Source organism: Pseudochaenichthys georgianus, chromosome 20 (assembly GCF_902827115.2).
Source record: "Pseudochaenichthys georgianus chromosome 20, fPseGeo1.2, whole genome shotgun sequence".
NCBI classification, from domain to species: domain Eukaryota; kingdom Metazoa; phylum Chordata; class Actinopteri; order Perciformes; family Channichthyidae; genus Pseudochaenichthys; species Pseudochaenichthys georgianus.
In genome coordinates, this window is record NC_047522.1 from 4889310 (window position 1) to 4961398 (window position 72089).

Sequence of the window (72089 nt, forward strand, 5' to 3'; positions counted from 1 at the left end):
AATACACTCAGGGTTGTGGTTATTTAAATAAGCTTTGAGCCTATTAACGCCCTCTAGTGGCCTGGAATGATTTATAATATTATCAGTGTACTGTATATTAACCCCGCACACAGACTGAAACATCATGATAGACCATGCCGTTTGTATGGGTAGATGGAAATATTTTAAAAAGAAAAATCATGTAATGAAAAGGCAGAATTCCTACCAATGTGAAGAAATGATGTGATAATACAGCTTTTCTTTGAATGTTCTATATATTCTCATAACTCAGTGTTTTTATTTAATTAACGGGAACATTTATGCCAGGAAAAAGGTAAATTGGGCTATATTAAAGCAATGCTTCAACTCAACGCCAATGACTGACCTTCCTTTCTGCAGTTACCCCAATATTAAAATCATAAATATACCCAACGTAAGACGGGTAAAGCTTTGCTCAAATTTGGTATGTGACTATAAGCTGATGCTTTTATCTGAAGTAACGTCCAATCGTGAAATTAATCATAAATATTCAAACTCAGAACAATGGGGGAAAAGCAGATTTTCACTTCAAAAAAGACAAACCATTGTTGGTGATGGTGCATTTGTTTCAGATGAGTTAACCCCTTTTAAGTCCTACCATTTGGTGTTAGAAAAGTGTATTTGCATGAACTAATGATTGATAATGTACTGAAATTTGCTAGTGAAGACATTTGAAACACTATCGGTCAGTACTGTGACTGGACTGTTTTCATAGAGTTTGGCTGAGGAGTGGGATGGGGGCGCTCGTGAGAATGGCTCGCACATGCGCATTCGGTGGGAAACACGATTGAAAACGGGCAGCTATGCCGCGCGGTGCAGAAAACGGGCTGGACGCGTCCGCTTGGAACAACGGCAGGACTACAGGAGGAAAGACCCGGGGACTGCAACACCGGGAGTTAGCTGACAGGCGTTAACAGCGAGACTTTTCCCCGGGAATAACCTCCTCCTGAACCAACGGAGAAAGCAGCGGCGCGAACGGTCGACGAATATCCCCTTTCCCCCTCTTCTCCTCCGCTTCCTGCACCGCAACAGAGACAGCGAGACATCAGCAATGTTGCTGCTAAACGTGTAGGATTTATCCCCGGTGTCCGTTTCTTTGTATCGACTGTAAATACAATTGGACAGAGACAATAACAGCGGGGTTCACTATGGTTTTATTGGCATTCCGCAATAGGAGATGTCTTAATAGCTGCTGTATGGGGACGTTATGCTTGCAGTTGTTGCTGTGGATTTTATGTGCCGTGAACGGAGAGGAGCAGCCGTTCAGTGTAGAGGTAAGAGCAGGGACCGTTATGTTTTCACATATATTTGCATATAAGAACAGGACATGAGCTTTTGTGTTGTTTTAATTTAGAATTATAAAGCATTTGAAGCACATTGTTGCCCATGTTTAGTCTGTGTTGATGTTTCAACAACAGGCTCTTTGTGAGGAGCCCAGCTGCATGGTACTTCCATCATGTCCTTTTTTCACTTTAGAATTTTCTCTGAATGAAATGTATGCTCTATCAGTTCAAATATGTATCACTAACCTAATGTATGCCCCGTTATAACTTGTTCATTTCCCCAAAGTGGGCTAACCTTTCAAAAGATGTCAGTACCAAAGTAAGAAGTAATGTAATTGGATTACATTACAAAATAATAGAGAAAGTCTCCAAAAGACTAGTTTAATCTCTAAAAAAAGTTATCTCAACATAAACTTTAATATATGTATTTGAACTTGTACCATTATAAACAAAGGCAGCACATGCTCTCGGTCTAGTTCTGTTGAAAGAGATCTTATGTGTTCACAGTCAACAATGCAGGCAGCCAGAGGAGATGTTCACTGACTGAGAGGTTTCTTTACAAAGAGCGCTTTTATTCTCATCTCATAATGGATTGTTAAAAGCCTTCAGGCTACAGCAATTAACTTTAACACTCAATCTTCCTGAAGCAGAATCAGTGTTTATTGTTTTGTCCATCAGGATTCTGCAGAAGCTTTTCTTCCATGGGTAAAGAGAGCACATTGGGTTTTACCGAGGGTACATCTGTCTTCTTTACATCCTTTTTTGTTTCCGGATCAATTCATCTCTGTTTAGCCAAAGAGTGCATACGGCTATCATACAGTGTGACACCGCAACCCCTCGCTGTCTCTCACACTTGGCTGCTCACAGAGACACCACACAGAACATCCTGGCATGTCTACTGAAAGTCATCAAGTCCTGCATTCACATATCCACATGATTTGCAAGCTTGGCATGCCACACTGTTCCCATTGGAGAGGCAGGGAGCCGATTTAGTCCAGATGCTACAGATTATTATTCAGTTAAAATGTCCAAGCTCACATGACAGACCATTGTCCGATGAAATGACCAAAATAACCTTAACTCTCCGCCAATCAGATGTCAAAACCTATTATTTTCAAGCGATTAAAGCGAGGCTAGTATTGTTATAATCATCGTACAGTATTTCATAATTTGTTTCAGGTTTCTTACTTGGCTTCACATTCCCTTCTCCCACGTCCTCTGCGCTGACTTGCATGTTATTATCCTCCCACAGCCTTTGCTTCTTGCCCTTTCTTTTCAGAGCTTTTCTTTGTCATCATTTCATGTGAATGTACTGTATTTCACAAAACTAAGCCTGTGGCAAGAGAAAACTATACAATGCAAGACCTTTGACTTTTAAGTCTGCGCTTAGCCCTAAGAATAAAAACATAAGAAAACCCAAAACCGTTGCTTTAAGAATAAGTTTGTCTTTTGAATAAATGTAAGAATAACAGTCATTTCTGCATTTGCAAGAGTAAAGCATTATCAGATCAGTTTTAGATATGGCAATCTCCTGCTATGCCTATCATGTGTCCTGCCAACAGAAAGCATGCATACACGTGGTTACAGTAGCTTCATATCTGCGATCACTGTGTTTACAGCTTCCTGACATACTGGTATGTGTCGCAGGAAGCTTCCCAGTTAGTACAATAGGATATTTCAAGATGCCAATTGTATCTGTGTGTAACTGTTGTTGAGATGAGAATACACATTCAGTGGGCTATGCATTGGAAACAATGTAATTCAAAATACAACTTTGTTTGACCCTAAGGGGTAGTTGAAGCAGGATAAAGCTGTCGTCTAACATTTGTCTTACTGTGAGTGGTTTGTAAATAGTTTTTTTCTGGCTTCAAAAGCCCAATCCAGCAGTATTATGCTCTGTTAGACAGCATTATAAAGGCAGTAACCGGATGACTAATGTCCCTCTGTGGGTCTGTGATGTTTTCAACCGTTTCGGGCTTGTAAAGAGTGTGGAGGGCAGTGTTAAACGTGTTTCATTGGAGCCATTTGTTATGGCTTTTCCAAATGGCTGTAGTGCTGACTTCCTGGATTTGACTTCATGGCTGAGTGTATTGCCAATTTTCTAATTTCTTCCAATTTTCTTTGCTTTCGATGACTTTTTACAGAAAGTACAGCCTGTCACTGGGTGATAACACATTGAATACTCACTTGTAACACCTCATTTCAGTCTAACACTACAGTCTGTGCTTATGCTGAAATATTTCCCCGAAAGCTCTTCAGCTTTTGTTTATTCGATTGTCTTCCCTCAAGAAGTAATTTTCTCTGCAAATTATACAATGTCGTTAACAATGGCACAGGCGCGACTTAATTTCATCTCCTTGTGAGTTTTATTTTCTGTTTTCAATCCTTATTGGTTTTATATGAAGTCATGTTTTAATATTTCTCTGTGAGACAGCACAGTAGAAGGGCTGTGTAAGCAGTCAAGCTATCATGGGTTATTTTCATTATTAGCTTTTACATAACACATTCATTAAAAGACAGATTGGATTTGTTTATCTCTTTTCCCTGTCTGTGTTTGACACTGTCACACAGTGCTCAGCTGTCTTTAACTATTCTCTCAGTTTGTCTCAATTGGTTATTCAAGGCTTTCAGTTCAAGATACAGCATCATATTCACCAGGTGAAGAGGCCAATGCACTGCTGAAACTCTTACCCTGTGCTGCTTTAAATGGATTGATAATACCAGAAAGCGTTAAGTGCACCAACATGTTCATTTGAATAATTTTGCCAACTAGAAGATTTTCAACTTTGTCTTTCCATGTGTGTCAAAACATTTCTGGCTACATAAAATTGGGATTGCAGTGTTTCCCCTAGGTCTACTGCTTTTGGGGGGGTGCTGTCTCAGCGTGGGGGGGGGGGGGGGGGATTGGGATATGTATTTTCTTAAATCCTCTGGAGCAGAGAGAGGAGCTGTGGGTTATTGTTATTGTCAGTGTTTATTAGGGTAAAAATAAAACATTAAACTCACAACTTAAAATGAAAACGTTTAGTTTATTTAATAAAAGAGCACATGTTCAATGTGAAAAGTGACAGTAGATATAGATTAGTATATTTAAAAAAAAAAAAAAGAATTATAAAAAAATATATATATAATTTCTTTTATTTGGTACAATGGTAGGGGAAACACGGATTGTATCTGTCACACCTATTTCTGTGCTCAATAGTGGTACAATGCAGGCCAACCCGTCATTTAGCATCACAAAGGCTCCCACGACAAACAGAAATTCGACAATTTTTATGATTTTGAAGCGTAAATGCTATCGCCAAAACTAAAAAGCTTATCTTGGGCTGTAAACTACATCACGATTGCATAGCTGCCCGTCACTTTTTCTGAGCTAAAGGCGGCTAATGTTCAGCTTTATAACGCATTTCCTGACATATTTCATGTCGTAGGACTAAACGTGGACATGTCTTAAGCGTGTCACCACAGACCTTATGGCAGGCTTTAACCAAACATGTTGGTTAGAGACGAGGGAACCAGATGTGGGTAAATGCTAACTCATTTTCCAGGTGTTAGGACTCATTCCTGAACCACTCAATAATGTCCCCTCCTTTAATGATGTTGGGACGATTTTTCTCACCACAGTAGCTTCTCTGGGAACACAAAAGCATAAACAAGTGCCAAAGCCTCATGAGCATCACATTGGTTGGACTTAATATTTCACAGATACATCAGGTGTTACATCAGGTGTTACATTGAGTGTTTTAACTATGCCACTACACTCACCAGAGACAAAGCCACGTTGCCGAGTCAGAGATAATCTGCTGTACAAGAAAGAGAGCGCAAAGTTGTTCCAGTGTACTCCCATCTGTTAACACATCCTGTCTCAGATGGAGGAATGAATTAATAAAAGCTGGTTTGGCTAGACTCCGCCGACTGTCAGTTGTAATAACTCCATCAAGGATTTGATCTGTTCCCTCTGTTTGTCTCTCTGTCAGCGAAGTATCTCCAAAGTCCATGATCGGATTCCTATGAAATCTGGTAGACAGTAAAACAAAACCAAATGGATTCGATTTTGGTCGGGATCCAACATTCGTCTGTTATGGACTTTCAGACAGATCACATGAAATCGATTTGAAACAAGTACTTGTGATTACGAAATATAAAACGATGGCAGAATTTGTGTGGTTGTTATTTTAATCACATTGGAAAATGTCCATTATAAAAAATAACTGTATACAAATCGTTACTATATTACCTTTCAAATTATTCTCATATTGTCAATTTAAGCCCACATTTGCACATCACTATTGCACAAATATTAGTCACATTATACCATTGACATTGAAAGGGCTATTGCAGTTTTCAGCACTTGGCTAATGCTAAGCAAAGCTCAGTCCAATGCAAACTACTTAGCGCTGTTGTCACTTTGTGAAGGGTCGGGGGAGGGGGGGATAGAGCTTCATTTCTGTCACTGCTCATGTTTCCAGTCGGCATGCTCAGCCTCAGAGTGGCATCTAAATAATGGAAAGCAACGTGTGTGTGTGTGTGTGTGTGTGTGTGTGTGTGTGTGTGTGTGTGTGTGTGTGTGTGTGTGTGTGTGTGTGTGTGTGTGTGTGTGTGTGTGTGTGTGTGTGTGTGTGTGTGTGTGTGTGTGTGTGTGTGTGTGTGTGTGTGTGTGTGTGTGTGTGTGTGTGTGTGTGTGTGTGTGTGTGTGTGTTGGACTATACTGAGGCTTAAATATAACTGAATACAACTCATATGCTCATATTCACACCTCATATTTACTTCACTGGCATGTGTTTCCCCCCCCCCCCTGCATTTCTAAAAATAGCGTGGCAGTATTTTAGTCTTTTTCTTTACTTTCTTGTGCCATGGTTCTTTTATTAACCACGTTAACCCAACTATTCAATATAGTCTTAAATTGAAAACATTTAGCATGAAAATATAATCTTTGTCCTATGTTTTTATCCTTATATTTAACAAAACACTTTTTAAATTGTTGCTGTGGTTTCTATGCAGCCATACTTTCCTCCTACATACAGAACAAGCTTACCTTCTCTGTGTGCATGCAGGCGTACTTTTGAGTGTATTTGTACTTGTGTGCTTTGCCCTCGTTTCTCACTGATGGATGGCAAGTACACAAACAGGCACACACACACATGGCATTCTTGACGTCATTTGGCTGTGTTAAGAGAGCAGATTTCAGAGCCACCGGGGTGTCTGTGTCAGTCTGTTACCCAGTTCCAGAGAATACACAACACCTGCACTGACCTAAATTATTCATAGTCACACACACAGACGCTGAAACACACTTGGTTTTCCTCACTTGTTATTGTTATGTGTTGTTCCCAATCTTACTCGCTGTATTGTCAACAAAGCGTCTCTGTCTGAGATGTATCTCTGGTCACAGCTTACTGAGCTGCTAAATCTTTAATGTGACTGACAACTGCAACATGAGATGGTGCCAATGGGGCATCACATGTAAGGCTGTCAATTAAGCTGTTGACAGAAACACTTTGGACGGTTGTGTGTGAATTTGTGTTCGTATTTCTTACACAGCATCAATTTGTGAGAAACTGTTGCAATCTGTTTCTGTGCGCATAGTGATATAATCTTTTAGCAGCAGGTTATTACAGTTCATCAAACAATGAACAAAAAGCCATATCGAGGTTCTGTCTTGTAGGATTGAGAAATGTCTACAAAGTGAGTTTATGAGACATCAGCTGGTGTCAGATATCATGATCTAGACATCTGAATGCCTTGGAATAACCCCCTAAAGAATATCCAGTAGAACAGGCTCTGTTCTGATCAGTATGTATGATCAGACCCTGACATTTACAGCGTGACATTTTTGTGACATTTGTCCTAATGGTGCCACGAGGATGGTGAACATGGTGTGCATGAAGTATTTTTTCCATGTGTGTGTGAAAGGGCTAAATATGAAGCAAGGCCCCGTTCACCCCCTGCTATAATCACATTGCACTGTGGGGTCATGAGAGTTTTTCTATCATTAAAAGTCATGTTGAGTAAATGCAAACTTTACAGTCGCACAGCAGTTAAATTATGTGTGTGGGTTTGTGGTTACTGGTGTGGGCAGGAAAGGCTGCGGTTGCCTTGACGACCCTGGCACACTCGCCAGCGGTTCAGCGTGTAACTCTTGAATAATTCAGGGTGGTCAGCGGCAGCAGGCTTTCCCTGGAGGTGGAGATCATGTGCCCACGAGTCACCTGTGCATGGTCACCTCCGACTGTTACTGGACACACAGAACCAATGCTACCCATCGCCCACATATTTAGAGTACGGAGATGCATTGCACACCCACTGGATGTTGTAATGCCTCTTCTTTGCTTTGCTAAGAAATGTAGCAATAGGGAATTAAATTAAAGAAAAAGTTGGGAAATGAGTGCGAGTTTACAGTGGATTCTTCTCTATTGTCTGCTTTCTTACCACTAACAATGGACCTACTTATCAGGGACGGACGTTAGTTGATATTCGATTGAAATCTTGATATCGAGTAGTGCAATATTGAAATAGCAGGAACAATATTTGTTAAAGCTGAAGAGATATTCTTGCATGGAAATTGGCTATACAGAAACATATTTGTTTGGTACAGATCTTTTAAAAAACTCATCTTTTTCCACAATAATGAGAATTATTATGCAAAAAGAAAAGAAATTCCTCCAATATCATGAATCATATTCCATTTGCAATATCAGACGCAATTAGTCATTTTCTCCCAGTCGTGCAGCCCTTTTACTTTTCACACAATGAAGCCAAAATCAGATTTCTTCTTCAACTTTCTGAACTTTTTAATAATTGGTAGACCTAACTTGCGGTATGACAAAAGACTCGCGGCAAGGTTTTTTTCTCCCGCTGATTTTCTGCCTCAGCAGGGAGCTATTTGTATTCACTCAGCATCCCTGGGTGTAAATCCTTCTCTGATTAGATGAGTGGACTGAAGAACAAAAGGCTCTGAGGCAAGTACTGACAGGAAGTCAGCCACAGCACATGAACTTATTGACCTTTAGCCGTCTGCAGCCAGAACCCTAAACCTGTCGCACTGTGTTTGTGAAAGTGGCAAATGGCTCAACATGTCCTGCTAAATTATTGTGAAATATTATCCTGGTGAGTCGGGGTTACCATTCTCAGTTTAACATACGGATTCTCTAATTATGAAGAATATATTAGAGGATTAGATCAAAAAACAGCATTATTGGGTGTCTGATAATAATAATACCATATTAGGCATTTTAAGATAATTATCTCATAACTACAAAACGAATAAGTAATATGTTAACTTTTGATGACAGATTTAGAGACAGAAATCTCTGAAACAGCTAAAGTATAAGCCGAATGCAGAATGCGGTTACTATTGCTGATGCATGTGGGTGTATTACCGTACATATAACTGTTATTAACATGAAGGAGTAAAACTGCTTTCTCATCTCCTTTGACCCATTCTACCTATACACCTTCTCTGAGTAGCCCAGGCTTTGAAACAAATCCTACTTTCTGAAAAATGGTTTTAGTGTCACTTACCAAAATACTCTAATCACAAACATCATTTTATAAAACAGCCTGAGCCTAATTAAGCAAGAAATCATTAATGATCGTATCGTATTACAAAAAGGACTTCAAGTTGGTGAAAAGCCTGATAATAACACCAGCTTTGGTCACATCGTTTTTATTTTACCTTCAGAAACTTTAACAAGCATATTTACACTTTTGCATCCTGTTTATTTTCAATTGAACCTAAAGATATATCCTCAAACTATAAACATAGAAAAAAAAATATACATCAAAAAAATGATAATTGAACAAATACTTGATGGTACCATAACCATTGCCATGCTAAGTGTCTTCACTGTCAAAAGTCTAACTGAATACATTATTAATGCACATGTGAGTCGCATGGCGTCCCTGTAACCTGAGGGGACGGAGCTACTATCAGCTGATCGCTGGCAAACGTCAACATCAGCAGCCAGCCACCACACGCCATCAGCACGTTCCCATGCCAACCGTGCTTCCTGAGGCACATCTCATCCATAATGGAGTGATCCCATCCCCTCGCAGGTTGGCCTTTTGATGGCACCCATTGACTAATTGGCCCTCCTTCTGCTCGTCAGGTGGTTGGGAGGTGCTCCGGGGACACGAGCGCTGCAAGTTCACCTCAGTTCAGTGCTCGTGTGAGGCATCTGAGTCACTCCACCTCTCTGCCCTCCATTTCCTCATGTGTGATGTCTGTGGGTGAGAACTATATGGATTTCACCTGAGATGACTTTTGTAGTGTGATTGTGTCGTTGTTGGAGACTGTTCTGTACCTCATTTGTCTTATATAGCTGCCTGGATAAGAGCCTCAGGGAACCAGCATATTGCACGTTATATATTATATACAGTTAAAAGTATCCTATTAGGGCAGCCAGGATTTGAAACCACCACTTGTTTTTCTCTTAGTGTAGCAAAGGTAATAAATGAAAAGCACTGTGTGTGAAGAAGTTAGGTGAAGCCGGGTTTTTCCACCATCAGGAGCAAGAGAGAAATGTACTTCAAAGGCGAGTGAAATCAAGTGTGGAGAACCCAAAAATAGGCGCTAATGCATTTTAGCCTTCATTGAAGCACGCTAGTGGACTCCTTATCTTTCCACTTCAAGAGAGCCTTGATTTCTGGAGAAGTTTAACCTCATTAAAGCAGGCCACTCTTTTTTTAACCAAAGTATTATGAGATGAAAGACTTCTTTTTGTTTAAGCATGGTTACCATTTTGTATAATTTATATTACAACTACTACAAATTGCAGATCTATTGAAACACAACCTTGTACTTACACGCTCCCTTGTTATCCATTTACAGAGAGAGAGAGAATGGGAGGAGGGGTGGGGGGGGAGAGATTTCTGTCTTATTGAATAAGGAGGGCTGTCAAGCTGCAGCCTCCCGCTCTCAGGAATCCTTACATTGGCAGAACACCGGGAACCATAGATCACGAAGACAAAGAGCGGATCAATAAGAAAGAGAAGAAGGCAGCCGAGCGGGAGGATAGGGGAAGAAAACAGACGGAGATAAGGACAGATAGGAGAGTGAACGGTAGGAAAAGTAAAGGCCTCGCTGATGATTAAGCAGTTTGAGGATGTCTCTCCTCTAGGATTATAACAAGATGGGTCATTATCCAGGAAGAAGTAAAATGCTGGAAGATGGGCCCTAGCAGCTAGAGGTGTGCTGTGAAGTAGGCAGTAGTCAATACCTGCTGTATATCTATTTAGTCTAATATGTTTTAATTCACGCTCCGTGAAACTTTAACTTTTCATAATATATACACTTTGGGGATACTCAAAACTAAAAAAATATATATAGAGTAGAATAACAAATATATATAGAGTAGAATAAATCCAAAACACTGATTCAAAACTGATAATCCTTTAAAATTCTCCACATATTTTGTATCTATCAAATATATTTTTCCTTAATCCATTTTTGTTGGTGTTTCAGAATTACATTACATTTTCATGCACTGGTATTAAAGGAGTTGTCAATCAGCATTCTAATAGATCCATTTTCACAATTTTGTAAGGGTGATGGCCACATCAAGTTTCATTTGAAAAGCTGAAAGTTAAAATCAAGGACATTGGGTGCAGCCGTACTTTGGCGTAATGATGGAATCAAAGATCAGAGACCTGGATTGAATGTTTGCAGTATTCATTTATTTGAGCTTCTGTTAGTCTTCGAAAGTCGAAGGGTTAATTTCCGTCTCCTGCACACACACACACACACACACACACACACACACACACACACACACACACACACACACACACACACACACACACACACACACACACACACACACACACACACACACACACGCACACCACATCCAATATCCTGTCAATGTCTGAGTGACAGGCATATCTAACAGCAGCCTCTGATAATGGCTGCATTGTCTGGACGCCCAAACACCTCACTTTAATACATACTGCCAAAACCTCCTGAAAAAAAACAATCCCTCATGTTGTTTTTGCTGCTTCTCATTTACATAAAAGTGGTGTTGCTCATACTGCGGATACATTTGATAAACAACAAGGAGGATTTCAAAACATCTTAATCCTTTCACATAGATGACAGCCATGTTAAATGCAAAGTCATTCACAATGTCCAAAAATGAGAAGACGTAGTCCTACTGTTTCAAAACCCTGATGTCTTCTCCTCTAACTCAATCTACCAGTTGTACGTTTGGTTGCTTCATAGCGTTTGGATTTTAGGGAAATATGCAGTGCCACGTCGAAATCAATATCTTTTTTTGTCAATCGGAAAAGCAGCTGGGAATTCACAGAGGCAGTGGTTATAGGTTAGTGCAGAGCCAAGCGTGGTTACAATGAAAGAGGACATGTGAGGGAGGGACAGGGATGATTACAGACAGGAACATGGAAAGTAGAAATTAGGAGGAAAAGGAGCGGCTGTAGAGAGTGACTCAATGAGAGAAGGTGTGTGTGTGTGTGTGTGTGTGTGTGTGTGTGTGTGTGTGTGTGTGTGTGTGTGTGTGTGTGTGTGTGTGTGTGTGTGTGTGTGTGTGTGTGTGTGTGTGTGTGTGTGTGTGTGTGTGTGTGTGTGTGTGTGTGTGTGTGTGTGTGTGTGTGTGTGTGTGTGTGTGTGTGTGTGTGTGTGTGTGTGTGTGTGTGTGTGTGTGTGTGTGTGTGTGTGTGTGTGTGTGTGTGTGTGTGTGTGTGTGTGTGTGTGTGTGTGTGTGTGTGTGTGTGTGTGTGTGTGTGTGTGTGTGTCAGATTACAGATCTGTATTGTCAGTACCCGAGCATCCAAATAGGAAATGTCGACCACGCACTGCTTCCCCCTGAGGTGCGTTGAGAGTGCAGGAACCTGACACACATCATAATGTGTTCACCCACCCACTGAGTGTTAGCGGGAGGAGAGAAGATCGAGAAACAGAGAGCAGGGAATGATGATAATGTTACGAACATGAAAAGTGAAAGGAGGCAAACTGTAGGTGCGGAAACATTTGAAACGTGACATAACATTTTGACATCTGCCATACTGACAGATGTTGGACATGATACTGTAGGTCATTGTTGCAGAGTGTGAATCTGTACATGGGCCAGTCGTAAGGAGACAGGAAGTAGGCAGGCATGGATTTGTCAGTCAACCAATCAAAAGAAGAACTATCTAGCTTTGACACTGTTTATCCCTTTAAAAACAACAACCTGTGGATTCATCTATCAGTGCATGTTGGTTCTTTCTGTTGACGTTGGTTTACATATTCACAGTGTTCAGGGTCCTTTTGGTATATCTAAACATTCCCAGTCAGATTTCCATTAAAACTGTTTTTTTCCTGTCCCAGTTTATAGCACTTTATAAAATCTACCAGCAACCCGTCCACTGAGTATCTTAAGAGCTTGGAGCCTGACACTGTAACTGAGGCTGGAGACTCACATTGTTGAATAATGGTTTTCCTTTTATTGCTTTCTCCTCGCCCGCTCCCACCATGCTTCGCTTCCTTTAGTGAGTCCCCTCTCAGTGTGTATGCTAACCTGAGCAGCAGGCCGACCGAATGACAGCAGCTTTGACTACATTGTGTAGCAGAAAAACACTCAGGTTTCACAGCTCAGAGTTGCAGAATAAAGAATGAAAAGGTTCTTCAGTTTTCCATTTGTTGCTTGACACTACAATCTTTTAATTGTTCTAATTGGTTCAATTTCTTTTTATTGGTTGCATGGCTTAGTTTGCCATTGCAATGATGAAGACGGAGAGAATACACAGAGGCTGGCACTATTTCCCTAAAGCCTCTTCTGTGGGAAGGCTCGACCGATGCCCTCGTCTTCTCCCTGGTTGCAAAGATCTCAGCAGTGAGTCCCTCTGGCAGGATTTGATGGGACGCTGAAAGCTATTAGACAACAGTCTTCCTCTGACAACCCAAATGCCTTGAAAATAGATGAACTTTAAACTTGTATATAGATTTCTTTTTTTATTACATATGCCCTATCCTAACCTAAAGTCTTGGGAAAGTGCCTTTAGATTGATATTCTCTGATCCCTTTCGTACTGTTTTCACCTGGAGGTCCCTTGTACTGTGATATTTACCATTCCCTATGTGCATGTTTTTGTCCACAGTCATGGCTCCAGAGGTACGGCTACCTCCCCCCTGCAGACCCCAGAATGTCGGTGCTGCGTTCTGCTCGAGTCATGCAGTCCGCTATCGCTGCCATGCAGCGCCGCTACGGCCTCAATGTCACAGGGTCCCTGGACAGCAGCACTGTAGGGTGAGTCACGCTGCTTTAAGGATGCCACAATGTGGGACATGGATTTATGAGCCTTTTGGAAACATGGGTGGGAGACTGGGAGTTATAAAATATAAAAGGATTATTAGTCATGGCCGGTTGTTGATGGAATCCATTGAACATCCTTTTAAGATGTTATTCCTGGTGTGTGTTATTTGTGCTTGATTTTTATGATTTGATAAACACTACAAGCTGGAATTAAATCAACAAAAATACATCATATTATTTACAACATTTTAGTCAACAACCACATTTAAGTAAACGTGCAGTAAACCAACCGGTTCTGGTAACAGATTTACATAAATTGAAGTACACATCTTCTCAATGGGGCCACATGGTAGATTCCTCCCCTGTTTTGCATGCAGTCGTTTTGCCAGACTTGACTTTACTCCAAATGGATTAAGTAAGAAGTTGTAATTTGATCAAAGGGGCCTTGAGAGTGCACCTATGTTGTCAGATCAAAGGCTGCAAAAAGCCCAAGTGTTATAACTCTTACATTAAGAGCGGGAAGAACAGTGACAGCGTTTGGTCTCTTTTTGTCTGATCTGTCAAACCTGAATGCATCAGACAAGTGTGGCGTGGGTTTAGAGTAAGAGCTTATTTTTACTACAACAACAATAATATTTCTGAGGTTTACATAAGAGGTCTCAGCAAATTGTACTTTACATTCAGGGTTAAAGCTATATAAGTTATGTAAGGTTATTACGGTTTAATGTCTGTGTTTTTAAACCTACAGTCGCTCAGGTTATACCTCGTTTTAACCCTTGGGACATCGTTTTACCTGCAAATCACTGAAACCTGTGTTCACTGACATTTGTCCGCACCAACACTGAAATGCCATCTCTGCCACAAATACCACCGAGCTCAAATTGGCCGCTGAACTGTAACGTGGCCATGCGGTGGCCAGCGGTGTGAATGCTCACTAACTGCTGTCCAAGCACCGGGCTGAAACGGAGAGAAATGTGATGATCTAACAGTGTGCCTGTTTCTCTCCCCTCCTCTGCTTCTCTGTGTCGATGTAGCGATAACACAATAAGGTGAGGATTAAGAAACATGTGCATGTGCTGTGTTAAGATTTCAAAAACACCTTTATGTCTGCTGCGTTTATGCATTTTTATGTGTCTGTTTTGTATGTTTGTCTAATACTTCATATCATGTTAGAATTTATTTTACATACAAATGCATATAGAGCTTCATATGAATTATTTCTCATTACTTAAGTTTATAAATATCAAGAGAAACATTGAATCAAAATTGGTTCGTAGTCACGAGGGCTGCATGATTTAGAAAAAACAAGTAATTTCAACCATCATTATCACGTCATTCAAAATGTGCACCCACAGCAGAATGAACTGTCTACTCCGTGTTGAATGGCCTCCTCTCGTCTCCCTGCAGGTGGATGAAGAAGCCCAGATGTGGGGTTCCTGATCAGGTAGGAGGAGCGTCCAGATTCAGTGTCCGGAAACGGCGGTACGCCCTCACAGGACAGAAGTGGCAACACAAACATATCACATACAGGTGGGTGGTTTTAAATACATGAAGATTACGTCAAGTTTAATAAAGAAGTGCTGTCATTACAGCGATTTAGAATAATCCAATTTCCCTACAATCCCCATAACCAACCCGTCCACACACACTGACTCTACCCATCAACGGGGCTTCTGTCAAGTTGTGAAGACAACCAGGGAATAATATTAACCCAGCATGTGCCTACAGCCACAAAGAAATAGCACGTGCACACACACATGCATATGTACACAAACAGGGCTATTGACCTTTTAATTAAGAAAACACATTCCTTTAAAAGGGCAGAACGAGAAACTGCATTTTTTTTCACGCAGTTCTTGCTCTTATTCATGCTCTTTGTATTCCTTTTAAACACTTATTGGACTGTGTTGCTCCTTTTATTGGCTTTTGGGCTTAAACATTTCCCAATTCCCTTTTGTGGATCACATAAGCACATACTGCACACAATATTTGGATTGTTCAGAAAGCTACAAGCCATAGAATAAACCAACATTTACCATTGCTTTAAGCCAAACGGCAAACATTACACACAGGTCTTGCTCTTCAGAAACAGGACTGAACATGAACCAGATGTGTCCTCTTAACATGTAGCATCAATGGGAAAAGAGTGTACATGAAAGAGCCGTGCATGCACCAGGGAACTCATCATTAATTTCACAATTCTTAAGTGCATTTCTTGGCATTCGGCTACATGAGTAATGTATAGAACAACATGTTATATCATATTTCCCTCTTGATTTAGTGAGGTCAGTAGCCCGTATTCTGTTTTATACATACTATGCCATAGCTTGCCCGCAGCTCCATGTTTTATAGGATAATCCTCAAGAAGTGGGCTTGGTTTTTATTATTTTGCTCTGCCCAGAAGATAAATGTATGAACAGTATTACATGCAGGATTTAATCTAGTGGATCAGCGATCTACAGCTGAAGAAGCGCAGTATATCACTGATGACAGAACTGAACAGATGAATGCCTATGCATTTTCACACTGGGATTTGGATCATTTGTGAGGGCATTGATTTGAAAAGAAGAAAATGAGCAGACTTGATGGAGAGTGAAGAAGTAAATGGAAGGATTTGAGGAGGTGGGGGGGGGGGGGGGTGGAGGGAGTTGGAGGAGAAGCAGCTGCAGAGAGAAAGAGATGAGCTGAGAGGGAAGGAGAGCTGAGGAGGAAACCCCAGTGGAAAGCAGAGGGTGCTTTCTGACAGATTAGGGTTATGTAATAGGGAGGGAGCATTTTGTGTGTGTGTGTGTGTGTGTGTGTGTGTGTGTGTGTGTGTGTGTGTGTGTGTGTGTGTGTGTGTGTGTGTGTGTGTGTGTGTGTGTGTGTGTGTGTGTGTGTGTGTGTGTGTGTGTGTGTGTGTGTGTGTGTGTGTGTGTGTGTGTGTGTGTGTGTGTGTGTGTGTGTGTGTGTGTGTGTGTGTGTGTGTGTGTGTGTGTGTGTGTGTGTGTGTGTGTGTGTGTGTGTGTGTGTGTGTGTGTGTGTGTGTGTGTGTGTGTGTGTGTGTGTGTGTGTGTGTGTGTGTGTGTGCCTGGCCTTCAGTCAGCAGTCAGATTGGCCAGCAGCTGCTCCTTTTAACTCAAATTGATGCAACTAGTGCACTGCCTGTTCGCAACGTGACTTTTCGGAAACAGGCAGATTCCTTGGCATCCGGTATTACTGGAAAACTTGTCATCCAAGCAACTTCACACTCCACAATGCACTTCCTCATCAACACACCCGCCAAGTGTGAGATTGATTAGATTAACAATTGTTGAGAAAATGACGGATAAATACGTCCTGTAGATTTTGCTCTTCCATGTGCTTGAATTGACTCTAGCAAACTAGGGAGAATTGTACCCTTCATGCTTAACAGTCCTCTCTAAATCAGTACATAATGTGTATACAACACACTACTTATGAAATGTCCCTTGGATATTAAAACCTCAGACTTTAAATTGTACTTCCTCTGGTCCTTAGTAATACACCTAATAAACAGTTGTTGTAAAAATTAAACAAAGGATAGACATACAGAAGGAGAGTCTGTCCATTTTTTAGATGGAGGAAGAGTATGTAACATATTCTCTCTGAAGACCATAACCGGTTATCTTTAGCAGTTCTATGTGTCACACAATGATTAATCTTTACCATTCCGACATGTACCAAAATGTAAAAAAATATTATTTTTTTCAGTTTTGTTTTTGTCCTGTCCAAGTGAAGTTTGAGATCTGTGAATGGTGACACGGATACAACACATTATAAGCGAAATGTTGAAAAACAACTCTGGCCTCTAGAAGATATAACGAATGCATGGCTCCCCTGATGTATGCTGCTTTTTATGTAACCACATCCAGTATTTACGACTATTAAAGCACATGCATTGTATCTGGAATCATTATCACAGCGTCTCCCTGCATTGCTCTTAAAATAGGACACACAAACTGTACAGTGAGATGAGTAATAGAATCAAATAAACGTGTCTTTGTATTCCTCTAGAGCAGTGATTCTCAAATGGGGGTACGCGGACCCCTGGGGGTACGTTGCGGTACTGCAGGGGGTACGTGAGATTTAAAAAAAAAAAAAGGGTTAATTAAAAAAATAATCTTAGTAAAATAAGTTACCGTACTTTTCGGACTATAAAGCGCACCTGCATATAAGCCGCAGCAGCTAAATTGTCCGTCTGTCTTGCTCTCGTTCTGTCTCTCGGTTCCACTTTTACTTTGGCGCGCTACCTGTCTCACTCTTTTCCGGCCTCCAGCTTTTCCTGCTGGAGCCCGCTGCTTAAAGGTGGCGGGCGCGGACCGGTCATAGAGCCCATAGAGTTAAAGGTGGTTAATTTTACCTGTAAAATCCATAGATTTAGGAGGTTCCCTAGTGGCCGTTAGCTGTACAAAAAAAATGGGGGAAAAAGTCGCGGCTTATAGTCCGAAAAGTACGGTAAATAGAAAACACAATTTTATATAAAACCTTCATAAAACCACCAAGGGAGTCCTCATATAAACATGTCAAATGTGTGTATTGTATTTTATTGTTTTTCACAATAACATATTACTTAAATTGAAAAACTCCTTGGAAAAATCTGTTTTATAAAAGTGTTATGTTATTTTTTTTCATGCATGAAGATGAAAATATCCTTAGTTTGTTGTAATGCATACCACGAAGGAGTTAATATATAATATATCACACACTGAGGGAACATCACTATATTGTAATTATTTATATAGGCTTTTTCGATCAAAAATGTTGGGGGTCGGTCAGGGGGTACTTGGCTGAGAAAATATTTCAAAGGGGGTACATTACTGAAAAAAGTTTGAGAAGTACTGCTCTAGAGGACACAGTTGGTGCTAAAGCCTCTCATTGTAACCTCAGACAGAGCAAGACAAGGACATGTTTTCATGGAGAACCCTTGAGGTGCTAGAATATTTCTTCTTCATTTGAATCTCAGAGAAAACATTTGTACCTCTGCAGACTCTCTCTGGGTCAGATGATATGGATTTGAAGTGATTTGATTTGTAATTCTTGCAAATCTCTATCTGCTCTACATAAGCACTTCAAAAGACAAAAGGACCATTTTGTGTTTCCTCCATAAGTGGCCCCAATCAGACAGACTGTTAGCTCACTCTCCAGCCACCATCGCACTAACAACACTTCAATTGTTCAAGATTGTTTCTGTAATTCAAGAGAACTGGCAGATGGAAGCATTTATTACTCACATTTGTTTAAGTACAGTTGAGGAAACAGAACCAATTTCAAGCTTTAATTTGATACAATTTACCAATAACAACCCTCAGCAATGTTCTGCTGTAAAGCACTTTAAGCCCTCAGTATGCTACCTTACAAGCATGGCAGGCAAACACAGTTAGCTTTTGAGCCATGTTTAACTTTTAGCAGTTTAGGAACTTATTTGGCTCTTAAGAGTGGAGACCAAAAATAGGAGTGAGTATTGGACATGTAACATATTAACTTCAAACTTTTTTGAATAAACTCCCATCTTTGTAGATAAAGCCGCTCCATAACTAGTGACTAATTAAAAAAGCTAACGTAATATCTGTCCAGAACAACTTTTTCTACCAATGCATTTCGGATGGCTTTTTTGTAGCTTTATCTTTAAGAATACCATCAATTAAATTCATTCATGAATGTGTCCTGTGTTTCTGTCAAAATAGAAAAACATTAGCTGCAAGGGACATTTTCACCAAAACTCTGCAAGACTATAATCAAAGCCAACACAACTTCGCCAAAGAGTTAGTCATCTGTCAGCATGTCTGTCTTGAAAGAGTAATGAGAAGTCAAAGTAATTTGTGGTTTGTGTCAAGTAATCTGGAATTTTTGTAATGAACATTGAACATCTTCAGTGGCACTCTATTTATATCTCATAACCAGTCTGTATGCTTCCATTTTCACTGAGTTTGATTCAAAAATTAATCTATTAGCTAACATACAATATACATTTGCAGTATATCAATGTTCCTTACCCACCATGCAGAAGAAGATGAGCAAGATTCAAGGATAATAAACGCTCTGATAACATGTATTTCTATTATGGAAAGTGACAGCATGACAGCCAAACAGAGATGGAACAACAAAGACGAGGGAACAAAGGACAGTAGGTGACACTTCAAGGAAACAGGCTGGATGGGAGGAGAAAAGGGGATTCCTTAAACTACTTGAAACATCAAAGCAAGGAGAAAGAAAAAAGACAAAGAAATTGTCACTTTAATTCCACTCGGCACTTATCACATGAGCATCAGACTAGCTTTCCTCTAAACTCAGACAGAGCGCTTAGAGGATACAGAGTGTTGTGTGTTTACAAGCGTCTCAGTTGAGTGATGTAAACGACACCTATCCGTCTATCCTGGGAGAGAAACCACATTTTAATAGAGCGTGACACTGTGATATTTTCAAATGAAGTGGAGTGAGGTTTTTCCTGATTGCCCAAACCGGGCGGGGGCTCTCAGCAGGCAGTGTGCTGTTGATAATCCTTAATTAGAAAATAAATTCCAGTGGCAGGAAATTGTCCCGGCCTCTCCACACCTGCAGCAACTCAAAGCCGACGGGGGAGGACTCAGCTGTTTTCTCCCCCAAATCGCTCCATTTAGCTCTCCATGAGCATGAAATGGCAGCATGCAGGGAAACGGTAATAGGGATGGATCTTTTAATTTTTTGGGCATATTTCGACCCTGCAGGTATTATAATTGAATGCATCGTTTTGTATCCCTCAATTTCTCATGCTTTACAGGTATTGAATGCTTTCTTGGGTTCTAAATAATAATAATTGTAATTGCGATTATTAAATGCGATTATTCATTGACTTTGAAAACATCCATTTATTGAAAAAAAAAATTTGAACAGTATGTTTTTAACAGTTGATTACCCTGAACTTTAAGTATAATTCAACCGGAAAACCAAAAAAAAAAACGTTTTATTTCGATTACGTTGTTTTCGTAATCGTTGCAAGCCGTAATCGCGATTAAAATTCGATTAATTGAGCAGCCCTACCCAATAGTCTTTTGAGACCCATTTACAATATATTTGCTCATCCTGTTAGTTTTAACATTTACATGACTTCTAGTGTTCCCACAGTCTAACTTTTCCTTTCTGTATCCCGTGTCTCTGCAGCATAAAGAACGTTACACCCAAAGTTGGGGCGGAGGAGACCCATGACGCAATTCGGCGAGCTTTTGACGTTTGGCAAAACGTGACGCCGCTGCGCTTCGAGGCCGTTCCCTACAGCGAGCTGGAGAGGACCAAGAAAGACGTGGACATCACCATCATCTTCGCTTCAGGTTTCCATGGCGACAGCTCACCCTTTGACGGCGAGGGTGGCTTTCTGGCCCACGCCTACTTCCCAGGGCCGGGAATAGGAGGCGACACACACTTTGACTCGGATGAACCGTGGACTCTGGGCAACCCCAACCATGACGGTAAGCGGTGGTTAATGTGCTTAGGGATCTTATTGAATGGCTGCCAAAAAAAAAAAGGAAGCTAAATTCCCATTTTGTGTAGATGTGCCGATTTCCACTGCCTGTTACGACCCGGCTGCACTCAACTTGTCTCTTTTTTTGATTTTCCATTCGCAAAAGTGGTCCATAGTACCTTGAATTGTCTAAGGTCCAAGCAACCTGAGCCAATACTAGAAGGTGGGTGGTAGACCAACTTGTTTGGCAGGGTACAACATCTTTCCTGGAAGAATCACCAAACCTACAGCAGATTTATGGCATCATCCATTCTTAATATGCCCCTTATTCAATATCTGGCCATTTCAATATCTGGCCATAATATGAAATAATTTATATCCTCTGGAAGTCTTTGAGTGGCTGAAAGCTAACCTATCAGTCACGAAAAAAATGTTGAACAGCTTTGGGCAACCAGAAATGCTGGAAGACTGTAGTGCAAGATTTTTCGACTAAGGTCACACAATGATGACTAGAAGGCCGAGTTAACTATGAGGTGACGCAAATTACTACAAGGGAACATACTCTCAGGTTCTACAGGAAGATGCTGAAGTGGAGGTCTGTCTTTTGATATGATGTATAAACAACAGCAGCAGCAACCTGAGAAAGCTTTGAGGTGAGCTGTGTTGGAGCAGGAATGGCATAAAATGAGTGATTAGAGCTCTGGATGCTTATTCAGTAAACGTACCATCATGTTCTCTCACTGAACCACAGATTTTGATGTTCTGCTAGCATGTTATTGGTTTTGCTGGTGGCGTGCTGTAGATTTCCAGTCTGATCTGGCGTGATTTAAGTCTTGTGGCTCGCACAGTCTCGTCTCTTTGTAAACATCCCAACCTGCCAGCAGATATCTCCCCTGGTGAGCCGCAGTAATCACAGCACCTCTCACTCCACCTCTCACTCCACTTCGACCTCCAGCTCCTGCCCTCGTTGAGTACTTGCCCCGGAGCTTTACTGCTTGTCAGGCTGTATGTAAGCCTTTAGCCGGGTCCAAGAGGCATTTTTATTGTGTGGGTTGCATGTTGAGCAGCTTTGGTGCTGTTTAGCATTGCGTTGAGGCCCAGCCAGCAGCCATGCAACAAAACTCCAGGGTTGGCCTCTGACCCCTCTGCAGCATTCTGTGTAATGATGAAAGGTGCAGGAGTGGATGGAAGAAAGAATGGAAGAAAATACTGAGAAATAGACATAATCCAAGTAAGGTTAAACGAAGCAGTAAATCCAACCAAGTACGGAAAGTTAAATGGATTCCTTGTTAATATTCTTTACTCGGGGATTGTTAAAGCAGCGAAATATTTGTGTCTCAGAATTTAAAATGTGTTTTCAGCTTTCTTTTTTTTGAATTCCTCATTTAATCTAAGGGGCAAAACCTGCCCCATGGTCCATTGAGACAACTCAAAGAGGAGTCATGCCTGTTACTGAGTCACGAGTGAAAACAATGACTGAGCAGGGGACAAGGACACACTCTTAAAACAACAAGGACACAAATGAGAAGGTTTAAAAAAGTCGAGTTACTAGCAGGAAGGCAGCGGAGATAAGAGTGAAGGAGGGGATAAGAGAGAATGGCAAAGTATCTCTAGACAAATATTGGAGGTTCAAGAGCTCACAAGAGAGATAGATGGAGAGGGAAAGACGGAGAAAACCATATAGTGACAAGTAAAAAAAACATTTGAAGAGGAGAGGAGATGAGTGGGAGCTGTTGAGCGTCAAAAGAGAAGTGTGGAAGACTGAATGTTAGGGGGGGGGTTTAGAGGAATAGATAATAGGTTGCAAATGGCTGTGTTTAAGGAATTTGATAATGCCTAGATTAATGAAACGGACAAAAATCAATGCTATCAACACAAAAACGTTTTGAGATGTCTGCTTTTCACCCACATGATATGCTTAGACAAAACTCATATTAATCATACACATGTACACATATGCAGTAGGGCGGTCCTTAGTGCCATGTACTTTTTCAAATTTATTTATTTTAAGCTCCAACTACCGGAATTTGGTATGATAGTCAAGAAAACTCTCCTGGTGAATTTTATTCAAATTCCAACAACATTTGCCCCTCCCTCATCAACCTTGAATTCATTCTATTAGTCAAAAAGACTCTCCTGGTGTATTCTTTCCTCAATCCACCAGGGCGTGCAATGATTTTGCCTCCTTCTTCACTGACAAAATTCAGAAAATCAGACAAGCAGTCAGTGCCTCTGCATCAGGAACAGCAAATGTGTTGTCTCTGTGTCCACTTAACATCAATTCAAACACCATGACACAATTCCATCAGATTAATGATAAAAACCTAGAGGACATTATACAACTTCTGAAGTTCTCCTCCTGCTGCCTTGATATTATTCCAACAGGATTTTTCAAAGATGTTTTGCCTTGCATGGCCTCAGATCTACTTCATATAGTAAACAAATCTCTTCACTCAGGTATTTTTCCACAGGCCCTGAAAACTGCAGTCATTAAACCGCTCTTAAAAAATAATAATCTAGATGCTTCAGTAATGAACAATTACAGGCCCAAATCAAAAAGTTGTTTTTCAACAGTTGAGTAATTTCTTGCATTTAAATAACTGTTTTGATGTGTTCCAGTCAGGCTTTCGTCTAAACCACAGCACTGAGACTGCTCTTGTAAAGGTCTTTAATGACATCCACTTAAACACAGACAGTAGCAGAACTTCAGTGTTAGTTATATTGGATCTCAGTGCTGCGTTTGACACTGTTGACCACAGCATATTACTAGACTGACTGGAAAACTGGGTGGGACTTTCGGAAACAGTTCTAAATTGGTTTGAATCCTACTTAAAGGACATAAACAACTTTGTTTCTATAGGTAAATACACATTTGAGTTGACAAATATGACATGTGGGGTACCTCAAGGCTCCATCTTGGGGCCTCTTCTCTTTAACGTCTACATGCTACCACTGGCTCAGATAATGAAAAACAACAAAATAAGTTACCATAGCTATGCAGATGACACACAAATGTACATAACAATTTCACCAGGAGACTATGCTCCAATTCAAACACTGAGTAAGTGCATTGAACAAATCAATGACTGGATGTGTCAGAACTTTCTCCAATTAAACAAAGATACAACTGAGGTAATGGTTTTTGGAGCCAAGACAGAACGTATAAAAGTTAGCGCTGAGCTTCAGTCTGCAATGTTCAAAACAACAGATAAAGCCAGAAATCTAGGTGTAGTCATGGACTCTGACCTGAGTTTCAACAGTCACATTAAAACAGTTACTAAATCAGCCTACTATCACCTAAAGAATATATCTAGGATTAAAAGACTAATCTCACAGCAGGATTTGGAAAAACTTGTCCATGCTTTTATCTTCAGTAGACTCGACTACTGCAATGGTGTCTTCACAGGTCTCACTAAAAAATCTATTAGAAAGCTGCAGCTGATTCAGAACGCCGCTGCTCGAGTCCTTACTAACACTAAGAAAGTGGATCACATCACTCCTGTTCTGAAGTCTTTACACTGGCTTCCTGTGTGCCAAAGAATAGATTTCAAAATACTGCTGCTGGTTTATAAAGCACTGAATGGTTTAGGCCCAAAATACATTTATGACCTCCTGCTAAATGATGAACCATCTAGATCTCTCAGGTCTTTAGGGACTGGTCAGCTTTCTGTCCCCAGAGTCAGAACTAAACATGGTAAAGCAGCGTTCAGTTATTATGCTCCAAATATCTGGAACAAACTCCCAGAAACCTGCAGGTCCGCTGCAACTCTTACTACTTTTAAATCCAGGCTGAAGACTTTTCGTTTTGTCGCTGCTTTTAATTGAACTATTCATATCTTAGACTGCACTGTAACTTTTATCCATGTATTTTTTCTTTTAATGTTTATTTTGTTAGCTTTTCTTTTTAATGACTGATTTTAAATGCCATTTTATTAATGTCTTTCATTTTTTGTAAAGCACTTTGAATTGCCTTGTATTGAAAAGTGCTATATAAATAAACTTGCCTTGCCTTACCCATTCAACACTCACATACAGACACACTTTTTCCCTCTACCCCTCCGTGAAATATTAATACAGCCCTGCTGTGTGCCCACACTTCTAAAAATGTACATGGCACTAAGGACCACCAATAATGCATCCCATAATGCATGTGGTTCTAATATGCACACTCCAGCTGGCTTTCCTGCCAAATAAGAACATGCACTGGCTGAATCCTGGCGCTCGCAATGGGGGGGGGGTGCTCTTATTCCTGCATGATGACTTGAATGAATATCTAAAGGCTCTTACAGCTTGACGTTAGCCCACTGACAGTACACATATCAGGTACTGGTATTGTTTTATGTCGCGGCTAAAAGCAACATTTTCTGAGCCAATGCGTAGATTTTGGCCGACCAAAACTCAAAACCTGTATGATAATAGTACTAATGTTACGACTTATAATTGCCATGTATCAGTATGTGAAATCAGTGCTCCATTTACCAGCTTTATATGTCAATCTCCTCTGATATGATATCGATAATCTGGCTGCAGTATTTCTGAGCCAGCAGTGCTTTCTTTTCTTTTAGTGATCACATCCAAACCCTGAAATGCCTTTGTAGCTCTTTGGCATTGAGAAGTGGTGTGTGGGTGTATTTGTATATTTTGGTACACACTGTTTAATCTTGTAAAACAGAAAACTTTTCACAATGCAATAAAAAATACATTATAGACTTGATTCCTGTTTTGTAAAACAGTTAGCAATACTGGATCTTTGAGGCCATTACTACTAAAAATCAGACAATGTATTCAACCAAATATTTGTTTTAATAGCAAATGCATAGATGATAGATGTTCCTTTTAATCTAAGTATTGTCTCCAAATCTCTTCCGGCAGAGGTAGATAATTCCCTATATTTCCAATGAAACTAGCTCCTAGGATTTGTAATCCATCTGTCATCCATCTCCTCCTGTATCCACGCTTGGTCGACAGCTGGGAATGATGTAATTTTAGCTCGGAGCAGCACATTATGTCTGTGTCAGGCTTTTCCTATTCCTCATCGCTCTTTCTTTGAGTCTCCTCTCCCTCCTTTTATTGATTTTTAAAAGTTACAACTACACACACTCTGGAGATGAGCTGCTGTCCAGTAAACTGCCCTGTACCTTAATCCTCCGTGCTGTTGTCGGGAAGGATCAGTTGCCCTAGCGATCGTCGCCAGAGATGTTTTCTGTTGTTGTTTTGGATGATGACATCACGGCTGCACATTGGAGGATTACTCCCCAGCTGCATGGTGATAAACACTCTCAAACACGTTTTGAAGTACTCACACATACTCCCACCCTCGCTCTCACACACACTTATGCATCTGCACAGTTTTGTTTGCCCCTCAGCCCGTGCTGCAACTCTGAGAAGAGAGGATTACTCAGAAGTTACATTCGGTGGGATCTTTAGCACACACAGCAGAACGAGGTTCTTATTAGGATTAGCTAATGGTAGCAGAGAGTTGGAAACACAGTCTGTAGCATCTGCTTCATATAAGTGTGATTTGTTGTTTTTAGGAGGAGTGTGATGTCAGCAAAATCTAACCCTATAAAATGCAGATAAGCATCCAGAAAGTGTGACTGATCTGAGGATTTGGTTGCAAAATGTTGATTCCGGATGGAACTAAGTACACTTGCTACTCAATATGTTGCATATTTTAATGACAGTATTTTTTTACAACACATCTAAATGCCTAATTTTCCTGACTCAATTTGTATCCTCTTTTTACAAAGTATACTTTTGCATTTACACATTTCCACCCTCACTCTCTCCCTCCTCTCCAGTTACACCGTGTGTGTCAGCATTTGGCAGCGATTATACAATGGAGCTTGCATTCTAGGAAAGGATTTGTTTAAGCAATGTTTAAATGAACAAATGTTTCCAACAGTGGATTAGAGAAGCACTTTTGGCTTGGAGAATTTGCTGGTTTTATTCCATCATTATCAAACTCTGGTCGTATCAGATCGGTCTTGTTCACGAAGTGGAACACATCTGAGAGCGACAGAAAAAGTCAATTGGCTTTGTACCACCTGGCAGTTAGCAAATGTGATGTTGTACTTGTCATGTACAAAGATACTCTACACAAGAAAGATCAACATTCTTGGTGATTTTAGAAAATTGAGCAACATCCCTGATGATTTGTGGACTCTGTGATTTAGGTATCCTTGTGAGATTTAGAGATAAACACCGTTGTGTCATCATAAAGCTTTTGGCACCTCAGACGGATCAGTTCCAATATTTAAAAGAAATGTGATCTTTTCTATTTTGTACATCCCTCTCTCTGTAAATACAGTATCATTTGAACTTACACTGTTGGAATTCACACATATTTGTGTTACGGATTGCGTAATTTTAGCTGCAAGCATATTTTAGCCAGGTGTAAGACAACAGGGAAGGTGTGGGTGATAAGCCAATATCCCCATTGAGATTGTAACATGCATGGGGGCAAAACAAAGAGAATTGGTCCTGGAGCTCCTTTACTGTGGCTGCCCTACATGTCTAGGCTTTAGAGAGTGATGGATGAATGGCTGTGAGGGATCAATAGATGGAGGGACAGATAGACGCATGGGAAAATAAGCTAAAGACACAACAGGTTTCGACGAAGGAGGGCAGGGGTTGGATTGGAAAATTATCAAACGAGGTTAAGAAGATAAAATATGATTGGATGAAACATCGGAGAAAATATTTCAACAAAGGTACAATTTGGATGCAGAGCGCTGGAGGGCATACAAAGAGGATTGAGAGGGGATTTAGTGTGAACACGGGATAAAGAAACTGGAGCTGGAGATAGAAACAGAGATGATTAGATTGTCTTTTCATCAGAGCTCAACGTGCCACGACCACTTATGAAGGGGTGCAAATTCATAGGAGGCGTTTTGAATTGACAGTTTTCCATTTGTGCCAGAAAAAGGCGACCAAGCATAAGCTCATCCGTGCTTTATCACAAGGTCATCTTTGTGGGCCGAGGCTGCTGTGTTTTTCTTTGTGAAAAATCAAAGCGATGCGCGCTGGAACAGATAAGACAGATTTCATTGTGACTTTCAGTCACACTGGGGCTGATTGGATTTTACAAAAGCAGCTTGGCAACAGAAAAAAAGGCATTTCCTCACTGCCACTGCATACCACGGGTGAACACAGACACCCAGTCCCACCCAAGGGTGACTTATAAGGCTTGGTATGCCCTGAAGAACCTCCAGCCTCCAGTAATATCAGTGAATTCTATTTAACATAACACAGCATGTAGGCTAGACCTACACACAGGAAATGAGAGATTCCAGGGCTTTATTATTTTCTTCACCCTTGCCCCCAAAATCAGCCGAAGAGGTTAGAAAAACACACCAAGAATGTATGTCTCCAGGTATCAGGATAAGATAACGTTGGCTGATTTGCTGGGGCGGTCGATAACAGGGAGATGATTGGCTGAGGGAGGGGATGTCGCGATGGTCTCAGCATTGATCAGCTGATTGATTGATGGTCGCAGGAGAACGCTTGGATCCCTGGCATCGATTGGCAGAACGGTTTATCATTGACGTCCAATCTGGTACATTCAAAGCGGACATCATTTTGGGTGTTTTGACCAGCATACAATGAAAGGACATCAATCTTCTGCTTCTTAGCAGTTGACCGTGCGATAAGAGAGGATCTAATCAGAGACATTAGAGAATGTAGTGTACAAGAGAGGAAAAAGGAGCAGATCTTGTGCTTGCAGGTTTATTTTTAGGTTGCTACTCCTACTGGGTGATGAAAAAGAAGCAGTTCCTGCGTTCTCTCTAGTTTGTATGTGGCAGGCAGTAATGTATTTAACAGCCAGCCCTACCCCAGAGAGTCATTTATCCCTGTAGTCCAGACATTGAAATTACAGTGTATTTTTCCAAATGTTGGAAAGAATGTCTCTTCATGTTTGTCGGGGAAGTTTTGTCTGGAGAGTGAGGTCCATCTATTTGATGTCAGAAGACGATCATTAAGTCTATATATTTTCTTATCTTATTTGTCTTTCTTTAGTTTATATATTATCATCTGCATCAAGGATAATTGGCCTTCTTAATCTTTTTCCTGTCGGTAATTAGACTAGCTATTCCTAATTGTTGTTTTAACCTCACAAACCCATCGACTTGACAAAGATAGAAACTGATATCTATCTTGGGTATTGCCTCCCTGCTCTTGCTCAATAATAGAACAAAGTTCCTCATTCTATCAAGGTTATTCAGCTTCTCAGAAAACCTTCATGTTCTATAAAGCTCTTCAATCTCTCCGATGTCCTTCCGTTTCTATCTTTGTCCCTCTATCTCCTCCACTCTGCCGCTGCCTGGCTCTATCTCCTAGAGAAAATAAATAAGAATAAGATGCTTTTTTCTTACCGGAGGAGCAGATCTGTATCTTTTACTGGAAGCATGTGTCTGTGTGCGTATCTAGCATTGAATCCAACATGGCTCCATTTGGGAAAGCAGAAATTATGGTATTTATGGTTAGTAAATTCAAGAATTTGTGAAAGGAAGATGCCGGTAAAACAGCAAAGTAAGCCACACACACACATATTTCAAGGGTGCTTGAAGAACTACCTTGTAGGCAGTTTATCTGTGTGTTATATGACAGTTGACATCAAATGATATAACACTCTGATATGAGTGTAATATAATGTATAGCATCCTCCATGATGCAGTCCAGGAACATGATGAACATACCACAATATATGTTTTACCATCTCAATATCATACATCTGGGAGATATGAAGAAAATAAAACTCTGTATTTTTAAGTAACAAGGTCAAATTCCCTTTGACTTAATGTAGTGACCTCAACGTCTAAATCCAAACCCAGCTGTTTTGAAGCTTCATACATAGCATATAGCAATATCAATGTAATGTTAACACAATAGCACACGTGTGAGGGAGGCTGTGGCTCAGTGGATAGTGTGCTGGACTTCGAATCAGGCGATAGGAAGTTTGAGTCCCACTGCAGTCAGCATGTCGTTGTGTCCCTGGGCAAGACACTTCACCCCACATTGCTCCTGTGGGGATTGTCCACAGTACTGAATGTATGTAACTCGCTTTGGATAAAAGCGTCTAACAAATGATATGTAATGTAATGTGAGAACATGGCTACTAGGTTTCTTGCATCTCACTATATGAATGTTTGAATTTGCTACACAGAGCTATAATATTTCCTTTATTGTGTGCGAAAATGTATTTTGTGGTTACACCCTGTCAGTTTAAATTGCAAATACGAATACCACCTTTGGGAAGGATAAGGGATTCAAATTGCTTTCACAAAATCTTAAAAAGCAATGAAGAGAAAGAAAGCAGAGATATCAGCATGCATTCCAGCCCACCATGCCTCCACTAGAAATAGACGGCCACCTACTGACAGCAGCTTCAACTTCCACGTGGGCGGCAGTACTCTCTTCCGCCCCCGCACATGGATACACACACGCACACTTACACTCTCAGAAGGGCACGAAAATCACACACCTAGGGATGCTTGCCCTCCCACTAGTCGGTCAGATGGTTTCATAACCTCGTACCCATAATCCTTAGCAAACAACAAGTGTGAAGAGCCCTGCCTCGCTCTGAGGACGCATTTTATCACTCGTTAAGAAATATCACATGTCTTCATGTGGGGTCTGTTGTATTTAAAGGATCATTTAGTAATAGCAATGGTTACGGAAACACTTTGGGTTGCTAATACTGTAATACAAATGTCACCATGGTAACTATTTAAATCATGACAATGTGTTCACTACAACTCATGAGAGTCAGCTTCTAATATACATAATTAATAATGCTAGATTTGGCTTTTAGTGCATTTTACACCTTTTAGGACTAAAGATTTAAATAAAGGCTATTCTGATGTTTGTACTACTGGGTACTTTATTTAGCTAAAAAACTAATGATCTGCTAATACCCTCTCTTACATAATGTAATTCAATGGGGAAAGTATTTTTGGGTCAAATAACGTCTCCGACTGACACAGAAGTTGTAGTACCACCATATAAAATGTGCTTCAACTCCATGTGTACTTACTGGATTCCTTGGTTTAGTGTACACTTTTTTATTACTACACCAAAAGTTAGAAACAACCAAAAACGGTTTCTTAGTAAAAATGTAGAAAGGACTGTTAAAGTTGAAGGAAAAGAGATGAATCGAAATTGTCAAATTTTAAGCTGCACTGAAAGAAGCTGACACTTTGAAACGTCTTTGGCAAACATGCAAACAAAGTCTTCCTCCCCAAAGATAGAAAATAAGTAAAAGCTCTAACGTTTCTAAAAGTTTAGAATTTATTGTTTTGTGGGTCATCGCTTGTTTGCGACCATGGACACAGCTGCAGAAGTGTGCTTGCGAATACATTATTAATGATTAATGATCACAACTGAAGCATCCACACGTCCCCGTCTCTTTCCCAGGTGCTGCACAGAGATAAACATGACAAGAATTAAGGATGTCCTTTCCTTGGCAGCATTTCTTTTTCCTCCTTGCTGCTTGTTTATTTACCTCGAGTCCACAGGAATGGCCAATATTTGGATCCCTGGCAATGCTCCACACAGAATGTAGCAGTCTCTGTAAATAAATAATTACTCCAGTGTACATATGTTGCTCCATTCAGCCGGGGTTTTGTTCTCTGACAAGCTGGTGAGAATTAAGTGCAATGGATTCAACAGCACAAAGTGTTGCTCTACCAATGTCAACAGCCCCGAGAGAGACTGAGAAACAGTGAGGGCAGGCAAGTAAGGGATAGAAGAAGAGCTGGTGGAACAACAGACTATTCTCTAAAAGGATAGTGTTTCTGAGAGGATAGTGACACTAACACTGCCAGTATTTATTTTTCAGACATTCAACATATTCCAAATTCAAATAATGTGACAGCTCTTGTGTGAACTTATGGTATCATTTGTTATCACATGACATACTGATTTCCAGCTTTATGAAAATGTTGCTCCGACATACTGTAGCATACCACATGTGAACACCATGGTATCCCACTTGTGGTAATGTAAGTTAATTTGGTGAAATACACCAGATTGAGCTCTGCATGCTTCTGTATGTTGGAAGCAGAGTGTGTGAAATTGAAGCAAGCAGAATGCAGCCATTGTTCTTTGGCTGCATTCTTCACAATGGTCACTCTGTCACGTCGGGCTCTGTTTTGACAGCCAGCAGAGCTCTGTGTGCCCCGGGCCTCTGAGCCAGGCACTGAACCACTGGGTGAGATGCTCTGGCAGCCTGTCAGCACAGTGAGCTCCCTGCTGCCTCTTTGCACGTTTCCCTCTCACTTCACATAGCTCCAGCTCCCTCAGCGTGAAGGTTGTCCTGATTTCTGATGACGTGCCGACTAAAATAAACAATATTCAGTTTCAATATTGTGAACTGCTCTTCTGCTGGTGGATAACAGCTGATTTCCTTCCTTTTCCTGTTACTGCTCTCTACTGTTGAGCTCTGTCAGTCTCAGGGATCACCATGAGGGCTTCACCATCGGAATAATAAAAAACAAATTCAAATACATTTGACTGATATAGCAAATATGACATGATATATCTTTAGAAGGATCTGTAACTGACGAGCCTTTTTTTAATGTCTTTATAACACCTTTGCAGGCCAGGATTTCTCTGCAGCTCCACACGACGTGTTCCAGATATTTTCAGATATTTTGTTATATACACTTCACCAACCCAATTGGACAGTTCAATTGTATGAACATGTTCTTAAAACAATCTCCACGTAAATACATAGTGTTTAGCACCATCCAATCATTTACAGTAAGCACAATTGGAACATTATTGTGGTTAAAAAATAAAAGGTTTGTTCCCACTGCCTCACTCCTAGAAAATATTTTTATTGAACCACTTTTTGCATTTCCTTCCCCCCGCAAAACAAGTTTTTCCCAGGCCAGTTCTGAAAGTGCAGTGTCATCCACCCAGGGAACTGTGGGCGCTGAACAATGGGAAACATTTGAGGTCCTCCGGGACAAACACAGTGCTTGCTTGGACTTGGACGGCATAACAACAGCAATGAGACGCCGTACACAGCAGTAGCAATCGCTGCTGTGCTTTCTAAAGACAGGGTGGAGGAGGTACAAATGGCCGGTCTCGGCTGGGCGTCTGTACAATTACATTTTGTTATAGCTTTGTTTTGCGGCCGATCGCTTGTTGTTCATATGGTTTTAGCATTGCAGGGGTTGTTGTGTTCTCCGAAAAAGAGAGAAATAATGGGTCTCTCGATGAACTCAAACAAGAGTGATAATAAACACTGAGCAAAAGGGATTGAAGAAGAGAAAAACCAACAAGTGGACAGCCTACTAGTCCCCAGCTTGTATCTGACGTCAGATGTCATGTATTGAGTGAACCGTGGGCTCTTAGTTAGGCAGTAAGGCAGCAGAAAGGGATACACGCCTCTGGAGTCCTGCGCTGACAACTTGAGTTATTATTGCAATTGAACAGTAGTGTCCAGGGCCCCGTGTCTGATTTGTGGGCCGGTGTGTGTTTGTCCATGCATGTTTATGTCTGAAACCCCCTTTTCCCATGTCACATCAGCCAGCAGATGGGATGTAGCAGCGGCAGCATGTGCAGGGAGTAAATTATGGTGAAAGGAGCAGGTAGAAGTTTCTGGTTTCTAATCACAACCGCTGTTTACTTTACTGCAACCCCGAGGGGAGAGACGGAGAGATGTACTTCTGAGCATAACTCTCCGGTGACTCTCCTCCTCCATCTCTTCCACTTTATCGTCCCTCAGTAGTTTTGCTGGGGAGTTTTTTTAAACACTATCTAATTAAAGCAACATTGACCTACCCATGGGGAGTCTGCTGCCACCGCGGGCTGCCATTAAGACCATTGCACACGCAAACATTTTAATTTTAGTGTTTTGTTGCATCAAATGTGGCTTTTATGATTTAAATAGTAGCGTGGACTGCCTTGTTTTCCTGCTAAATTCTTGCCCAAACCAACGGATGGCACAGATGAATCACTGCGTGGTAAAAATGTCTCTTCTTTTCCCCCGACAAACTAAAAAGTTGTTGCCCTCAGGGTTTATCACACAAGCCCTGCACAGCTTTATGTATTTCATCTCCCAGCATTGTTTTCTTCAAATGTATCCCGCTGTGGAAGCCCTCGCTATATTTTTGCTTTATTTTGCGGTGGCCACGGACATGAGGATGATGGTACAAACTCCAAGGTCAAAAGTTACAGTTGTATAATTCATCATCTCCATCTTTTGTAATTGCAGGGACATTGGGACATCTCACAAGATAACAGATAGTCCCCAACGTATCTCTTTCCTCGCCTTCTCTTTATCATCCTGTGTTTTTCTTTCCCACTTTTCTTAAGGAGTTATCGCTCCAAACACCCTTTCTCCTCTTTTTACCTGACCTTTTAATCTCGTTATGCATCTACTACTCTCTTCCTCCCTTCCCTAACTTTTTTCTTCATCTTTCTTCCTTTCTCCCCTTGTGACCTCTTTGTTTCTCCCATCCTTTGCCTCATACCCTCTCTACCTTCCTCTGTGTATATACTGTCCAGCTGATAATTAGTACAACCATGCTCGGCTTTGTTTGTGGCCCCGGGGCCAACAGGACATCCCTATCCACCACAGCGACTTATATAAGCAGCCGAGACAAAGTGACAGCGCTGGCCTCAAATGGCCCCAGGAGGCAGAAAGGCTGACTCAATTTGAGGGATAGAACAAGATGGAGATGTAAAAAGACAGACAGTCTTTCCCTTTACAGCATCTTTAGTTATAGGACCTGCATTGGTACAGCTCTCATTTACCAATACTGCATTTGTTTTAAAATGACGCACTTCTAGAATTACGCATTATTATTATTATTATTATTATTAACAATATCATTTTTAACTTTGCCTGTTTTTCCTACTAAATAATTGGCTTCTACTGTACGTTTTTAACAATACCATAACGATTGATATATCAAATGGATTTTTTGTAGATGGTTGTTATGATTTAAACTCTTATTGATTCTTTTCATTCAGTCCCAAATGTAATTGCAGGATATAATACATTGGTACAATCTTTCAAATACACTGACTAACTGTGCATTGGCTTGCTGTGATGACATGTACAGTAATTATTGTTGATTTGTATAGTGTATTTCAGTCTATGGAGGCCCATTTAGCAGCTTTCCTGTATCCTATGAGTTACATACATAGATCACTAGCAGCTGTCCTGTATCTTATGAGTTACATAGATCACTAGCAGCTGTCCTGTATCTTATGAGTTACATAGATCACTAGCAGCTGTCCTGTATCTTATGAGTTACATAGATCACTAGCAGCTGTCCTGTATCTTATGAGTTACATAGATCACTAGCAGCTGTCCTGTATCTTATGAGTTACATAGATCACTAGCAGCTGTCCTGTATCTTATGAGTTACATACATAGATCACTAGCAGCTGTCCTGTATCTTATGAGTTACATAGATCACTAGCAGCTGTCCTGTATCTTATGAGTTACATAGATCACTAGCAGCTGTCCTGTATCTTATGAGTTACATACATAGATCACTAGCAGCTGTCCTGTATCTTATGAGTTACATACATAGATCACTAGCAGCTGTCCTGTATCTTATGAGTTACATAGATCACTAGCAGCTGTCCTGTATCTTATGAGTTACATAGATCACTAGCAGCTGTCCTGTATCTTATGAGTTACATAGATCACTAGCAGCTGTCCTGTATCTTATGAGTTACATACATAGATCACTAGCAGCTGTCCTGTATCTTATGAGTTACATAGATCACTAGCAGCTGTCCTGTATCTTATGAGTTACATAGATCACTAGCAGCTGTCCTGTATCTTATGAGTTACATAGATCACTAGTAGCTGTCCTGTATCTTATGAGTTACATAGATCACTAGCAGCTGTCCTGTATCTTATGAGTTACATAGATCACTAGCAGCTGTCCTGTATCTTATGAGTTACATAGATCACTAGCAGCTGTCCTGTATCTTATGAGTTACATAGATCACTAGCAGCTGTCCTGTATCTTATGAGTTACATAGATCACTAGCAGCTGTCCTGTATCTTATGAGTTACATAGATCACTAGCAGCTGTCCTGTATCTTATGAGTTACATACATAGATCACTAGCAGCTGTCCTGTATCTTATGAGTTACATAGATCACTAGCAGCTGTCCTGTATCTTATGAGTTACATAGATCACTAGCAGCTGTCCTGTATCTTATGAGTTACATACATAGATCACTAGCAGCTGTCCTGTATCTTATGAGTTACATACATAGATCACTAGCAGCTGTCCTGTATCTTATGAGTTACATAGATCACTAGCAGCTGTCCTGTATCTTATGAGTTACATACATAGATCACTAGCAGCTGTCCTGTATCTTATGAGTTACATACATAGATCACTAGCAGCTGTCCTGTATCTTATGAGTTACATACATACATCACTAGCAGCTGTCCTGTATCTTATGAGTTACATAGATCACTAGCAGCTGTCCTGTATCTTATGAGTTACATACATAGATCACTAGCAGCTGTCCTGTATCTTATGAGTTACATAGATCACTAGCAGCTGTCCTGTATCTTATGAGTTACATACATAGATCACTAGCAGCTGTCCTGTATCTTATGAGTTACATAGATCACTAGCAGCTGTCCTGTATCTTATGAGTTACATAGATCACTAGCAGCTGTCCTGTATCTTATGAGTTACATAGATCACTAGCAGCTGTCCTGTATCTTATGAGTTACATAGATCACTAGCAGCTGTCCTGTATCTTATGAGTTACATACATAGATCACTAGCAGCTGTCCTGTATCTTATGAGTTACATCCATAGATCACTAGCAGCTGTCCTGTATCTTATGAGTTACATACATAGATCACTAGCAGCTGTCCTGTATCTTATGAGTTACATAGATCACTAGCAGCTGTCCTGTATCTTATGAGTTACATAGATCACTAGCAGCTGTCCTGTATCTTATGAGTTACATAGATCACTAGCAGCTGTCCTGTATCTTATGAGTTACATACATAGATCACTAGCAGCTGTCCTGTATCTTATGAGTTACATACATAGATCACTAGCAGCTGTCCTGTATCTTATGAGTTACATAGATCACTAGCAGCTGTCCTGTATCTTATGAGTTACATACATAGATCACTAGCAGCTGTCCTGTATCTTATGAGTTACATAGATCACTAGCAGCTGTCCTGTATCTTATGAGTTACATACATACATCACTAGGCCTAAGAGTTGCTTCTTGCTGCTTTGGCAAGAACCACTCATCCAGACAACTTGTCACTCAACACTGCGCTCCCTTGGGTCCCCAGCAGTACACCAACCGAGGGCCAATTCAATAGGATGCACTATAGTTGAACTAAGACAAACATACATGCAAACAAAGTCTCCTTCCCTTTTTTGTTAGATGCATTGAAGCTTAATTGAAAAGCCTCCATTCACTCCGTATGCATTTCATATTCAAAGGGTCATTCAAAAATGATTCCCCACTGCCTCAGTGCACACAGCAAACACACGCATTTCCTTCAAGAAGTGCTTTAGTAGTTGAATGGGTTCACACCAAAAATACATCGACCTTAAGGAAACCTACTAGTGCCACAGACCATTCTGTAGAAAAGTTGCACAAGCTTGAACTTTTTCAGCACAACCTTGGATAGCAATGTCTGAACTTTAACACTCGTGCAATGGAGGCCTTAATATCACGGACCAACAATTCTACAGTCAAATATCATCAACCAGGTTCCAGTCAGGCCATCTCTTTTAAGAAGTCTGATGCGTAAATTCAAGCATTGTACTGAACCTGCTAGCAAGTGTTCTGAATCACCGTCTGGTTCTGATGATGCGTTATTCATGTGGCAGATTTGCAGCAGATAAGTGCCTCATTTTCGTAGGGAATGCAATGAATAAGTGATGCTATTTTTCATGCCTGTCGAGTCTCTCAGCGTGATAACAAAAAGAGAGAGAAAGGGAAAAACTGAGGAAAGATGGCAGCATCGTTAAAGACAACCTGGATCAAAGAATTTTAGATCTTGTGCATTTGATCAGTCCATTTCCAAATTTCTATCAAAAAGCAGCTCCGTGTCTCCCAAAGTGTGTTGACTTAAAGGAGTGATTCAAATACCCAAAGGTCACAGTTTGCGCTAACATTGCATTCATGAATGGTTAGAAAGACATGAAGTACTGTATTTTAAAACATTAGATGTCTCCTTTGACTCACATAAATAGCTTCCCACAGACAGCCAGTGTACTATAAATTATACATAACTGTAGCAACCCTTATTGTACAATCACGAGTTTCCCAACAATGATGAGTTTCCTTATGGGTTAGATTTGACATATTGGCGATCCCAAACATCCGAACCTAATACAGTTGGGATTGGGTTGGGGCTGTTGGCCACAGTGGGCTTCTGAGTCAAAGGTCAACCCAGTGTAGTCATCGACTTACCACCGCCCGGAGACTAATTACACAGCGTGGGGGGGGATGTGTGTGTATACAATATGAATGTGTTCATATATAGGGGCTGTGTAATGTGTCCCATCAGGGGCTGCAGCCTGCTTCGTAATCCACTCATGAGGTACATACATAGTGGATTATCTATGCTCATACATGTGTTTGGCTACGTAGTGTTGCATCGCCATGGGCTAATTTTGTTGGCTAACCATCAACTGAAACATTTCCCGCTAAAGTCTGTCTGTTTTTTTCTGTTTCTAGGTAACGATTTGTTCCTGGTGGCGGTCCACGAGCTCGGCCACGCGCTGGGCCTCGAGCACTCCAACGACCCCACGGCCATCATGGCTCCTTTCTACCAGTACATGGACACCGACAACTTCAAACTGCCCATGGACGACCTGCTGGGCATCCAGAAGATTTATGGTAAGGCTTCCTGGCTTCATTTAGATGTAGAAACGTACGTTACAAAATAGTAGAACATTTAAATGATGTGTGTAGACGAATGAGAAATAAAGGGATCTGATCCACATTCCTGGTGTGAGTCTCGAGCGGCAGCTTACGAAATCAGCTGGATCTGTCTAATCGATCACAGCAGGCGAGCGTTTCAGCATCAAAGCACCTACACATGTCTCAGTGACACACATTTGGAGTTGTCAAAAGCTGATTGCATTGCTATGTCTGCTCATAAAGCTGATGGAGCTCTGGGGCGGGTGTATCAAAAGTGTGAAATTAAATTTGACTGTCACATATTTATGTAATCATCAGCGTAGTCTTCATTTCTACTCTCTGAGTGGAATTAGTGGCTCAAAGGGAAGGATTTTGCTATGACTTTAATTTAAACATGTTTTTTTACATGTCATTTGTTGTGCAGGAACCCATCATTTTGAGATTCAGGAATTCTTATGTTCATGTTCGCCTCAGTTTGACGTCAAAGTTCAGAAACAACTTGGTTGGAAGTGACAGTATTGTCCCGTACAGCTGCCATGAATGTAAACCAGTCACACTCCGCTGAGATGACTCGGGTCTGTCACATGAATGGCTGCACATACACGCACACACACATACACAAACAAACAAACACACACACACACACACAAAATAACCTGCCATCTGCTTACATGGTCAGGGCATGTCCCTCAGGGAGTGACAGACCTGGGCAAGTGATCAAATCTCTCTTCATCTCCCGCCCTCCCTCAGTCGTACCAAGAGTTGAAGGGCAGGACGAGTGATGGCATCTCCACTATCGGTCTCCTTTTTTTATTTCCAGCAGCAGTTGGCCTCCTTTTCTTCCTCATGGCAATAATGTAAAGGCTTAAATGGGACATTGGTATGAATTAGACGAATTGGTTGTTTGAATAAAGATATATTGAGATTTTATGAGAATGACGGGTGTAGGAGGGGCAATGGATACGGAGACTTTTCATGTAGGACTTTGAGTTGCCGGTAGTGGAAGCCAGGAGGAATCACAGTGAATTATGGGAATAAAAAGGTCAGAAAGGCAAAGGATGTGGAGGTTCGATTCTCAAGTACACTTTTGGACATCTATCTGGACTCATTCTGTTTCTCAGTGCTACCGTTATAGTAGAATCAGAAATACATGATGGATGCATTGATCCTTCAGATTCTCTTACTAAAACCCATAAGTGTTTCTAACTAAACTAAAGTACGTTGTTTTAGTCAAGTATACATAAAAATCAACATATATTACTAACATAATATTTACTACAACATATGCAGGGGCTATACCATAGGGCTATACATGTATGGAACTGCATCATGGGAAATGTAGGATACCATAATAGGGATTAAAACGTAGGCTTTCTCTGATGTATTGTGTTTTTATTATGCAACTGTTGTGTGCTCTTTGATTTGAAGAAAGTCAAACGCTGTGTAACCATGTGTTGACACTCAGACGCTCTTCAGACCTTCAGTCTAACCCAGTGGTTCTCAAACTTTTTTCAATAATGTACCCCCTTTGAAAAAAAAATCAGACACGTACCCTCTGATCAGCGCAAAAAAAATTGTTAGGGAAAAAATGCCTATATAAAGAGGTACAGTACAGCGCTGCACCGTCAGTGTCTGATTTATTGAAACAACAACATTGTAACTGAGAAACACTTAAATGCTACATTTCAAATGTTTAGAATACATCACTAAATTCATGGCAAACCAATTTTATCATCATGCAATAACACTGAGACGACATTAGTTACATTGAACTGATCTTTTTAATAAGTTGTACTTACAATGTAGTGAAACATGGGCTTGTGCTTCACTGAGGATCTTTGTCATTCTGACAGGGAGGCAAACTGCAGTTATTACACTTCGCGTTTTGAAATATGTGTAACTCAGTTTATATAAAACCCACACTGCTCAAACTTCGTTACTTTTCCTAAAATTGGTATATTTATTTATTTATTTATTTATTTTGGGGCGTGGGGAATGAAGAGAAAACAATATATTAGCATTTTATGAGCATGGGATTTTGACCCCTCATATAAACATGCATAATGCTGCGCTATACTTTGCGGCCACACACCGTTGCCAAGCAACGCTTATTGTTTAGGTGTCCTTTGATAAGCAGGCAGTCAAATAATTAACTAGAACTAGCTAGATCTGATAGATTTGGACGAGTGAAGTCTATCCGGACGCGAGAGAGAGATCAGAGATCAGATCAGCTGCTGCCGACGGAGAACACGCAGCTCTGCATGATCACAGCTCCGCCGCTGTGACGGACCGCTGAGTGGAGCAAAACACATTTAGCTAGTTTATATACTCTGGAACTAGCTAAACTAGTTATAAATATACGTATTCTTTACTGTCGGGTCACTTATTACAGGTTCAGCGAGCTGCACGAGACTGACGGGCTGTCAGGAGAGGGAGAGGAAAAGAGAGCACCCCGTTTATTTTTCCCATTTTATTATCCAGAATTACTGTAAACTTTTGAATAAAGTAGTTAATCTACTATTAGTAGTTTGTTTAAATGCATTACTTATGTTGTTTTTTTCATTAACATAAAATAAATCTCACGTACCCCCTGCAGTACTCCAACGTACCCCCATTTGAGAACCACTGGTCTAGACTAATGACTACATTTCATCAAAGGAGTTTGGAGGGTTTCACCACAGCCAATCACCACACCAGCTGAGCTCCGACATGTAGGGCAACTCCCAATTGTTGGGAAAAAAATGTTTTGTGGCTCAAATTAACTCAAAGATCCTAAATCTGCCTGATACCATGTTCCATTATCCTTGCCATGGTTTTCCTATAATACTGCACTGTGTGTACACATTTGTATGTTTGTCTACATGTCCATCTGACTGCGAGTCTTCCCGACGCTTACATAACAGCAGAGCGCTTAGGCTGCGCTAATCTGGGGTGTATTTCAGGGGATTTAATTCAGTCCTGAATGGGATCTCTCGTGTAGACTCGCTGATCAGTTGTGCGAACTGGCTGGTGTCTAACAGAGCAGAGTCCTCTCGTAATCTCTCAATCACACGGGCGTGTTCCCCAGTTAGATGGTTATTTCTTTCTTTGATGGTTCACTTTAGTTTTACTCCTTTAGTTCAACGATTGCTTGTTCAGTTACTTTTAATCCTTTTATAATTTTACTTTTAAATGATTTGTCAACTAATTTAATCATTCATTCATAACTCCTGAATATGTACTGTAGCTTTCAAGGTTATTATTAATACAAGCCAACATTGATACTGTACATGAGGGGGGGAGGGGGGGAGGGGGGGGGGGGTGCTCGTCACATTTCCATGTTTCATGTTGCATCTATTCCTGCATCTCCTGGCCCCAATCAACACATGGAAACTCATATCCTGGTTTTCACAGTTACACTGTTATTCATGTGTTGTCATGTGCTCAAATATTCAGACCAACAACCCACTCGCTTGGCCTCCCTCTACCTCTCTCCTCGCCCTCCTTTTCCCTCTCTATGTTTCCCACTCTCTCTCATGTAAATCATGAAAGTGGAATGACGCCGAGGTTCGTCTTGGCCTCCATTTGGGAGCAGATTTTATTTTGATCACCACAGTAGCCTTTATACATTGATGTCCCATATACGCTTTGTTTCTGTTTTATTCATCTTAACATATCATATTACGCTTTGGAGAGATGAGTCCCTGAACTTGGCAGTGTTATATCCTACCCACTGTTTTTTTTTACCTCTTCTTGTTTTTCCATCTTCTACTGTATCACCATCATTGTCAGTTGAATTACATGTGAAACAAATAGTTTTGCATGCTCAGGTGGCTGCTTGGCTATAAATGGCAAAGCTACTGTATAATGAAAATGGATCACATGGTTCACTTCATCATACCCTGATCAGATCCTGGATTAGTCTTCAATTTCTAACTGTCTTAAATTGGTTGATTTTGGTTTTCCAATATGTTGTTCTTAGGGTATGTAAAGGTTTGGTCGAAATACATCTTCCCACCCTCGTGAAATTCAAACTTGAATATGTGTGTTTTTGATCAAACAATTGAGATATTTGTCTTGGCTTCCTACAGGGCCTCCTGATAAACTTCCCCAGCCCACCATGCCTTTGCCGACAGCACCCCCTCCTCGCTCCCATCCTCCATCAGACCCCCGCAAGCCAGACAGGCAGACGCGACCTCCGAGGCTGCCCCCAGGAGACAGGCCATCCCACCCCAATGCCAAACCCAACATCTGCGATGGGGGCTTCAACACCCTGGGCATACTGAGGAGAGAGATGTTCGTCTTCAAGGTAAGAGAAGAGCCTGCGAAAAAACCTGAGGCATTTTCACTTTCTGTTTGTTCTGAAGAGCCATTTTTAACCCTGGAGCTGTTTTACCCCAAACTTGGATCTCTTAGCTCTCCAAAAGCACAGCAATCAGTCTTTACGGGACAAACCAACTTGCGACACCATGGGTGAAGGATAGAATCATGTGATGTTTACAAACCAACACCATATGCCTTTCTTTTTATAAACTAGGTAGCTAGTAAATGCAACAGAAAATAACTCATCCATTGATTCAGACACATTGAAATGGCCCGCAGGTTTGAAACCCCCCGTGGAGCTGCGAGGATTACCTAATATACAAAGGGTGGGAGCTTTTCTGATAAGCTGCTTCATGGTTTGCATGTGCATGGTGTGCATAATGTGGAAACGGCCCACTTGGATGTGATATAAATTGTTTGGTTGAGTTTTCTACACGTGAGTCGTATAGTGAGTAGATTTGTTAGAGGAGAGACGTTTGAAACTGGTTATGCATGTAGAAGTTTGGTGGACTCTCTTCAATTATCTGAAAACTATTGCCATTTCAGTGCAAATTAAAGCAGCTATGAGCTATGACCAGATTACTTTGTGCCAGTTGAGCAGGAATCTGAACAGCATTGGTATTTTAACAAGAATATAATGTACAGTGTAGCACAGTTATCTCCCAACATATTCAGCCATGTTTTCATTCCTGTGCGAAAGGCAAATGTGCACGTGTCCCTTAATGCATCTGTATCCGTGGTCTAAGCTTGTGAGAAAATGGATACATGCGGCGGTGAGGAATGGAGAAAAACCTTGAGGCAACACAGAGATGTGCTGTGTTCTCCACCGAAAGGAGAGAGAGTGCTTCTCATTCTTTATGTGAGAGTGTCTGTATTTTCTCTGGATATATATAGATAGATTTCAACGGTTAATCAAGGGGCCTGTGGAGCCTGGGGAAACCCCCTTTCTACCCCGTCTCAGAGTGTGTTCTTTAAATACAAAAATAATAAACCCAGCTCGGACACAGAGCTCTAACTTGTGAAGGAATTTCACCAAAATTGTACCCAATATTTACACTGTCTGATATATTTATTTAATGGAAATAAAATGTGCTTGTGACAATAGTCCAAACACAGCCCCTATGTCTCTCTTTGCCTGCAGTGGATGCTCTCACCATTGGATAAAGGGCCTGATCTGACCGAGTGATGAGGATCTTGAGATTTGTGCATAGCTTAGAAACATGAAGGACGTTTATCACTCAGCCAACATTTTAATAATTTTAGGAAGTGAATGATAGTTTGGCTCTAAATACAACACTCGTGTGTCTCTGGGTATGAAATAGAATTTGCGTGCATTGGCGGAACAACAAATTGAGTTGGCAATACTTCAAAGAATAATTTCTGTAGTATTACTATTATTATAAACATGCCAGTCCTTTAACTTGAAATGACCACAACTGATCCCACATGGCTTTGAAGTTGTTCTACCTGTGATCCAAGGCTTTCTTTCACATTAAGAAAATAAAACTGTCTCTTCTCTTTATCTGAATAGTAATCCAGGGAATTTCTCCGACACTAAATACTTTCCTGATGTTAAGAGGCATCTCTTTTGTTCTCGTTTGTGTCCAGCAAGCAGCTTTTTAATGTGCTAATGCAACAGATGAATAGATACAATCACTATTGTTTCATTGGCACTGTGCCTGTACTCTTGCCTTAAGGTTTTCGGGAACCTTCTCCTTGAATTCTTATGTAACTGTATCAAAGATCATACTAAAACCCACAGTCCTGAGGCTCATGCCGAATGAGCATGTGATCCACTGGGGCCACCCACATAAATTAAACGTTCTGCTTGTTACAGCCAGCTTTCCAATTAATACTTGTAATGAAATGTATATAATTAACTTAAGTTATGGGGAAATGAGTTATACAGTATGTATCTTGAAAGATGTGTTGAAATGGAACTTTTTAAGCAACCCACGTGCAAAAGACACGTCTTTAATCCAAATGAAATGCTGGGTTTTTGAATTATGTATGATATGAAACAAAAATATAAATAAAAAATGTGTGCGATACCACTGATGAGTAAAGGGCTTTGATGTATGTGTCTCCTTCCTGGCCTTTGGAAGTAGCACCAGCTCACACATCTTCAAAGGTGTAGATTAGTGAAGGGGCTGACAGAGGGGGATGATTTGTTACAGAACACGTGTAAATGAAGTTTTAAATCCACCATCATTAGAACCACCAGTAACATTATGACTCATAAATGATTTGCTGGCCATAACCTGCGGCTTAGCCAGTGAATCAAATGTGTTTAGGGAAGTGGAATCAATAAGGGATCACTGGTTTGGAAGTGTGTTTCACAGGAGGAGCAGGTGGTTCTAATATTTCTTGATGCTCAGTGATAGTTTTGCCAATTTTCTCCAAGAACTCCGAGGTATCATGTTAATGCCTTGCTTCCTCCTGGCAGATGAAGCTGCCCGACTGTAAAACAGTTGATCTGCAATCCTAATTGGAGAGGGTTGTGTTACTCCAGAGCTTGATATATTCCCTTAAGAGCGTGCTAAGGTCTACGTATTAGACTAAAGACTGATTCAAATGAGGGCTGACAGAATAGGAATGATGTAAAGATCTGGCTTACTTCTAGTTTCATTTCAAGCAGCGTCTCTTGTTGCTGGCATTTAAATAGGTGCTTTTTTCCGTCTTTCTTTCCATTATACGATTGATTATCTTCTTAGTTACTTCATGCTGTAGGTCCATGTCCTAAACAGCAGGACTATACTCACCATCCCTACTTGATTGTTTTGGAAGAGCAGAGTCAAGTCGATGCCAAGTCATTATAGCAGAGATCTCAGCAGTCCCACTGGCCCTGAAGTCCACAGGTGGTCCGGGGTTGTAAAGTAGGTAGGGGTTTAGAGGGAAGACTTAACGAGACTTTGTCTTGTGGAATACACTGAGAGCACTGAAGTTTCCCAAGGAAAGGTTGCATAGATGCTGTTTGAACGTATTACTTTGACTGAGAGTGATTTCTCATGTGGTTTTGATTAATCTTATTTACAAAAATGAACCAAAAGTAAACATCCAAACTCCCCATGTTTGAGAACAAGAGTGGAGCCTGTTGATTTCCAAAAGGGGACATAAGGTAAAGGAAAGCGAGGCAAATGGTCAGTTGGATCTTCACCTCATTAATGCCACATCTCTACCTCTGACACAAGTGTATTCAAGTCTACAGATTTGTACACTTTCTGTACTAGGATTCAACATTCGGCTAGATCTACTTCTGTACTATATACAATGTAAGGTTTTAACAAACTATGCTAGACTATCCAATCCGCGCTGAATTTACGCATCTCACTTAAGAAACCCAAAGCAATTCTATACATGTATTCCTAATACAGCAGGTATTAATACATGTCATTATCAGGTAATACAACTAATAATGGAGAAAATCACACATTAAGTATTGCTCTTCTGTCACGTTGGCGGCCACACAGGAAGAGGCAGAGATATCCTAACTTTTAGCCCCAAGTATGGGTCAAGCTTGGGAAATGTTTAATCCTACGCTTCCCATAATGCAACGCTAAAACGTATTTTTAATAGAACCACTGCCTTCTTTTTCAAACGTCACTCCGCAAAGCCCAAGATGGTATGACTCTAATGACATCATCAGGGTTATTATTCAACTTGGGGAAGCTGCGTCAAAAGCCACAGAAGGCATTATTTAGCTGTTCCGTCTAAACTGAACTGTAAAATCGGTTTAGTGCCCCTTTTACTTCAGTGATAATGTTGCCGTTACAGATGGAGGTAAAAGGTTAATTGTTTTTGTTCTGCCTTTCAAGCATCATGGTTGTAACTCAGACTACTTGGATTATATGAGAGAAAGGAACATCACAAATGCTTTCACAGCTGGAGGAACTATGTCAGGTGACCAGTGGGTTTAATAGGTTTTGTTCCCCACAAAGCTGAGAGGCCTGATTTATTCCAGGCACGTTAATCTACAAAGGCAGGTTAGAGTCATGCTTCTTAAGGTGGTAGTTTACGATCGATCATCTTCCTCTCCGGTGGGGTGACAGAGGGTCGCTTGAGGTTCACGGCGTGTAGATCCAGTGTCACCAGTAAATGCCTCAGTGAAATTACACAGCTACCACTTTTATGGCTGGAGGCACTTCAGGTTCAACTCTCTGTGAACCCTCAAACTGTATGAGACAGAGAATAACTCTTTGGTGTATATGCTTTTCTCAGGCTCATTTTCACTGCCGTATTAAAATGGTACTAGACTGTGACCTCACTTGTACTGTCAGACAGCGAACCAGACAGCAAGACACCAAGAGGACGTTCATTTCCCATCAGGCTTGGAGTGGAGTAAAATATGTGCATACAATCTTCGACCAGCCGACGTTTAGAAGTCTGGATTTGAGTTTGTGGCTCGTTGCCATCTTGTCAGTTTGTTAAGCAAGAAAATCCAAACCAGGCTTTCAAGCCAGACATTCCTGAAGGACATACTCCTTCTATAGTCTAGTATTTTCTTAATGGAACCATTATTCTGGAAATCAATACAAGGTGTTCCAGAGAGTTTACATCCATATACCTAACAGCCATTTGAAGCTAGTGTTCAGTGCAACCTTTACATTAAAGCGTAGATGAAATACAAATTCGGGAAAGCATTGTTTTAGTAATGGTTTCAACCTCTGCTCTCATTTAATATGATGCATGTTGGTTTTAGCAGACCTACAATCAAAGCCCCCTGCACTGCCTACAGTCAGGTATAAAAGAACACATCCTTATCAGTCCAGCTCCACCCTCTTACCAGCCACTGGGAGACCTTGCTTCCTTGATGTGGACAGATTTAGAGCAGAGGATTCGAGGACCCCAGAGGTTGCCTTGCGTTTCTGGATTGGCCACTTGGTCGTTAATGTTGGAGACAAGCTTTGATGCCGACGTCCATTAATGAGAACATTGTGTCCAACGGGGCACTGAGCTGTCCCCTCTTATCAGTGTCTCTCCTCTTTGTATAACTAGGAGGAAAGAATGTTGTTTAAACTTCTTAAGCTGCCATATAAGGATCAAAACTGCGGGTTAAAAAGCCGAGCAATTGCTTATAGTAGGGATGCTCCGATCGATCGGCCGATATTCACTCTCTGCCGATCGATCGGTGCTCTAAAGGCCGATTAGGAGAGCCGATCACATGACGTAAAATACATGAGACTTTTCTCTGTGCGCGGCAAAAATGGCTTCACCGGTCTGGCAGTATTTGAAGGTGTCCGAAAATGACAATAAAATAGCGGTATGCAACGTGTGTGAAGCAGAAATCCTGCTGCTCCGCCCGCTGTGACGGACCGGTGAGCGGAGCAACACACACAATAAGAGTTAACCCACTTAGCTATTTTATCTGCCTCTGGAACTAGCTAAACTAGTTATACATATATGTATTCTTCACTGTCACTCAATACGGGATCAGTGAGCTGCATGAGACGATACTGATTCCGGCGATCGGCCCCAAAATTGGCGATCGGAGCATCCCTAGCTTATAGCTTAAGCTTGAAGAGACTATATAGTAGCTTCGAGTTGAGAAAACACAACAACAACAACAACAACAACAACAACTCCTCTGCAGTCCTTTTCCTCAGTAAAAGGTGATTGTGTAAAGCAATACTGATGGTCGATGTGTTCTCAGGCTTCAACCTCAATCCTCCACACCTCTGAATTATTTACACCTGCTGTCTTCTCTCTGTCAACCATGTGTGTGCGTCACATTAGCCGAGTGAGGGGTGAGCGACACGGCCATCGTAACACCGCTGCCTGTCATATTCTCGCCTCTTCACTCATACGAACACACACATGGCGGCCGCAGATGCTCACCGGGGACCAACCTGAATGGCGCCTGGTTTGAGGTTATAAAATAAAATGAGAAAAAGCGAGGATTTTTGAGAAATAGATGAACAGTATAGCAGAAGTCAGGTAAATCCTTGCGTCTGATTGGCTCTTCCTCTCTGAATATTATTGTGATTAATAATGTGAACAATTGGTAGTGGCTCTTTAAGTATACTTCTAATGAGTATCTGAAAAAGGTATTCTTCTCTTTTGGCAAAAACATCTCTTTAATTTCTAAAATGTTATCTCAATGTGTTTCTCTTGTAGTCAATATCCATCTTTTGTGGTCATTATGGACTCTCTGTAGTGATTTGGAGTTTCTTTCAGTCATTTGATTGACTTTCAACAAGTAATCCATGACCTAAATGTCATAAACCTACATTTGTAATTATTCTAGACATTTGTGTTATTGCAAAGCTGAAATCTCCTAAAGGTGGAGCCCGGGCTGGTCGGGCATTCAGGTGGAAGAAGGAACATTCTTGCTTTATACATTCAAAATGAATTCTAATGGGTCCAATTTCACAGTTGTATCTGTTTCCAATTACTGGCCGGGCCATGTACAGTGGAAATGAACAATTGAATTCCATGGAGGCAGTAGGTATACAGACGGAAAAGAAGAGGAGGAATTGGAATGAGGGACAAGGGGAAATGAAAAGAAAGAGGAGGAAGAGTCCAGGGAGAGAGGAGAGTCCCAGAGAAACAATTGGATTAGACACAGAGAGAGAGAGAGAAGGAGAGAACTGAGGTTTGATAAATGGCCTGTTTATTCAGCTTTCACTGTGAGTGAGGCGGGTAGGGATGATGTGTTGTCTCCCCTCTCTCTGTCTCTGCGTCCCTCGCTATGAAGTCAGGCTTTCTGGCCATCCAATACCCAATTGGCCGTTTATTGCCAAAGGGTGGGACATCTCTCGGCTTTCTAATGGCTTTCACAGCTGGGCCTCCCCTCGCCTCTCTTCAAGTTTCATCCAACATCAGAAAGACACACCTTCCACTTGGCTGCGCTCACGTCTCCCCTTCCCCACACTCCCTCTGAAGGAAATCAGAGACCCTTGGCTTCTCATAAAGCTCCTGGCGATCCCTCTGCCCCCGTTCCTTGATGGATTTCCCAGTACGTTCTGCGTGCGTAGCGGCAGCCTCGCGGGCTTTCCTCAGCAACCTGAGAAAGTAAACGCGGATCTTAAAGCCGTCGGAGATATCACAGCGGCAGCTTGAAGTGGTCGTCGCCAGCAGCCGTGAAAGTGAGGAGCTGGCCTCAACTCACCTCCATCAGATGTTCTAATTCACAGAATGTCGCGTCCCTACAGAAACAGTCTGTTAGGATGGCCACTATATCACACATCTCGTCTGCTCCTCTCAGGAACTCAAGATTCTCACTTTTCATGACACCGACTTCTCTCAAATATGTTACTAAAAGATACTTTCAGGTAATTGGAATATTCCAGAGCACTTGCCTACTTTAAAGTGAAATCACAGTTTCATTCTGTTAATCAAATCTTCATCCCCTTAAGTGTATCGCTCGCAGAGGTCAATTCTAAATTTCAATTCAGGTTTTGGGGTACCAAATTATGGAATGCTTTTCCCCACCCCACTGTTCCCCTATAACACATGATACCAAGTGCAGAATGTATTATACACTTTTACTTTGTTCAGGGCCGTTTGTTGTTGGGTTTGATCGTGCTTGTTTTTCCTAACAGCGTCCTTTCGTCTCTTTCAGGATCACTGGTTTTGGCGGGTGAGAGATAACTCGGTGATGCCGGGGTACCCCATGCTCATCAGTGTTTTCTGGAGGGGCCTGCCGGCTAAGATAGACGCCGTTTACGAGAACAGCGAGGGAAGGTTCGTCTTCTTCAAAGGTAACCATCATCACTGTTGTCATAGTGCGTCTGTGTAAAGCTCTTTGTCAAGCTTTGATCTCTGATTTCATTCATTTCAGCCCAAAAACACATTTTGTACAAAAGTATGTCTTTAATATTCAGGCGTGTCCGTACAAAGGAACACACTTTTTTAAAAATCTTTAATCGCTGCTGTATGTTCACTCAAAGAAGTGCCTTGATCTTATCCGTGTGAGAGTTCAACATAAATCTGTAGAAGATGAATGCAATGTTTTGCCCACTGAATCCACCATAATCTGCTGCTAGATATGTTTTAGTTTAAATCTCCAACTGTAGCTAAACATGATTAAAATACATGGAAATCACTGTCAGGGTCAAAGAGCTTCTCTACTCACTGTCTGATATAGTCTACAGTTAATTTTAAACCTCTGAAGAGATTTGTCAACATTCAAATCCACACTAACTATGTCTAAATCCAAAAGCCACCACTATTTCCAAACCGTCCAGAGAAAGAAACAGAAGGCGAGTGTGTTGATGAAAGGAGAGGTTAGCGATGAAGGTCAGCTGAGATAAAACGACAAATCTCCTCTCCGACATGTTTCTATTTTCAACAACAACCATTTCCTGGCAGCCCTGCTGGCCTCGCGAGCGCCGCAATCTCGCCACGTTTGAATGCGGAGCTTTATCCTCCAACAACCTGCTCTCTTCCCCTTTGGTGGGTAGCAACAGGATTGCGCACAGATTTAGAAAACTTCTACTAACAGAATGCTATTTTTCATTTGAACACGCACAGCTGATTTCCCAGAAGGCCTTATTCTGTCTGTCTGTCTGTCCCCATTTGGAACAAAACATTAGTAAGAAACTCGGTCATGATACTAATGCAGGTCCTCGTCTAATAGCGCCTCGTCTGATGAATTCTCCTGAAGTCAAATGCACAGATGGAGGCTTCAGAGTGTACTTTCAGAGTCATGGCTGAGACACTGATTAGCTCAGCGATGTTCAGCCATCACAGAGCAGGTCAGTGAGCAGACACCACTGGCTTTCATTAGAAATAGATTCAGCATGTGTTCTTCATTCCTCCAGTCCAGACTTCTGCGCATTCTGAGGCTGTGTTGCCTGTTTCCAGATCTTAAAGTAAGAAGGTGTAGTTGACTTTTAAAAACCATAGAATCAAGATATTCCATTATCCTCCATCGCAAAGTAAGAGGTTGCATTTCCAACTACAATCAAGTTAATCAAACAACATTGTCTATCAAGGTTTCTTAACGGCACCCTACACATGCAGTAAGATCTATATGTCTTAATGTATTTCCCCTCAAGAGGCAGGATCCAATCAGAGCCTGATTGCTGCCTTTTCGTGTCGAAGAACAGACAGTTTCATTTACCTCCTGCAGACATGTCTGAGAGCGTGTTCCTTAGGATTAGAGCTAGACGATTCATCAGCAGGTCCCAAACGTCTGCAGACATATGCTTATTGCACATTTATAACTATTCTATATTGTGAACTTAAAATGCAGAAACGGCGGACGGAGAACTATCAAGCGTATATCAAGAACAGATTCATTCTATAATAATAACGTCGCCAAATACATTGCTATCAACAATACTGACTATTTCTGTGATATTTTAGATCACATTTCGTGTCACATTGATTTTACATAATAGTTTCACTACACACACGTGTGTTTCATTTGGCTGTATGTTTGTGTGTGGCCTGCTTATGGAGGAGGAGTCTCTTTTTAGATCAGACCTTCATCCTACAGTACATATCCCTCTTCATACAGTGTTGAGGGCAGGCGGGGGATTGGTGGTTCACTGAAGCAGACGCTGCCACTACATCAAAGCTGCCCTCACTGCTCTGAAGATGAAGCCAGACTTTTATGTGGAGGGCAAAAAGAGTCAACTCCACTTTTTCTTTTTTACAACAAGAAGATAAAGTTTGGAGAGCTTTTTTAGTTTTTCCTGAATCAAGTCGAACTTTTGTGGCTGGGATAATCTGAGGGTGTGTGTGTGTGTGTGTGTGTGTGTGTGTGTGTGTGTGTGTGTGTGTGTGTGTGTGTGTGTGTGTGTGTGTGTGTGTGTGTGTGTGTGTGTGTGTGTGTGTGTGTGTGTGTGTGTGTGTGTGTGTGTGTGTGTGTGTGTGTGTGTGTGTGTGTGTGTGTGTGTGTGTGTGTGTGTGTGTGTGTGTGTGTGTGTGTGTGTGTGTGTGTGTGTGTGTGTGTGTGTGTGTGTGTGTGTGTGTGTGTGTGTGTGTGTGTGTGTGTGTGTGTGTGTGTGTGTGTGTGTGTGTGTGTCGGGGCCAGAGGAAGTGTGACCCAGATTGAGTACAGTGAAGGAGAGAGGTGAAATGACAGGAAGAGGCCACTGCAGGTCTCTCCTCTCCACTTACATTCAGCCGTCCTATCTCTCCATCTATAAATCTCCCTTCTTCCACTTAGCCTTATAGAGTAAACACTGTCTGAAGGCTAAATGTCAGATTTGTGGTCTTTATGAGGCTAAAGCATGAGTGCCGGGATTAAGGGGGCTTTATTTCACACTCTTTTCCTGCCATTCATGTAGAGGAAAATGTAATGTAAAACCTGATTTGTTAAATAGTTGCTAATTGAAAACATACACGTATCTTTCAGACGTTTCATGTTCTCTCTGCTCATCTTTACTTCAACAAAGCTTACATAAAAGAGAAAGGGCCAGATTTATATTTTGTCATAGCTGAGAACGTTTGTACAGATTTGATCACATCCATAGTCTTTGTGATGAATATTGTTTCCACTCTATGGAATAATGAATGTTGACAGGCTGAAGCCTCATTTAATTGATTAATGAAATGGAATGGTCTGAAAGGATAATGATTTAAAGTAGAGTCTTTGTGACACCATTCGACTCGACATTCTTAGTTGATCTGCTCTAACTTCGTCATTCCACCTCTTCAACTTCCTCCTCTCTTGCGACATACTTCTCTTCCCATCACCCCCCACCCACTTCCTGTCGGAACACCCTACGCCTCCACTAGTGACGCAAAAAAGCACTTCCTGGGGTCACACTGTGTCAGAATTGGTCTGTTTAACCCTAAACACTTCCGGAAGAGAAAGAGGGTCAAACAAAAAATTGTAAAATGTAGAAAAATAAAAACGCGTGACATGTTTTTCAGATTTTAAGCAGAGAGTCCTCCACAATCTTCTTTAAGTTCATGCATTTGTTTTGATGCTTGGGGCTCGGAAACATTCTTTTAAATATTGTAATCTGTCTCTGGTCGCACATTTTCCCATGAGGGTCGTTGCCATTTCTTTTTTCTCAGCCGGGTGTTAACAGCTCCGTTTGCTAATGCTCAAAAGTTCCCAGAGTTCCTTGAGGCAAGGGCAAGGAGAGCTTGTCACGACGTGTGTCCTATTTTAAATTAGCAGAACATCAACTTCAAAAAGAGTAATACAAGGCAACAGGTTATTGCCTGCCATTTGTTACCAGGCTTGTATCTGTCCTTGTAAATCTGCCCTTCTCCGTGTTTTGCTCCTGGAGGGTAATCACAGCTGTTTTCTTGTCCTTCTTCATCTCATTTCTTTCCCCCTTCCTCTTCCTCTTCCTTGGTGTGCAGGGAAGCAGTTCTGGGTGTTTAAGGACACGGTGTTGCAGGCTGGATACCCCAAGGACATCGCCCAGTTCGGACACGGCATGCCGGCCCAGAGCATCGAGACGGCCGTGTGGTGGGAGGACGTGGCCAAGACCTACTTCTTCAAAGGGGACAGGTGGGTGCAACGAGGAAGTGCTAGGGCTGCACAACTTGGTAAAAAATAACTCGTAGTGATTTTCTTTTTAATGTAATAGATAGATGATTCAGGACATTAGAGGGAATGATCTTTTTTTAAACATTATTTACGAGATAAGTATATCAAAGTTATCATGGCGGGTTTTTTCTGATCTTTACACATTTGTATTGAATCTGTAGAATAGTGTTTGTAGGCCGGGACGTCTCTGCGACGCCTAATGAATTAATATACATTTATACTTTAGCAAATATTGTGCTTATTGCAATTTCCATTCCAAGAGAAACTCGGAATTTTAGATTGTAGCCTTTGCACAAACCTATATAATAATAATAATAATAATTCCTTATATTTATTATAGCGCTTTTCCAGTGCTCAAAGCGCTTTACAAATACACATTACACATATTCAAGTTCAGGTGAAGTGTCTTGCCCAAGGACACAACGGCTTTATAGATATATATATATATACATATAGCACACTACAGGAAAGGAAAAACCACAAAAAGCATAATAGGGCCTCTTTAAGTTAGAAAAAAACACTTTCTATCGAAGCGGATTCACTTTTTTCAGAAAATAAATTGACCATTTGGGGATTTGATAATGGGAGTGGAGATCTTACATGTAGTGTTAGTCAAGGTCGCTGCATGTGATTGATAATTAGCATTGCATTATGAAGTTGGAAGGCGAAAAAAAAGAACAGTTTGACATCTGGTGTTACGATACAACACATGAAATAAAGGACCATCTGTTGTCACCTATTCCCTCTGCCTGCATAGAGATACTGCCTGCTTTGTCTTCCCGCTGCTCATCATTTGTTTCCCTTTAGGTACTGGCGTTACAATGAGGAAATGAGAACCATGGACCCCGGCTACCCAAAGCCTGTGACAGTGTGGAGAGGTGTGCCTGATTCGCCACAGGGGGCCTTCGTGGACAAAGCCAATGGTACGAGTTGTCCTGCCTGATACTCTGCTTTGGCATAACAGCGCGCTACGTGTGCCAGCAGCATTGATTTCAGCCGGTCACTGGCACACGCTGCATGGGACGTAATCCAGGGTAGCATTGATTGAAATGTGCCCCAGTTATTATACTGAGGTTTAGTGGGTGGCACGCTTCCATACACGCCATATCAGGAGCAAACAGACCGATAGTGCTTGTGTACAGCATGAAAAGAGGTCCGTTTTTATTGTTTCACGAGCACAATGTTCCAAAATCAGTCCATCCTGCTCCATGAGACCCAGTTGGAGCAGGATTGTGGAAAGCAGAAAGGACAAGACCACCGCTGAGCCCTCATTCCGGTTTCAGCCAGTTGGTCCTCGCCAAGGGTGGGGGAGGCGGGATTTAAAAATCTCAAACACCTCTCCCATAGGCCAGCCTGACAGTGTGAAGACGTGAAAAGCTTTTTCCATTGGATGATAATGCCAGGTGGGCTCGGGCCTGGTCTTGGCATCGCCTGGGTTGGAAAAAGCAGGGCAGGTGGTGCTGAGGCTCGGCCATCTGTGCTGTGGATCTGATGCCAGATCAGTGGCCGGGCGTGTCCAGGTGGAGCGGGCATCAAGCGAAGCATGAAGGGTGGGGAGGACGTGTGCATCTCATATATATAAGAATGGTTCGGCCTGGTGTTGTTTGGCGGGCTATCTGTTTGCAGACAGTGTGTCAAGTGGCACGCTCATGACTTTGACCCAGATAACAGGCGTAATTGAGTTTGATGACGATGGAGTGTGAACATGTTGCCCGAGGCAATGAAGACCTGTCTCTGACCCACAGAGCTCACCTCTCACCCCCCCTCCCTTCTCTCTCCCTCTCCTAATATTCATGCTCAACATGTATCTGTTGCTTCATCTGGATCTCTCAGTCTCGCAATAACTGCACTTCATTTGAGTTCAATGCAGGAGAAAAGTGTTGCCACTTTATGTCTGAATGCTAAGTATATAGCTTAGCATGCCATGAAGCCACATTTGTACAACAACAGAAATGTAAAAACAATGAGTAACTATTTGAAGAACAGGACTCCAGGAAATACTTATTGCTTACTTTTAGGAGAAACGCGTGTTACTCAAAAGTCACCACAAGACACAATTTAAAAGATAAAATACTTAAATGTGTGAGTTTTCTATAGACAATGCCACGGTGTATAAGAGTTTCCCCATGCCTCCAGTCTTTAAGCGACGCTAATTTTGCTATTGGCGTAGCTGATCGATTCCTGGCTCAAACTACTTTTGGCAGGAAAGCTAGAATGTGTTTTTCCCAAAATGATATGAGAGGTTTCCTACTGCTCATAGTCAGCTGAAAGATGTCTGTTGTATTGGCATTCAGTCGTTCTCACAAAGTCATACAAGAGGACGTATTTGAGCACTTCCTCTTCCTTCATGCCGTTTGATCATGTCCTCCCCTTCCAGATGAATCTTTTAAAGCTTCGTTCTGGGCTCCCTCGCCTCATCCCCTCACAAGTGATTTAAAGAAGACCTGGCTTTCACAATAGCCATCTTACCATCTAACTGGAAATCTAGAAATACCTAGCCTATTTTTCCCAGAGAAGAAGCCTGTGCATTAATAATAAATAGTGAGAACACGGTGTTAAAGGGGCCAGCCAGGAGGAGGAGAGCTTGAGAACCTGCCAGGCCGTCATGCTCAGTTTTACACCGACTATATTCTCACAACCAGGGACACATTTAACATTTGGCACAGTAGGAGTCGTCATGTCAAGGTGTTTTAAATATAATGCTATTCTTGATTTTGTTGTATCACAATTTATTTTGTGTCACAATGTCTGCCGGAATGGGTTTGTGAATAATATTTGTCGTCATTTGAATTTCTCTCGACACAAAGTATTTTCTCCTCTAGGGGAGAGCATGCAAAATAAACACTGACTCACTGTGTAAGTGAACTAATGAACTTGTGTGACATCGGGACAATTGCCGCCCCAAAACAATGCTCACTCTTTGGAGAAAGCACCAGTCATGGCTCTGGATGACTTGTTGTTGTGTGATATGAGCTGTGGGCTCTGGCTCCTGCCTGGGTGTGTCTCCTCCTTTATGACCTGATGTAATGAGTCCCGAGGGACAGGCAGAGACACCTCAGCTGAACAATGGAGCTGAAATGGAAACACTACAAAAAACAATTGTCGGAGGTGCTCTCTCTCACAGCACAGGCAGGTTATTGTCACTTAGGTTTCAGTTCCATCTCTATTTGTTCTGTTCGGTATTGTCATTACAAAGAAGATGCTCCTCTTGGATTGAAAGTGAGCTGCACTTTGTCCTGAGTGGCTCACATAGTGTACGAACAACCTTCTACACAGAAAGTCATTATATCAAAAGATTCTAGGAATAATGTCATTGTGTTTTTGTCAACACTGGTGGGATATACTTGGCACTAGTTTATTTGTACACATTATCTTATAGGATGCTTTGTCACAGGTGAAACTACTGAACTATATTATAATACATATATAAATAATAGCTATTTTAGATACAATCATTTGCCACATCATTGAAATGCTGCTTTAATGTTACTGTAGCCGTAATCGGGCTCAAATCATATAATGTATAAGCCTTTTAAATGTCAATTCTGCAGCAAGTACATTTTGCTAACACAAATGATGCCCTTTTACTTTAGTAAAGTGTAGTATGCACTTTTGAAATGAAGTTTTAAAACATGGATATATGTACTTTTACGGAAAACAAATCCAACTTACATAGATATTTATATCTTCCGCCAATAAGGCAAATTCAACTGTTAATCTTTCCATCACTTTATCCAGTTTATTTCAAAGAGCTGGGATGGCTTGTTGTCCAGTTATCGCTTGATTTGAATGTATTTAAATATGTGCTGAAAGAGCAGCAATAAACACACCCTGTAAAGCTTGTTGCTGATTTTAAAAGTGTTCACCAAGTTGTTCCAGTACACTTTGACGCTTAAGGAGAAACTGACATTAAACAATGGAATGTTCTCACATGTCCTCTCTTTGTTTCCTCCAGGTTACACCTACTTCTACAAGGGTAAGGAGTACTGGAAGTTCAACAACCACTTCCTGCGGGTGGAGCCGGGCTACCCGCGCTCCATCCTCAAAGACTTCATGGGCTGCGACCTGATGCCCGTCGACCCCGCCCGGCCGCCGGCTGACGACGGCACCTCGGACGTGGTGATCGAGCTGGACAACGAGGCCAACGCGGTGAAGGCCATCGCCATCGTCATCCCCTGCGTGCTGGCCCTCTGCCTGCTGGTGCTGGTCTACACCGTGGTGCAGTTCAAGAGGAAGGGCACGCCGCGCCACATACTGTACTGCAAGCGCTCCATGCAGGAGTGGGTGTAGGCCGAGGGAGGACAGCCCCACCTCTCACTAAGGAGGACAGTGGACTTTGGACTTCTTTAGTGACAGCCACGCCTCCTCCTTTCGGCTGATCTGATACTTTTGTTCAGAAACAGGCGGCCCCTCGTGCATAGGTGACCCCAGGACTGAAAGCTGACTCCGCTCACCTCCGCCTTTTTAACAAACAGAGGGGACAGCTTGTGGGGATCTTCTTTGCTTGGAATGACAGTAAAAAAAAGAGGGGCGGTATCACTTTGTATCTCAGAAACTTGACTTCCTATCCCATAACTCTTTGTATTTCTTTGCCGACTGCTCTTAACCAGAACGAGGACGCACTCTTCCCGCAGGGCGCTGCATTGTCATCTGTCATATCAGGCTGTTGATGAAACAGCAGTTTTATATTTTCTGATCTCGGTGCCCCCTTCGCTTCATACTGTGCTCAAAAGATAAACTGTCGGATACACACGAATTAATCACGTTACCAATCTTACATCTTTTATTTTGTTCAATTCATTTAATGAGGTCCTCACTGTTCCCTTTAACACGCTCCTGAGAAAGAGACCAAACGAAACCAAATAATCAATTTCTCTCCAAAGAGGATCACTTTCTTTGTTCCATCTCAGCTCATCCTCCCTTCCCTTCTCTGGATCTTTGCAGCGATTAAGAGTCGGGGAGCTCTGACTGTTTGTTTGAGACACAGGGGCCAAATTATTCTGCAATATTTTAACTCGCCTTAATTATACATCATAATACTTGTGATCGGTTTTGCTGTTTCTTGGACTTTCATTTTTTTTATTTTGTATACCGCTTTTGTTTGTTTGTAAAAGAACTTAATTGAGCGCTTCTTGTGATTGGTATTTTATGTTTTTTATTACATTACCCAGAGTTCTCAGCACTGGCTTGCTGAGCCGTTCTGGACAGATATACAGTAGCTCAGCCTGTATTGAGAGTAATGTATTGTATCGTAACAAAAGATGTCTGAAGGTTCTGGAGTAAAGCCACTATTTTTTATGTGTTAAAATATTTGTTAATCATTTCCATACAACAGAAATCAGGCGCATCGTGAGCCTGAGAGCTTGTTACTGGATTTTCTTTTGTCCTCGGCCCATATTCCCCTCAGTTTAAAGAAGTGTGCATCCAAAATGGTCATTCTGAATGGTTATTTGTGAATGGACAGACCATTTTTTTTTTGTAATCCTGTTGACTGCCTTGTTGAGAGAGCTTACAGTTCCCAGAATGCTCTTTGTCTCCTGACTGAGGACCCACAAAGTGAGACACCAAGTCATGATCAGTGCCTGTGTCAACGTGCATGCAAGCATTTACTGTACATCCAACCAGTTCTGCTCAACGTGGCTTCAGAACCCCTCAAAACCCGAGGAGGAGGTTTGTCTTGAAAATACTGTTTGAATTTATTTTTGTACATTTTAAGTGTACCCCAACATCCCCTCCCCATGTACAATTAAATCAGAGAAACACCTTTAAAAGATGAAAGTGGTACATCTGGGGAATTGGCTAATCAAATTGGCTTCAGCAAACTTTAAGTGTCCTCGCTGTCATGGCGCAGTCTTTGAATGTGTGTCTGTTTTCATGATCACATACTAGTTTTTCTTTATTTTCCTGTTTTCTGGTAAAAAAACAAATTGGACATCTCACAATGACTTCTTTGTGTAAGACTTTGGGACACCGGAGAAACGTGTCCTGACAGAATGAATAAATTGATCAATATATGATTAAGAGCTGCCTTTGGACTCTTTGCTCATCTTTTAATGTGCACATGTGTTCAATGCTGTCTCTGTATGTGTTCCCCACAACTGATTCTACTGAGTGTTTCTGAACCCCTTAGATTATGTTAACCCTACGGTTAAAGGGGCCACATTATGCCTTTAGGGGTTCCCTTTCCTGTAGTGTGTTCTATAGGTTTCTGTGCATGTAAATGGTCTGCAAAGGCTAAAATCCCTGTGTTCCCTCCAGAGGTTTTATTACACAAACATGGGATTTCAGTTGGACTTTAAGCAACTTGGCTGGAACCAGCTTTATGCAAACATTGCAGAAAGAACTTCGGTGAACCCTGAACTCCAGAGATAAACTAGTCATTAGCAGGAAAGAAAAATAAGAATATGATAAAAAAAACAAAAAACTCTTTGTTTTGATCCAGGCCTGAGAGTCCAGCAGTCCTATTTTATGCTTCTGTATTTTCGGGCGGTGTGATACAAATCAGTGCTTTAGATGTAGGATCCCAGCAGTGCAGCGTGGGCATTTATTGCAAAAGTGAAACAGCAGCAGTCTACTGTTTATTCTATCTTTGCCTGAACACATTTGACTTACAGTTTATGTTCTTACAACAAAGAAGCTGAGGTCAAGCCAGTTCACTGACTGCGGTCTCTCGGTCTCTCGGTCTCTCGGTCTCTCGGTCTCTCGGTCTCTCGGTCTCTCGGTCTCTCGGTCTCTCGGTCTCTCTCTCTCTCTCTCTCTCTCTCTCTCTCTCTCTCTCTCTCTCTCTCTCTCTCTCTCTCTCTGTGTGTGTGTGTGTGTGTGTGTGTGTGTGTGTGTGTGTGTGTGTGTGTGTGTGTGTGTGTGTGTGTGTGTGTGTGTGTGTGTGTGTGTGTGTGTGTGTGTGTGTGTGTGTGTGTGTGTGTGTGTGTGTGTGTGTGTGTGTGTGTGTGTGATTAAATTACACTCAGGGATAACACTTCATCGGGTCTCATCACAGGCCTGTTCGCTGGTGAAATTGCCTCTGCTTTTGGACAAAAGCATTATATGCTCAGTTATGTTTAGTTCGCTGCTTTTTCCTGAGGCTCTTTATTGTCTATTCTCCCTCCGTCCCTGTAAAGTAGAGGCTGAGTGTGTCCATGTGCCTATTTCTGTTCTCCCTGATGTGTTTTCTGTACGCACCTGATAGCAGTAACACAAGCAGTTGTTTAAAAGTCAGTCGGCAGTATTTCACTTACCTGTGTGTGTGTGTGTGTGTGTGTGTGTGTGTGTGTGTGTGCGTGTGCGTGTGCGTGTGCGTGTGCTCTGAGCAGAATGCAGTGTGGGTGTTAGAGAAGTAATAAGTTGGCCCACAAACCCCATGTTGCCCGCCTCGGTGTATTTGAGTCTCTGTCTGGCTTACAATAAGTCAATCTCTTCCTGCTTCTTGGTCTTTTATGTGTTTTTGCAACCTCACATTCAGAGACATTACAATCCATATGTGCCCAGCAGCCTGTTATACAACTGCCAGGCTAAGATATTGGTGCTAAACTGATCTGCACTGGCCAGGGTTATTTTTTAGGGCGCTATTTTTGGCAGCCCTCCTCCTCCTTCTCCTCCCTTCATTTTTGCTCAAAGCTTGAGTGATTACAACAGCAACCGAAGTAATTCATTTTCATTTACCCAGGTACTTACTTCGCCCAGCTTAATGGCCCTACTCGTTTAAGAACCATATATCCCAGTGCTGGTTATTAGCTTAAAGGACCTTGTTGAAGGTCAGCAGGGTCAAGCTGTTGCTTTGGCCCACAACAAAAAGGTTAAAGGATATAAAGGAGACACACACACAGATTAATGTTTTCTTACTACAGTAGTTATATATTTTATAACTACTGTACTGTATGTACTTATGTATTTAATCAAATACCAGCTGATTCAAAAATGACTATTCATAAGGTTCCTTTTTTGTGACGCGATGCTTTGACATGTAAAAATGTACACATGATAAACATGCGGCAGGTTTTCTTTCTTTCTTTCTTTCTCAAATAAGTCTATTTGCATATGAAAGAGCCATGCCTGGGATCTAAAATCTTTTTTTTTTTTACTTTACTCCCCAATTTTTTATATCCACAGCTTGGTCAAATGTCCGCCTCTCATGCCATTCCTCCCTCACCCATTCAGGGATCCTCTGTCATTCCTTCAAAGAGAGGAATGGAGCCGTGACATAATTTGTTTCTCTTTATTGCAGACGAATAGAATAGTCATTATGTGGACTGTTACAGATGAAAGCCATCTTCCAATCTCCCTCAGGTCCATTCAGAGGCAGAGAGCCTTTTTCCCTTATAGCACAAAACATCTTCATATTTCTGCATCGATAAACCCACTCTGTAGTTCAGATGGAGGATGAAGTTTGTAACGCAGCAACATGTAGCATTATATTGGAAATACAAATCAATGACACCTCTCTGCTGTAATACACCTCCGAAGAAACACCCATTGCTGTGTCTGCTGGCTTTGAACAAGCTGCACGGACCAGATGGGCTCGTAATCTGTTTCCAATTTCTATCATTCCCATCATTGGTTCCAAATGGTTTTTCCTCCCTGCACCTTCGCTCTGAAATCTGTTGGAATAACACCTACATGCATATGAAAACATAGCCAGGGCACATTGTACATTCCAGACACTCAAAATGAGGCACATTATGCTTTTGTTGAAAGTATAACTGCACTGTTGTAACAATATTAGATTCCTTTTTTTCCCCCATTTGCAGACATTTTGTTTAGATTTCCCACCATGTTTTGACTGAGAATTTTCTTAGTTTGTGATTCTCCATCTGTCCCTGGCCCGCTGTTAGTGTGTGTTCACATCATTAGCTTCAGCGGTATGGGGCTGATGGAATGAGACTCAAAGGAAAGAGGTTTAATGCTGAACACACCTAAATGAAGTAAGTAAATACTTCTTTCCTGTACTCTCATTTGCTCCCTGTAGCATACATTTGCTTTTCCTACATTAGGGTAACCTGCTGAGGGTAGTGTATGGCAGAACTGGGGATCATTTTACTATGTAGATTAAGGTAATATACACTTCTGCCTCTGAGGTTTCCAGTTATACAAAATAAACTTGCTTACTTCATACACTACTACTATAATAATGATACATTTCAGTAAAGGAAGATGACATTTACATTGGCTACCTGCTTTACACTTCTAAATCAACTTCATTTTTTTAAATGAAAAATGTTCATTTTAATGATGTGGGGGCCCTCATTTTCACAGTATCCCATAAATATGTATTCTTTTTAAATGTAAAATATTGATGTTTTTTCAGCAAACTAACCCTTTTTTAAAGTTATTAAGATAAACAATATAGTACTACAGTAAACGCTTCATGAGGTTACACAATCCAGTGAGTAATCGAGTCACAGAGCTGACTCATGTTGTCAGCCTTGTTCAAGCCCCTGTGGGCCTATTTTCTCCCTCTCCCCTGCACAGGTCACAAGTTCATATATTGTAGGGGTCGTCCTGAGATACCGGCCCCAGGAGGCTCCTTGTTTTCAGTCGTATCTCAAACAGTGGTCTCAGGTGGCCTTTGCAGCTACATTCACAGAGAAGGGCATCACACATGCGACCCTGAAACTGAGCTCAAGGTTAATGTCAACGAGAGATGCTTTGTCTATTGTTGCTGTGGGATTAAAATGTCTTAGGTCCCGCCTTGACCTTATGCTGACCTTATCTTCACCACAAAGCATTTTCCATTTTGAAAGGGCTTCACAGTTCACAGTCATAAAAAGAAGAGTAAAAAACACCAACTGTCAAGCTTTTTACACAAAACTGAGGTGGAATCTTACACTCACATTGACTGTAAACTCGAACCCAAACGGCTGATGTCCAGACTAGCTTAGTTTAAACAGCCTGACCGGTTATGGCTTGGAAAATGGATTATGTGCTTGTCTGTTCTAGCATTAGTTTACCACCTACAATAATAATAACATAACCCAGTGTTAATGTATCGGCCAAGGCATATCATATATTTAAAGCTGTTTTTCTGGGGTTACAGGATGTGTTTATATGAGGCCAAATGTATGGGGCTAATGTTAGCTTGCTTGCTAGCTACAGCTACTAAAATCAGCTAGCTACAAAACAGATGGTAGCTGCGTACAAATGAGAAACTTGCTTTTGTCTAGTTCTTTTAAAAGATACATTGTTTGATTAAGTATTACTTCGACTAAGGACGAGACCAATTTGTCTGAAGTACCAACCCAGACTCACGGCATTTTGTGTTATAGTCACAAAATTAATTTAATCTATTGATTCGTGTTCACCAACACGATTTTCAAAAAAATGTCATGTTACACAGAACGATTTTAAAAGTAATGTATTTCTATTGATAGTATGTTTCGTGCCTGCACCACGTCTTTTTGTCCAGTCGGTCTTGGAAGACCAGAAGCTGTGTGGTTCATAAAAACATTTTCTTACTCAATATCTTACCCTAAGCCTAACCCTATCTCTTTTATTTTTAAATTGTATAATATCGGAGTTTTTTTGCCGTGCGCGAGGAAAATAAGTGGGGCTCAGAATACTGAAATCTGTATTTTTTTGTAATCTTTTTTTCCTTCTAATTTGTTATTATTTACATTGCTTTTAAAATCGTTCTGTGTGACACGAAAGAAATGGGGAAATCGTGTTGGTGAACACGAATCAACAGATTCATTTCGTGACTATAACACGAAATGCCGTGAGACTGGGTTGGAAGTACAGGTGTTGATGTCGTTTTTCTCTTACAATTGTGTTCTTGTAATGATGGAAAATTCCCTGAAACAACAATGTTGTTATGAAACAGGTATGCTGGGTAACATTTCAAGTCAACACACTGTCAGGGGTGGACACTGCGGAGAAGGTCACGACTGTGAGCCGCCACGGTGCATTCAGAGGCGGCAGGCTGCAGTCCCTGAAGACCTGTCGTCCGTGGCTCTACCCTCCGCTGTCCTCTGTCTCTCAGCAGGACTCTCATTAGTGAAGCAAACACATTATCCACACTGACTTCCATATAGACAGGAAGGAGGGGATGGAGAGCAGGAAGTAATGATCCGTAGTATCCAGGTAAAATTAGCTCCATTAATCACACCATTGATCGGTCAGCTGCAGAATGCAAGGCCCCTTCGCTGTCCCTTTCACAAAAAGCAAAAATGGGCATAGCTCCATGGTTCACTTTTAATAATATGTTTTGATTGTGGGGGAATAGTCTTTGCTGAAACGTCTTTGTTTATCCCGAGGCTCTTTTCTCGTGCTGTTTGTGTTTTCCAGTCTTTGGAGTAACAATCAATACCTGTCACCTTGCAGATTAAGAAGAATTGGCCTGAAAAACGTCCTCCATTTTAGGCTCATTCAGAGAGACTCAACAGCGATTTGCCGGAAAACTTTTTAAATCTCACTTTCTGCATCACTACCTTTGTCCTTCCTCCTTCCTGCCTCCGATAGATTTTCTCTCGTCTTCCTGACCCACACATTATGAACTGTTTTCATTTTATAGTGGCCATATTCCAGAGCGGGAGCGAGAAGGCTTTCTCTTTGATTGATATCAGCCTTTCAGAAAGATGTATGAGATTTCAAAATGGAGAGGCCATTACTATGCATCAACCGCCAAATACCTGGAAACGTCAAAGGAACCCTGTTGTTATTTTCCAGACCTTGATTTCTACCGCTTCACTGTATAAATACAATTGGAGAAATGTAGGTCCGTCTCATTTTACAGTGCAATTTTCTTTCTTTACCTTTTTCTTTCTCCAACTTCTATATGTTATTTTTTCAGCCGCTTATGCAATGCCAAGAATACCTTCAATCAGAAAAGCCTTCAAATAAAGACCTCTTTATCTGCATATTTTACTTTTAAACTGCAGAGTTTCTTTTGGGTTTCTGCACATTTTCATTGGTAATTTATAGTCCAGAACCTGGAAGGCCTGTATTAAAATGCTGCACACCCGGCTGACATGCCCCCGCTAGGCTAAACACGGAGCCATGAAACAAGTGCACCCACAGTTCTACTGTTCATTGTTGAGTTTATTTCCTTCTCACCCACAGCTAGAAATAAAACAGCTAAAAACAGATCTTCCCCACACACACACTATTCCTCCGCCTGTACGGGTCTTTGAAGCAACATTTGTGTAAATCAGACAGATAAACCTAATATTGAGGTTTGGTGGAAACAAAGAGAAGAAAGCCATGTGGTATGTCAGTTTTTCAAAGGCTTAAGTCTTTGAACCAACATCAGAAAAATAGCTTGTGTTTTGCCTTAATGCCTGTGTCTTTCAAAAAACATGCCCCAGTTTGTAACACAAGCTTCCCATTTAAATGGTAATACTTAAACCAAAGTCATATTGAGTAGACTGAACTGAAGTTAGTGCATTGCCCATTTAACATATTTTTTTATCTCTTTAGGAGTGGTTACATGAGCGTGAGAACATCAGAAGAGCATAAATATCACTTCCTGCGACAGTGATAACGTTTTATCAGCAGGAGACATGGGATACAATCGCTTCATGTTGAACTGTACCATTTCTGAGGACCTCAGCAAAATCTGCTAAATCAACACACCCCAGACATTTATTTCCTCGTTGCTGATTATTTTCAGTGAGTGGAAACTCAGGCTCAGGAAGTGTTATGCATTTCAAACAGTCCAGAGAGGCCGGCTACACGGCTACCCCGCTGGCACTCCATCTTATTTGCTTTCCTTTTACTGTGTCTCAAACCTCGATGTGAAGATAATATGACAGGTCTGACTATTTTGGTACTGTAGCCATGACGGACCCCTGTTTCTGTCTGTGCTCAGCAGAATTTCTAATTTCAGGCAATTAGGATAACATCTATGGGACGTTATTAGCCTCTAACACATCTACATCTTCACTATAAAATCAAACATTTTACTCCTATAAGAAGGCTTCAACATGGATTAGGTCTCTGAGGAATATGTTAAGCAAGGAAATAGGGGTTAAAGTAGGATGACAGCAGGCCGTGTGAGACAAATGACTGTGGGAAAGAGCGGGGTGCGTAAAGCAGAGGATGTGATGTAAATGGCTTTGGCCTTGTAACGTAAAGTGCATGTTATGTATGCTTTTTTTGTGATCACAAAAGAAAAGACTAAGGTCACTGAAGGGTATAGCCGCATGGTGTTCTACTTACAGGATGTATGGTCAGTGGCCCGCATAGCCTGAAGTATGTTTCTGTAGGCCATGTGGGTATGAATCCGTGTGCATGGATGTGCTTTCAGTATGACTCATGGGCATCATGGTGTGTGTGTGTGTGTGTGTGTGTGTGTGTGTGTGTGTGTGTGTGTGTGTGTGTGTGTGTGTGTGTGTGTGTGTGTGTGTGTGTGTGTGTGTGTGTGTGTGTGTGTGTGTGTGTGTGTGTGTGTGTGTGTGTGTGTGTGTGTGTGTGTGTGTGTGTGTGTGTGTGTGTGTCTGTGTTTTGTTCAGCTTCATCAGCTGGGTCACACTCAGCTTACTAAAGGCCTTCAGGCTGTTCATAAGATATATGGCCCATCATCTCCATCAGGTCAATTTACAGACAGCAGATCGCATGTTTCGTCAACAAACCCTTGGAAGGTTACATGGTGTGTGAAATATGGGGAAAGAAGATTTATGATGGATGTGTGTGCCATTTTTAGTCTCTTGGGGAGTAAAGCAAATGTACTGGTGCAAGAAACCTTAAAGGTAGGTAATTCACTTCAGAAACACTTTTTGTTATATTCCCTGGAATGCTCTTAACATCCCGAAAGTAATGAATGAATTAAATGCTTTGACAATAAATATATACAAATATTTCATCTGTGGAAGCCGTGGTGCTGCAAAAAGCAAGTCCAATGATCTGCCTCAGCCCGCAGCAGATCATTAGATGGCCTACCTGCCTTTCAGCCTTCCATCTGTGCACAAACTTATCTCGTGCCCTCATTGGTCATGTGCACGTTCGTGTGTGTTGGAGGAGGGGCTCTGTAAGGAAGTCTGAAGGAAGGGGCAGATCATTTTTACTTTCAAATTCTAGCTTACTCGAGCTGGTTTCTCCATTCTTACCTACCACCTTTAAGAAGAAATAGCAATATGATAAATATTTTGTTGCAAAAAAAAAAAAGTTTCTTGAGTAAATGTATGAGCATCCAAATCTATATATTTGTATTTGATTATATTTATTGACACTTTACTTTGTGTCACTTTATGTATAGGCTACTTTATTGTTCCAGTTATAAAAGGTGGCGCACATTTTAAATACTTTAAACTACTGGGTCGCTTGAGAATTTCCCACTGGACATTTATCTTATATATCACCATTTATAAGTAAATTATAAGTAAACGTGATCTGTAAAGTCAGAATCAGAAATGTTTTATTCATCCCACAGTGTGAAAATGTACATATTCACAGCCAAAGTGAAGATAGTGACTAGTAACTAGTTATCAGATAAATGTAGTAAACTATAACTTACAATATTCCCTTTGAAATGAAGTGGAATTGAAGTTTAACGTATCATAAAATGGAAATACTCAAGTTCAAGTACCTCAGATGTATTGTAAATAGAGTAGACTTGGGTTAAATGTAGTCACACTACTTTTCACCACTCTACCAGCTCATTTTATACAATATGAAAATCAATAGTGCTTTACATAAAACTAAAGTATAACAAAAATGATACGTGAAATACATACTGATATGGACAAGAACAATTTAAATATATACATGATAACTACTTCAGGTGCTTAGTGAGCTGCCACCCTGGCACGTGATCTGCTGGCCCTGTTGGGACCAGGTTGGGACATGAGTCGAACGCACCTGTTTAGTTGCGCGGTGTCTTTGAACTGTAAGTGCAGCTGCAGACTGTATACAGTAATTACAGTATATCATAAAGCCCATTGTAAGCTAAACTGCATGCTGAAAGTCCAATAGTGTCGGTCCTGAACGTTTTGTGGAGGATATATTTTTGAACCCTAATCCTACTGGTTTCTTCTACTTCTCCGAATTCATGTTAGAAAGCAGCTAGCTACTGTAGAAGTTGAAGATGGACATTCACACTTTTAACCACTCTTGAAGGGGTATTCTTCGCTGGGATGCCAGGACAACTGCTTCCCTTGAACACGGTAAGAAATTGTTTGGCAAACAATTGCTTAATAATATTAGTGTGTTGATGCTACTACTGTCATGTTCTTGTTGTGCAGTGTTTGTGAGGTGTCATGGCGTTAGCTTAGTGCTTAGTTCTGCAAATGCTATGCTAGCTGGCTGTAGTATTAGCATTGGTATGATTTGTGAAAAGCTCTTACTGGGACTGAGCCTATTGTTGTCATTACTATATGATGCTTGTGTGTGTATGTGTTTGCTATTGACAGTATTGTTGTTGTTGTTGTTGTTGTTGTTGTTGTTGTTGTTGTTGTGTTTAGAGTTTTTTTGCAGAGGGACTATACATTGGCTAAAGGAAAGTAAACAGAGTCTTGCACCTTGCTAATTCATTAAGTTTCCCTGTAATGTTGGCTCAATAGAAAAGTCAATGTCTTTTGTCCCATTCAACTTAGATAGGGCACAGGCACACGTTCTCAACATACTTTATATTCAGCTTATGGGTGTGTATATCTCAGTTTCCTCGAAATATATCCAGTCTCTGATAGTGTTACGTTATTATGAGTGCTCTGTTTGATTCTGAAATTGTATATATGTATATACATATATATATATGTGTGTGTGTGCGTGTCCGCATCTGTAGCCTGTTATTGTCTCATTATACCGCACTGTGAATGAATCAAAGTAAATATATAAAATAATAATAATAATACATTTTATTTTTAGGCGCTTTTCATGACACCCAAGGACACCGTACCTTTAAAAACAAAAAACAAAAAAAACAAATAAAATAAAATAAAAGCTAATAGGCAACAGAACAAGATAAAAACACAAACAGGAAATCATGGAGGAGACAGTCAAGTGGACACAAATGAAACATATAATGGGGAGCACTACAGTGAGTAAGCAGATTTGAACAGGTGGGTTTTTAATTGGGATTTGAATAAGGTGATTTTGTCTGACTGTCGGGGGGAGGGAGTTCCAGAGTCTGGGAGCAGTGCAGCTAAAAGCCCGAGCACCCATGGTGACGAGGCGTGGGGTGGGGACGGTCAGCAGACCAGCAGAGGAGGAGCGGAGGGAGCGAGAGGGGGTGTACTCCTGAAGAAGGTCAGCCAGATAGGGGGGGGGGGGGGGGGCAGGTTATGTAGGGATTTGTAAGTGAGTAGTAGGTTTTTGAAGTTGATACGGGATTGAACGGGGAGCCAGTGGAGTTGGATGAGGATGGGGGTGATGTGTTCGGAGGCCTTGGTGCCGGTGATGATCCGGGCTGCGGAGTTCTGTATGATTTGTAGTTTATTGATGAGCTTGGTGGGTATGCCTGAGAGGATGGCGTTACAGTAGTCGATGCGGGACGTGACAAATGAATTGACCAGGACTTCAGTGTTCGATTGAGAAAGGGATGGGCGGAGTCTGGAGATGTTGCGTATGTGGAAGAAGGCAGTCCGGGTGATGTTATTTATGTGAGGTGAAAATGAGAGGGAGCTGTCCAGGATGACACCAAGGCTCTTAACTTGGCCAGAGAAGGGGATGGAGTGGCCATCAATGATGAGGTTGGAGGCAGGGGAAGATGAGGTTTTGGAGAGGGTGGTTTTGGTGCCAACCAGCAGGGCTTCGGTTTTGCTGCCGTTGAGTTTTAGGAGGTTCCTGCTCATCCAGCTCCTGATGTCCTGGAGGCAGTTGGTGAGAGAGGTTGGGGGGAGGGCAGTGTTGGGTTTGCTGGAAATGTAGACCTGGGTATCGTCGGCGTAACAGTGGAAATGGACATCATGATGACGGAGGATAGTGCCAAGGGGGAGCAGGTAGACAATAAACAGGAGTGGACCCAATACTGACCCCTGAGGAACACCATGTGAGACAGTGGAGCAGCTTGACCGGTGGGTGCTGAGACAGACATATTGTTCCCTGTCTGTGAGGTAGGACGAAAACCATGAGAGTGCAGTACCAGTGATCCCGATGTCCGCCAAACGCCCGATAAGCAGTGCGTGTGAGATGGTGTCAAAGGCAGCTGTGAGGTCAAGGAGGATTAGGATGGTGAGCAGTCCAGAGTCAGCTGCACGGAGGAGGTCGTTGGTGACTTTTACCAGCGCTGTTTCGGTGCTGTGCTTTGAGCGGAAACCCGATTGGAAGGGTTCATGAAGGTTGTTTTTGTCCAGGTGTTGTTGAAGTTGGTCAGCAACCACTCTTTCAAGGATTTTTGAGATGAAGGAGAGGTTAGAGATGGGCCTGTAGTTATTCAGGTCATCTCGGTCAGCTCCAGGTTTTTTGAGTGTTGGTGTTATTGCAGCAGTTTTGAGGTTTATAAGTCATCATGAACACATCTGTCCATCAGACCTGAGGGCTGCTGTGCCTTCTGTCATCATTAATGGACGTCTCTTTAAAATGACC

At 41.4% G+C, this 72089-nt stretch overlaps 1 protein-coding gene across 1 annotated transcript; it reads left to right on the forward strand.

Moving 5' to 3' along the window:
- Positions 1–798: 798 nt before the first annotated feature.
- LOC117465673 (matrix metalloproteinase-16-like) lies at positions 799–60659 on the forward strand. The gene is made up of 11 exons (XM_034108635.2): positions 799–1292; positions 13394–13542; positions 14583–14597; positions 14956–15078; positions 20686–20990; positions 38693–38854; positions 42949–43166; positions 50742–50880; positions 54449–54599; positions 55446–55561; positions 58594–60659. Exons 1-11 carry the CDS (start codon positions 1167–1169, stop codon positions 58926–58928), a joined length of 1839 nt encoding a protein of 612 aa, XP_033964526.1. The 5' UTR covers positions 799–1166; the 3' UTR covers positions 58929–60659.
- Positions 60660–72089: the final 11430 nt, after the last annotated feature.

Bases quoted from the DNA above. Each gene is read 5' to 3' on its own strand.
- LOC117465673 (XM_034108635.2), top strand. From the start codon at position 1,167: ATGGTTTTATTGGCATTCCGCAATAGGAGATGTCTTAATAGCTGCTGT. The intron at 20,991-38,692 runs GTAAGCGGTGGT...TTCTGTTTCTAG, and splicing joins GGGCAACCCCAACCATGACG to GTAACGATTTGTTCCTGGTG. The intron at 50,881-54,448 runs GTAACCATCATC...CTTGGTGTGCAG, and splicing joins AAGGTTCGTCTTCTTCAAAG to GGAAGCAGTTCTGGGTGTTT.